We start from the raw sequence: 72,089 nt of genomic DNA on the forward strand, positions 1-72,089 counted from the left end.
ATTCTTTCACATTTTCAGAAAATTCTAACATACTCAATTCTCAAACCAAATGTTTCCAAACCCACTTTTCCCCATACTTAATTCATGAGCACTCTCACTAGTCTAAGCTAACCAAGGATTCAAATTTAAGGACATTATTTTTTTCTGCTTAGAGTTAATGATGTGCTAAAGTAAAGAACAAAGGGGTATAATAGGCTCAAATTGGTTTGCAAGGGATAATGAAGGGTTAAGGCCATATGGGTATGTAAGCTCAGTGAAACAAAGGCCTCAATCATATAAGTGCATGCATACATCAAACCATGGAAATATAGAATTAAGCAAGACAAAGATCACAATTTTAGAGAGAAAAACACACACACACACAAAAATAAAATATTGGTTGATAAAATGCAACCAATTCAAATAGGCTCAAAATCTCACAGGTTTTATGTGTTCGAGCTCTAAACCATGTTCCAGTATAATATTTCTTCAAACAAGTGTAACATTAAATTTTATTCAAATTAGTGAAATGCTCTAAAAGGTTTCTTGAAAAAAGAAAATATTACTTCAACCAAGTGGTAAAATATGCACAAAATTAAACAAATATGCAATCAAACATGCAAATGCAACAATGAACAAACAAATAAAATAAAAATTTTGGTGTTGAGTCAGGAAGTAACTAACCCATGGAGATCGGTATCGACCTTCCCACACTTAAAGATTGCACCGTCCTCGGTGCATGCTGAGATTTGCAGGTGGATGGGTTGTTTCAACTGTTGCTTTTCTCTAAGGATTGTACAGATAGACTTGTCTGTCTCCCCATGTAAAATGTCTTCCGCTTCCCTTCCGGGTGGCCATCCTGAAAAGGGAAAAAGAAAGTGACTTATAAAGCTAGGGGTTAGAGCAAGGAAGAGAGCGGGAAATGTGGTAATCAATGCACAATAAAGAAGAATGACGTTAACACACGCTCATGAGTACATGTGAAAAGTCATCAATGGAAAATAGCTAGTGCATATGATAACAATTGAATGCAAGGTATTTATTGGCATGTAGGCAAAGGCATGAGTAGCATAGATCAAGCATTTAATGTCCAAGTTAGATTACCAAGTCTTTCAAACTAGCAACATGTTTGTAATGACAATTATATTGAATGAATATGATATGAAAAAGGGTTTTGTGAAAAGCAGGCATTCAGAGTAGTAGGATAAAAGATACTGAAAAGTAGTGCGCAATGCCATACGGGCGTTTTCACAAACACATAGAATGCATGGCAAATAATCTAATGAAAATAATAAATTGAACATGCAAGCAACCCTTTAAAAATAAAAATATATATAATTCTCAAATAATTCCTCTAATAATCCACAAGTAAAATATAGAAATAATGACCCAAAGAAATTTCTAACACCAATGAAAATAATGCAATGAATGAAAGTATGCAAATAAATTAAAATAAAATAAAAAATAAGAAGAATGAGAAGGGAAAGAAGATAAGAAAGGAAGAAGAAAGAAATAAGAAAAGATAAGAAAAATAAGGATTAGAGAAGAAAAGATAAGAAAGTTGGCTGATCTGGATATGTTGTGCGATGATGGCGACGCGGTCGCGTGGGTGACGCGGTCGCGTGGTGCGCGATAAGGTTGGGTGACGCGGACGCGTGGGGCACGCGATCGCGTGACTCGATTTGTGCTAGTGGCGCGAGTGCAGCCTCGCGGTCGCACAACTCTCTGTCCAAAACTCAGTATTGCCAAAATCCAGGGTGACGCGGTCGCGTGGTCGACGCGATCGCGCGGGTGGCCTTATTTCCAATATGATGCGGACGCATGGGTGACGCTTTTGCGTGGCAGGGCTTGTGCTACTAGCACGGGTCCAGCCCAATTCCAGCATAACTCTCTGCCATACACCCTTTTTACGCCGATTTCAGGTCACGCGGCCGCGTGGGTGACGCGGTCGTGTGGGAGGCCATTATTACCATATGACGCGGTCGCGTCAGTGACGCGGTCGTGTGGGGTGATTTGTGCCATTGGCACGCCTCCAGCGTTGCTCCTGCGAAACTCTCTGTTCATATTAATATTGTCTCCCATCTCCTTGCGACGCGGATGCGTCGCTGATGCGGTCGCGTCGCGTGCTCGGTTTTTTTTTTGTTTTTTTTTTGTAATATGAAAAATACAGAATGCAGTGTTAATATGAATGTGATGCAAAACTCCAGGTTCAATATAACAAAATAGAATAAAATTCAAAAACAAATAAAACTAAATAAAAACTAAAAAGAAACGATCATACCATGGTGGGTTGTCTCCCACCTAGCACTTTTAGTTAAAGTCCTTAAGTTGGACATTTGGCGAGCTTCCTGTTATGGTGGCTTGTGCTTGAACTCATCCAAGAATCTCCACCAATGTTTGTGATTCCAGTGTCCTCCGGGGTCTCAAACTAAGCATGTAAAGCCCTTAAGAAGCTTCAAACAGATTCTTAGGCTCCCGGGGTGACAAATGCCAGAACAGATTCCAGGATCCCAAACTTTACTTTTACACCCGTTTTTGTCTTGATCTGCATTTTTCCAGCCGGGTGAAAGGTGATATGAATTCTCACTACAGCGACCAAATAGCTTCCTAGACCCATTCAGTTGAGCTTTATACCAACCCTTGCGTTTGAACTTAAAGCTTCCAACCATGATGAACCTTGCAGGACAATTCTCACCACTGGCCATCTTCCTCTTACTCTTAATATTACAAAGAGCTCTAAGTTGACCATCCGTCTCTAGTAGCCCATATTCAAGTGGGATTAGAAAGCTATGGGATATGAATTTTACCCACTTGAATGTTGTGAAGGATGATGGCAACTTAGGGGGAGGTATTTTTAATGAAATTGCAAGTTCCACTCCCTTGTGCTCTTCTCTGATAATTACCACCTCTTTGCAAGCTTCTTCAATTTCAACCTCTTCCTCTTGGCAGCTCTCTTCCAATTTAATCTCCTCTTCATTGCTTTCCAAGGGCATGGGAGGTTGTGCTTCTTCTTCTTGAATCTCCATTTCTTGATCAACCTCTTCCAAGTCTTCAACTGTGATATGCCTTGGAGGTTGTACACCCTCCTTAGCATCAAATTCAACCGTCTTGGAATGAGGCTCTATGTCTTGACTTTCCCATGGAGGTTCTGCATCTCCTAGATCTTCAACCAACTCTTCTTCTTGAACAATGACAGCTTCTTCTACTTGTTCTAGTACGAATTCATTCTCTGTCTTGTCCACTGGGGTTTCTGGTATCTCCTTCATGCTACGCTCTTCACTAGACTGTCCACATGGAGCTGTGGCTAATCCTTGTATATTTGAGTGCCTAGAAGCCCATTGAATTACTGCTTGCTCCAGTTGTTGAACGGTTGCCTGAAATTTAATTACTGTTTCCCTTAGGCGAACCTCTGCTTCTCGGGTTGTCGGACTTGGACATGATACAAAAGAAAGTGGTGGTGGTTGGGAGTGATTGGATTGGAATTGGGGTGGTTCTATATATGGTTCATATGGCTCATAAGGTGGTTGGTATGGTGGTTGAGGGTTAGGGTCATATGGAGGTGAATGGCGGAAAGGGGCTTGTGAGTTTGGTGGTCCAAAGTTATGTTGAGGAAAGGGTTCATAGGCATATGGTGGTGGTTGTTGATAGTCCATTGGAGGTGGTTGTTGCCATGAGGATTGATCAAATCCTTGTGGCTCCTCCCATCTTTGATTGTTCCAACCTTGATGCCTGTTCTCATTGTAATTTCTTCTTCCTGAAACATTATTGTAACCAGACTCAAAGCTAAATGGGTAAGAGTTCATAGTAGAAAATAAAAATTAAAAAAATAAAAACAAATTGAAATTAAAAGGTTATTTAAATTTTGAATTTGAAAATTAAATTTTGAAATTTGAATTTTAAATTTTTGAAATTTGAAATTTGACTTTTGAAATAAGATAAGATAAGATAAAAATTTTAAAATAAAAATCAATAACCTCTTAATTTAATAAAAATAAAAACAAAAACAAATAAAAAAGTAAATATTTACAATAACCAATAATAAGGCACACGTTTGCAATTCCCCGGCAACGGCGCCATTTTGACGTCGGGATTTTTGCCAGTAAAGAATGTCATAGAAAGAGTCGCGTTGTAGATATAGTCTCTAAACCAACAAAAATCCCTTCGTACAAATGTTTTTGGTTGTCACAAGTAACAAACCCTTTTAAAATTGATAACCGAGTATTTAAACCTCGGGTCGTCTTCTCAAGGAATTGCAGGGAGGTATGTTCTTATTATTGGTTATGAAGATTGTAAATTGGGGGTTTTGGAAGTAAGGAAGCAGTGTATTGCACAAAAAGAATAAAATAAAATAGTAATAATAAAATAAACTCTTGGCAAGATATGAAGACTGGAGGTCCTATCCCAATTATCCTTATCAATTGTAATGAGAATTGGATTTTTCTCCCACTTTATTAACCTCTAACTATGAAGGTAAGTTAAGTGGATGAATTAATTCTTGAAGAATTCTAATTCTCAATCAACAATGAGTTTGATAACTCAAGAGTCACCAATTATTTAACCAAAGCCAAAAGGGAAATATCTAAATTAAATTAAAAGCAAAACAATCTTAAATCTGAAATACCTCAAATAATATTAATTAAGAAAATCATAACATGAATGTAGCATAAGCCAAATAGGCAACATAACTAATATAAGCATTAAAGTATCTGGAAGTAAGAGATAAATATAAAGTAAAAGAACATTGAACCTGGGATTGAGAGTCACTCCTAAAACTAAGAGAAATCCTAAATCCTAATCCTAAGAGAGAGGAGAGAACCTCTCTCTCTAAAAACTACATCTACTCCTAAAATTGTGAATGTGTGAGCCTCCTATGAATGGATGTATTTCCCCACTTTATAGCCTCTAATCTGTGTTTTTTGGGCCGCAAACTGGGTCAAAAACAGTCCAGAATTCGCTGGTTTCGAATTTTGCCACGTTGGATTTTCGTCACTACGACGCGGCCGCATGGATCACGCGGTTGTGTCGCCTAGCGTCAGGAGAACTATAGCATATTATATATCAAATCGAAGCCCGGATGTTAGCTTTCCAACGCAACTGAAACCGCGTCGTTTGGACCTCTGTAGCTAAAGTTATAGCCGTTTGAGTGCAGAGAGGTCAGGCTGGACAGCTTAGCAATTTCTCCAACTTCTTGCATTCCTTCCACTTTTGCATGCTTTCTTCCCATCCTCCAAGCCATTCCTGCCTTATAATATCTGAAAACACTTAACACACATATCAAGGCATCTAATAGTAATAAGAGAGGATTAATAATAAGCAAATATAAGATCAAAGAAGCATGTTTTCAATTAAAGCACATAATTAGGAAGGCAAATGTAAAACCATGCAAATAGTATGAATAAGTGGGTAAAGAGTTGATAAAATCCACTCAATTGAGCACAAGATAAACCATGAAATAGTGGTTTATCACATCTCCCTAGAGATGGCAGACAAATTAATGAAGAAAGCATATGGCTTAGTAGAGGATGTACTGGTAAACGTTGAAGACCTGTACATCCCTGCAAACTTCATAATCTTAGATACTGGGGAAGATGAGGATGACTCCGTCATCCTTGGAAGACCTTTCCTAGCCACTGCCAATGCTATCATTGATGTAGCTAAGGGAGAACTAATTCTATAACTAGGGGAAGATCACATCTTATTCAAGAGGCCTCACCCCAACTCTCCCTCTGAAAATAGAGAGATAACTATGCAACACTTAGTGTTCCAACCATCTCTTTCAGTACAGAGCTTTACTGAGCCCCCAAACATTTATACTAAGTTTGGTGTTGGGCAGCCATCAACAAGCACTAAGAACAAAGGTACTCAGAAGAAAGTACCTAAAGGCTAGAGGGACAAGAAAGTCCCTACTGAAGGCCTCTCACTTGGCATGAGAGTTGTCTTCACCAAGAAACCAGTCATACCACATACAGTGAGTCGTGTCTTATCTCTAGAGCATGTAGAGCTTATTCATGAGAAGACAAGAAGAAAATTCACTGTAAGGGGCAAAATTTTGAGCCCATATCAACCTCCGTAAGGAGCTAACCGTCAAGCTAGTGACATTAAAGGAGCGCTTGTTGGGAGGCAACCCAACCTTATTTAGTTATTTCTATTTCCTCTAATTTCTTAAAGTTTATTTTTCTTTAGTCATTTCTTTAGGTTCATGATCATGTGAAGCAGTCAGAATAGAGACAGAAAGGTTTAGCAATGAAAACAAAACACTCTGGATAGAGTGTCTTGCTGGCGTTAAATGCTATTCAACGCCCAAAATGGCAGCCTTGCTGGCATTAAACGCCAGCCAGAGGCAGACCCTGGGCGTTCAAACGCCCATGCAGAGGGCAGGGATTCTAAATGCCCTAGCCTCTCAGGACCAGTGGGTCCCACATCATCTTTACCTACCCTACTTCTTCCCTCTTACTTTCACTCTTCCCCACACACTATTCCCTATAAACCCTAGCTCAATCACATCTATATCACTTCCCCAAAACCATCATAACTCCCACCAACCCCTACCCACTTACAAATCAAATTTTCCTCCCATTTACCCCACCCATGACCGAACCCTAACCAAGCCCACTTCTATAAATTCCCCCTCGTACTAACCCTTCATACAAACACTTTATACACTCTAAAAACCCCTTGGCCGAATCACTTCTCTCCCTCCATCTCCATCTATTTTCTTCTTCTTCTACTCCATTCTTCTCTTTTATTTATTTTTGCTCGAGGACGAACAAATCTTTTAAGTTTGGTGCTTATGGCACCCAAGGTTGGAGAACATTATAGAAAGATGAAAGGAAAGGCCGTAGCCGCCTGATGGGCGTAGTTATTTCCGGTTTAGAATTAATCAAAGTTTGAATTCAAGTTCGTCAATAGCATAGCCCAAACCAACAATGAACTCTCACAATCAAAGTTTGAATTCTAAAGAGATGTCACTATTAAAAACCAATTCAATTTCGGGAGTGTTTAGTTCCCGGGTCGTCTCCCAAGGACACTTGAGACCAATGAGTGTACAATTCTGGTTGTGATGCTTATGAGGTTTTCAATGAAGAGATAAACATATAAAGCAATAAAAGAACATGCAAAATTGTGATAAATGAACTAATAAAGGAATTAGCGAATTAACTATGCAATATAGACATGTAAGGTATAAAAGAAATTGATGAAAATATGTATGAACAATTTAAAGCATAAAAGGTATCTTGGCTTGGAATGAGCTAATGGTCCTTTCCTTGTTGAAACCACAACTATGACAATTAGAATGGATTAATCTCGCTTGATTAACCCCCACATCGGAGAGTAAGTTAAATGAGCATAAGTGTTCTTAACCCACAAATCCTAAATTATTTGCTAATTGCCTTAGCAACAAATTAGCGTTAGTGGGAACAAGAACAATTAATAATCCAAGTATTGACACTAAATGTTGGACATTCCAACTCTAGGAACCCAATTACTCACTTTTTCCAAGCCAAGAGATTGAAAACTAGCCCAAAATCATAATTGACATTTTGTCAAACACTTGGTGGACAAAAACACTAAACATGGAAAAAATGAGAAAATGTTTGAAACTAAAAGCAAAAAGTGATCTCAATCAACAATAACAACTCAAGAAAGCATATAACAATCATCGATTATCAAATTCATCAACAAGAAATTGAAGGTTCAAAAGAGAAGTAAAATTGGAGTATAACTTGAAGTATAAGAAAGAGTAAGAACAATGTAGCTATAAAGAGTAGTAACAAAGAAATACTTACAGTGGAAGCTAGCAAAATCCAAGATAAAAAATGAAAATGGCACTTGAATGTAAAACCCTAGTATAAACCTTAATAGAGATGATGAAAAACTTAAAGAAAAACTATACTAAAGCTTCCTACTACTACTCCTAAGCTACCCTAATGATATGCTATGGTCTTCCCTTTATTTCTCCATCATTATGAGCTAAATGGCTTCAGAAATGGGCCTCCAATCCACCAAAATCGTGAGTCACGTGCAATTTTAATGAAGGCATGTGCGGACACCTGTGCATACGCACATACATGTATGTGCGCATGCACACTCTGCCAAAATCTCTTCCTGTGCATACGCATAGGGTGTTGTGCGCACGCACACTAGGCAATGCTCGAATGGACGCGCGACGCGCGCGATACGGTTCACACGCATGCGTGGCTTTGCTCTGATGGTTGTGTGTATGCACGCAAGTCTGTAAGTACTTACACATCGCTGTGCTCTTCTCCTTTGATTCTTCATGCTTCCTCCACTTTGTATGCTCTTCTTCCATTTTCTCCAAGCCATTCCTACCTTAAACCTCTTAAATCACTCACAAATAATATCAAGGCATCGAATGGAAGGCAAATGGGATAAAATTAATCAAATTAGGCACAAAAGAGCATGTTTTTATAATCAAGCACAAATTAGGAGGAAAGTTCAAAAGCATGCTATTTAAGGGGATAAGTGCAAGTTTAAATGATGAAATCCATTTAATTTCAACCAAAAATCATCATCAAATATGGATTCATCAATTCTCCCACACTTAAACACTAGCATGTCCTCATGCTAAACATAATCAAAGGAGATAGATGAAAGGAAAAATGATTTATTCTATGTACTACCTAAATGCATGCAACTATCCTAAAGGTTACTACCAATATGTACTATGCAAGGAGTTGGTAAAACAAACCATGAAATTCCAATCCATCACAAGAAAGCTTTAGGGCCAATACAAAGAGTTTATGCACTAAAATCAATGTCTAAAGAGTTGAATTGAAATTTTCAAAACTAACCCACAAACAACTTGCAAGAGGATACAACATGAGATGCAAGAACATAGAATTGAGCGATCGAACTCCTCACCGGATGTGTATTCACTCAAATCACTTAGTGTTTAGGGCTTAATCACTCAATTCCCCTTTTATCATGCTTTTCAAAGATTTGCAAGTCATCTAACAATCAACTAGTATTTGATGCATGAAAAACAAATATCATGAGGTCTTTGGAGGGTTGTAATGGGGCTAGGGCTTAGGTAGGATAAATATGGTTAAGTGGACTTAAAGAATTAGTTCCTTGATTAGCTTAAGTGTCCAACTAATCCTATATTGCCTATATACTCGTAACAATACAACCTATTTACCCATTTTTCTCCTATCTAACCCTCCTCATGCACTTTCTTTTCGAAACATGAACATATGCATCCTTTCTTTCAATTTTTTATTTCACATTCTATTATGCACAAGTTTATTTTTTATTTAACTTTGTTAGCACAAGATATGCATATGACTTAAAGCAATGACTGCATGAGTATTACCCAATTGCTAATTTTTCACAATGAGTTCCATGCCTCTATCACCAATGCTTCCCAACAATTCCTCCCATACTTAGAATATACACACTAATCCACCCAAGCTAATCAAAGAGTAATTCAGGGACATTAATGGTTTTTCTCTTAAGGGAGAATAACGTGCTAAAATCAGAACAAAAGGGGATTTACAAGCTCAACAGAGGTTCACAAAGGTGATTGCAATGGTTGGCCATATACGTTGATGAGTTCAACATCAAAGATGGCCTCAATCATGCTAAATGCATCCAAACAACAAATACAGGACATAAAGAATCATGCAAATCAATGATCATAATAAAAAAGGAGTATAATCACACAATAACAAACATTATGGTTGAAAAATGAAACCATCTATTAGAGCTCAAATCTCACAAGGTATGTTGTTCTAGCTCTTTTCTATGTTCTACAAACAGAATACTTCACGCAAGTTGAAAAACACAAGATTTTTCTTCAATTCAATTAATGGTACGCCCTAAGAAAGATTTCATGGAAATTCCTTGGTGTTTCACCAAACTTATTCACTCTGTCATGCAACATGCAAACATTAACTACCGTATAACTATAAACAATAAAGAAATATATACAAACAAACTAACCAAGATGCAAATAGAGATAAAGCTACTAAAAATGAAGAAAAAGAACTAAAAGAGTATTTCAAAGTATTTTGAGAAAAGAATTTTACCCCCCACGAAGTTGTCAATCCTCCCCCACACTTAGTTCCTGCACGGTCCTCCGTGCATTCTTACGATCCGTAAGAAAAAGAAACTTCAGGGAGTTGGTTGGTCACCTTCATCCTCCTCCTCCCCAACTAGCTTGGATGAAGCCTCAGAAGTTGGGACAGGGTCACCTTCTAGCTTTGCCGCTATCCACTCGAAATGTTTGTTCTCAAGATTCTCCATGTGGTGGATATCGTGCAAGATATCTTGGAATAAATCTGGAAGCAACTGGAGAAACGGTAAAGGAATTGATGAAGTTGGTAGACTTGATGGTGGTGCTGTGGGTGCCTTCCTCCTGGAGGGTGTCTTCTTTGATGATGCATCCAATTCTCGCCTCGGAATGAACTTGTTGCCTCTTGGACTCTTGAACATGACGTCTGTCGGTTGCCTCTCTACCCCTGCTGCTATTGCTAAACGCATCACCATCGATGGAAATAAAATGTTGATTTTTTTCTTCTCAATGAGTTTCCAAATCGATTTGTGTATCAAAGGCACAATGGCTATATTCTTTCCTTCCATAATAGCCCAAAGTAGCAAAGCAGTTCTAAATCTAACATGGGTAGCATGGGTGCTCGGGATGATGTAGTCCGCCACAATCTGATGCCATATACGCACCTCGGCATTCAAATCGGAGTAAGCGACACTAGTGAGAACAGATTTTCTCCTTTTTCTAAACTCCCAAGATGCATCAGAATGGCCAATTCTCTTAAGAATAGGAGCCAAAGTCATCCTCCCCTTGAACACATCCGCTTTGATCTTTGAATAATCGTCCTTCTCAGGTGAAATGTGGGGAATCTTCAGAATAGCTTCTAGAGCTTTGTTGGAAGTGTCCAACATCTTTCCCCGGAGGAATACCGACTCTTCTTCCCAAGCTTGGTAGTTTGCATAGAATTCCCGCACCATGGATTCATTAACTTCAACGGGTTCTTGCTCAAGAAATCCCCAATGAAGTGACGCAATCCTTTCATGAATAATCGCCTCGTACTCGCTTGGAACCTTCAGTGTCCGCTCCCAATGGATTGTTCTTTTCTCAATTACCTCATATTGATGTCGGTTCTTCGGTTAACCAAGGTACTTGGCTTGTCGCCTCGGTGATCCAACCAAATATTAGGAGGGTGAATTGTTGGCTGCACAACTGGTGGTGTAACCGGTGCTTTACCTTTCTTCCATATCCTAAAAAGTGGAATCGAAAACAAAAGGTTTCAAGATTATCCGGCAACAAATAAAACAAGATTATTGAGGAAGCACCAATAAACTGAAGAAGAGTTTAAATTCTCGATTGGAAGCTTTCAAAATAGTGTGATTTAAGAGACAATAGTGTGTATATTTTAAAAATGCGCGCGGTAAGAACACACACACCGGCTTAATAAAACGACAGTCACACTATAAAACAATCAAAGTTCGATGCTTCACAATCAAGTGCTTAAGTTGCAAGACTAAAGCATGGACATATAAGCAACTTCAAGCAAGCAACAAATGATTTATTTAAATTTTTTGAGTGGAATGATCATCGAGGTTGTCGGCATGAAAGTTCATTAACAAAAGAGGTTGTTCAACAACAAAAACCATTCACTCAAAGTGACTTGTCAATTGTTCATTCTCAATAAGTGGTAATCACATGTACAATGTTCTTGTTTTAAAGCCAAAATATGTTTGATCAAGAAATCATCAAAAGTTGATCATTTGTAAAGTGATCACTTAATAAAAATTCTACAATGAACAATGAAATTTTAATTCTACAAAGCACAATGCATTTGCACCAAAATCACCCATCAACCAAGTACACAAGTCATGAAAGGGTTGGGTGTTTGGAACGTCAAGCATACAAACAAGGAAATGCATTGGTAAATTCAACTTGATTGTCATTAAGAGTCATAATTGAAGTTGCACGATTCATACAATATGCCTAACAAGAGATAGATTGAATGCATATGATGGCCATGTCATATGAATCAAACGAAATGTTCATTGAGGCATTTTATCAAGCATGTGGTATACAATGTGCAAACTTATCACGAATAATGCTTGGTGCACTGAATTGTGATTCACACTTTTCACAACTCCGCACAACTAACCAGCAAGTGCACTGGGTCGTCCAAGTAATACCTTACATGAGTAAAGGTCGATCCCACAGAGATTGTCGGCTTGAAGCAAGCTATGGTTATCTTGTAAATCTTAGTCAGGCGGATTCAAATGGTTATGAGGTTTTGATAATTAAAAGATAAATAAAACATAAAATAAAATAAAGATACTTATGTAATTCATTGGTGGGAATTTCAGATAAGCGTTTGGAGATGCTTTGTTGCTTCTGAACCTTTGATTTCCTATTGCCTTCTTCCAATCATGCGTGCTCCCTTCCATGGCAAGCTGTATGATCCTCTTGGATAAAAAATACCAGGTACGGTTTCTGCACGGCTAATCAACTGTCAAATTTCTTGTCTCGGATGAAAAATACCAGGTACAGCTACCGCATGGTGATGAGCGGATAATTTATACGCTTTTTGGCATTATTTTTAGTATGTTTTTAGTATATTTTAGTTAGTTTTTTTTATGTTTTTATTAGTTTTTATTTAAAAATAATATTTTTGGACTTTACTATGAGTTTGTGTGTTTTTCTATGATTTCAGGTATTTTCTGGCTGAAATTGAGGGACCTGAGCAAAAATCTGATTCAGAGACTGAAAAAGGACTGCAGATGCTGTTGGATTCTGACCTCCCTGCATTCAAAGTGGATTTTCTGGAGCTACAGAAGCCCAATTGGTGCGATCTTAATTGCGTTGGAAATTAGATATCCTGGGCTTTCCAGCAATATATAATAGTCCATACTTTGCCTGAGATTTGATGGCCCAAACAGGTGTTTCAAGTCAGCTCAAGAATTCTGGCGTTTAACTCCAAAACTGGCACAAAAGCTGGAGTTAAACGCTCAAACTGGCACAAAAGCTGGTGATTAACTCCAAGAAAAGTCTCTACACGAAAATGCTTCAATGCTCAGCCCAAGCACACACCAGGTGGGCCCGAAAGAAGATTTCTGTATTAATTACTGATTTCTGTAACCTTAGGCTACTAGTTTTCTATAAATAGGACCTTTTGCCATTGTATTTTCAGACTTTTAATCTTTAATAAGTCTTATGCTATCTTAGACACGTTTGGGGGCTGGCCTCACGGCCATGCCTGAACCTTGTTCTTATGTATTTTCAACGGTGGAGTTTCTACACACCATAGATTAAGGTGTGGAGCTTTGCTGTTCTTCATGAATTAATACAAGTACTATTGTTTTTCTATTCAACTCAAGTCTATTTCTTCTCCAAGATATTCATTCGTTCTTCAACTTGATGAATGTGATGATCCGTGACACTCATCATCATTCTCACCTATGAGCATGTGCCTGACAACCATCTCTGTTCTACTAGCAATGGCTTGAATGCGTATCTCTTGGGTTTTTAATCTAAGATTGGAACCTTCGTGGTATAGGCTAGAATTATTGGCGGCCATTCCTGAGATCCGGAAAGTCTAAACCTTGTCTGTGGTATTCCGAGTAGGATCTGGGAAGGGATGACTGTGACGAGCTTCAAACTCGCGATTGTGGGGCGTGTGACAGACGCAAAAGGATCAATGGATCCTATTCCGACATGATCGAGAACCGAAAGCTGATTAGCCGATGTTGTGACAGAGCATCAGGACCATTTTCACTGAGAGGATGGGAAGTAGCCATTGACAATGGTGATGCCCAACATAAAGCTTGCCATGGAAGGGAGTATGAATGATTGGAAGAAGGCAATAGGAAAGCAGAGGTTCAAGGGAAACAAAGCATCTTCATACGCTATCTGAAATCCACCAATGAATTACATAAGTATCTCTATCTTTATTTTATGTTTATTTTCATCACCTTAAACTCCATAACCATTTGAATCCACCTGACTGAGATTTATAAGATGACCATAGCTTGCTTCAAGCCGACAATCTCCGTGGGATCGACCCTTACTCACGTAAGGTTTATTACTTGGACGACCCAGTGCACTTGCTGGTTAGTTGTGTGGAATTGTGACAAAGTGTGATTCATGTTTGAGAGCTCCAAGTCCTTTGGCGCCATTGTTGATGATCAGAATTTCGTGCACCAAGTTTTTGGCGCCGTTGCCGGGGATTGTTCGAGTTTGGACAACTGGCGGTTCATCTTGTTGCTTAGATTAGGTATTTTTTTCTTCAGAATTTTTAAGAATGAATTCTAGAGTTTCAAGGTGATGTTCCCACCATCACAAAAGCTGATTAATTCTCATCAATTTAGCTATTGAATGTAATGTCCAGCTGAAGCTTGGCCAAACATGTCTAATCTTTTTAGACTGAAACTTTAGAATAACATTGTATGATTCCTGGAATTCTTATTAAAAGTTTTGACTCTCTTTATTTTCTTTTTCTATATAAGTTTCGAAAATCACAAAAAAATATATAAAACCATAAAAATAAAAAATATTTTATGTTTCTTGTTTGAGTCTAGTATCAATTTTTAAGTTTGGTGTCAATTGCATTCTTCTTGCATTTTTCGAAAACATGCAATATGTTCTTCATTGATCTTCAAGTTGTTCTTGATGATTTCATTGCTTTGATCTTTAAATTCTCTTGTTTTGTGTGTTTTGTTGTTTTTCATATGCATTTTTACGTTGTTATAGTCCTTAGTATACAAATTTTTAAGTTTGGTGTCTTGCATGCATTGTTTATTTGATCTTAGTTGCATTTTTATTGTTTCCCATCATCAAAAATTCAAAAATATTTTTTAAAAACTATGTCTTTTGAAGTCAATAATATAGAGAATTGAAGATTCAGAACATTCAGCAGAGGAATCAAACAGAAAAAGTTGGGCGTTCAAAACGCCCAGTGAAGAAGCAAAACTGGCGTTTAAATGCCAGCCAGGGTACCTGGCTGGGCGTTTAACGCCCAAAAAGGTAGAGATTTGGGCGTTAAACGCCAGAATGGGCACCATTCTGGGCGTTTAATGCCAGGATGACAGTAGAGGGAAGATTTTGTTTTTAATTCACATTTTTTTCAAGTTTTCATAATTTTTCAAAATCAAACCTTTTTCAAATCATATCTTTTCAATCATATCTCTTTCAAAATCAATTTCTTTCCATTTTTACTATTTTCAAAAATCCTTGCTTCAATTAAAGATTTACTTCAAAATTTTCAAGTTGCTACTTGCCTATTAAGAAAGGATCAAACTTTAAATTTTAAAATCATATCTTTTAATTTCTTGATAGTCAAGTAATCAACTTTAATTTTAAAATCATATATTTTCAAACATATCTTTTCAATCACATCTTTTTCAAAATTAATTTTTTTCAATCATATCTTTTTCTAATTTCAAAATCTTTTTCAAAAATCACTTTATTTCTTTCCCAATCTTAGTTTTCGAAAATCTCAATCAAATTTTCAAATTTCTTTTTAAAATCTTTTAATTAATTTTTGAAAATTCTTCCTCTCTTCTCACATCCTTCTATTTAAGGGACTAACACTGCTCCTCAAGGTACAATTCGAACTCTATTCCTCTTAATAAGTTCGAATTCTCTTCTATCTACCTCCTCCTTCTATTCCTCTTTTCCTCTGACACCTCAAGGAATCTCTATACTGTGACATAGAGGATTCCCTACTTTCTTGTTCTCTTCTCTTTCATATGAGCAGGAGCAAAGATAAAGGCATACTTGTTCAAGCTGATTTTGAACCTGAAAGGACCTTGAAGATAAAGCTAAGAGAAGCTAAAGCACAATTCTCTTTAGAAGGCCTAACAGAGCTTTTCAAAGAAGAAGAAGCCATGGCAGCCGAAAACAACAATGCCAACAATGCAAGGAAGGTGCTTGGTGACTTTACTGCACCCACTCCTGACTTCTATGGGAGAAGCATCTCAATCCCTGCCATTGGAGCAAACAACTTTGAGCTTAAGCCTCAATTAGTTTCTCTAATGCAACAGAATTGCAAGTTTCATGGACTTCCATTGGAAGATCCTCATCAGTTCTTAGCTGAGTTCTTGCAAATCTGTGACACTGTCAAGACCAATGGGGTTGACCCTGAAGTCTACAGACTTATGCTTTTTCCTTTTGCTGTAAGAGACAGAGCTAGGACATGGTTGGATTCACAACCTAAAGAAAGCCTGAACTCTTGGGGAAAGCTAGTCAATGCCTTCTTGGAAAAGTTCTTTCCACCTCAAAAATTGAGTAAGCTTAGAGTGGAAGTCCAAACCTTTAGACAGAAGGATGGTGAGTCCCTCTATGAAGCTTGGGAGAGATACAAGCAATTGATCAGAAGGTGCCCTTCTGACATGCTTTCAGAATGGAGCATCATAGGAATCTTCTATGATGGTCTGTCTGAACTATCCAAGATGTCATTGGACAGCTCTGCTGGAGGACCTCTTCATCTGAAGAAGACGCCTGCAGAAGCTCAAGAACTCATTGAAATGGTTGCAAATAACCAATTCATGTACACTTCTGAAAGGAATCCTGTGAATAATGGGACAACTCAGAAGAAGGGAGTTCTTGATATTGATACTCTGAATGCCATATTGGCTCATAATAAAATATTGACCCAACAAGTCAATATGATTTCTCAGAGTCTATCTGAAATGCAAGCAGCAACAGGCAGTACTAAGGAAGCTTCCTCTGAAGAAAAAGCTTATGATCCTGAGAACCCAGCAATGGAAGAGGTGAATTACATGGGAGAATCCTATGGAAACACCTATAATCCTTCATGGAGAAATCATCCAAATCTCTCATGGAAGGATCAACAGAGACCTCAACAAGGTTTCAACAACAACAATGGTGGAAGAAACAGGTTTAGCAATAGCAAGCCTTTTCCATCATATTCTCAGCAACAGATAGAGAATTCTAAGCAAAACCCCTCTGACTTAACAACCATTGTCTCTGATCTAATCAAAACCACTCAAAGTTTTATGACTGAAACAAGGTCCTCCATTAGAAATTTGGAGGCACAATTGGGTCAGCTGAGTAAAAAAATTACTGAACTCCCTCCTAACACTCTCCCAAGCAATACAGAAGAGAATCCAAAAAGAGAGTGCAAGGCCATAACCACATCTCACATGGCCAAACATGGAGAGGAGGAAGAGGCAGTGATTTTCGCTGAGGAAGACCTCAATGGACACCCATTGACCTCCATGGAGTTCCCTAATGAGGAACCATGGGAATCTGAGGCTCACACAGAGACCATAGAGATTCCATTGAATTTACTTTTGCCATTCATAAGCTCTGATGAGTATTCTTTCTCTAAAGAGGATGAAGATGTTACTGAAAAGTAAGTTGCTAAGTACCTTGGAGCAATCATGAAGCTAAATGCCAAGTTATTTGGTAATGAGACTTGGGAGAATGAACCTCCATTGCTCATCAAAGAACTGGATGACTTGACTAGGAAGAGATTACCTCAAAAGAGATAGGACCCTGGGAAATTCTCAATCCCTTGTACCATAGGCACCATGACCTTTGAGAAGGCTCTGTGTGACCTAGGGTCAAGCATAAACCTTATGCCTCTCTCTGTAATGGAGAAGCTAGGCATCATTGAGGTACAAGCTGCAAGAATCTCACTGGAGATGGCAGACAATTCAAAGAAACAGGCTTATGGACTTGTAGAGGATGTCTTGGTAAAAGTTAAAGGCCGTTACATCCCTGCTGATTTCATAATCTTAGAGACTGGGAAGTGTATGGATGAATCCATCATTCTTGGCAGACCCTTCCTAACCACAGCAAAAGCTGTGATTGATGTTGACAGAGGAGAATTGATCATTCAAGTGAATGAAGACTCCCTTGTGTTTAAGGCTCAAGGATATCCCTCTGTCACCATGGAGAGGAAGCACGAAGAGCTTCTCTCAATACAGAGTCAAATAGAGCCCCCACAGTCAAACTCTAAGTTTGGTGTTGGGAGGCCACAACCAAACTTTAAGTTTGGTGTTGAACCCCCACATTCAAACTCTAAGTTTGGTGTTGGGAGGTTCCAACATTGCTCTGAACATCTGTGAGGCTCCATGAGAGCCATTGTCAAGCTATTGACATTAAAGAAGCGCTTGTTGGGAGGCAACCCAATTTTTACTTATCTATGTTAAATTTCTATTGTTATTTTATGTTTTCTATAGGTTGATGATCATGTGAAGTCATAAAAATAATTGAAAAAAGCAAAAACAGAAGGCAAAACAGAATGAAAAATAGAACACCCTAGAGGAGAAACTTACTGGCATTTAAACGCGAGTAAGGGTAGCAGAATGGGCGTTAAACGCCCAGTCTGGCACCATTCTGAGCGTTTAACGCCAGAAAAGGGCATCAGACTGGCGTTTAACGCCAGGAATGGGCAAGAAGCTGGCGTTAAACGCCAGAAATGGGCAGCAGCCTGGCGTTTAACGCCAGGATTGGTAGAAAGGGGCGTTTTACACGCCACTTGGTGCAGGGATGAGATATCCTTGACACCTCAGGATCTGTGGACCCCACAGGATCCCCACCTACCCCACTACTCTCTTTCTTCTTCACCCATTCACCAATCACCTATCAAATCCCACCATTTTCTTCACCACTCACATCCATCCTTCATAAAACCCCACCAACCTCACTATTCAAATTCAAACCACTTTCCCTCCCAAACCCACCCTCTATAGCCGAACCATACACACCCCTCTCACCCTTATATAAACCCATCTTCACTCCTTCATTTTCACACAACCTAAACACCACTTCTCCCCCTTGGCCAAAACACAAAGCCCACTCCATCTCCTCTATTTCTTCTTCTTCTACTCTATTATTTCTTCTTTTGCTCGAGGACGAGCAACCTTCTAAGTTTGGTGTGGTAAAAGCTAAAGCTTTTTGTTTTTCCATAACCATTTATGGCACCAAAGGCTGGAGAAACCTCTAGAAAGAGGAAAAGGAAGGCAAAAGCTTCCACCTCCGAATTATGGGAGATGGAGAGATTCCTCTCAAGGGTGCATCAAGACCACTTCTATGAAGTTGTGGCCAAGAAGAAGGTGATCCCCGAGGTCCCTTTCAAACTCAAAAAAAATGAGTATCCGGAGATCCGACATGAGATCCAAAGAAGAGGTTGGGAAGTTCTCACCAACCCCATTCAACAAGTCAAAATCTTAATGGTTCAAGAGTTCTATGCCAATGCATGGATCACCAAGAACCATGATCAAAGTGCGAACCCGGACCCTAAGAATTGGCTTACAATGGTCCGAGGAAAATACTTAGACTTTAGTCCGAAAAATGTAAGGGTGGCATTCAATTTGCCTATGATGCAAGGAGATGCACACCCATACACCAGAAGGGTCAACTTTGATCAAAGGTTGGACCAAGTCCCCATGGACATATGTGAAGAGGGCGCTCAATGGAAGAGTGATTCAAGTGGAAAGCCGGTTCAACTAAGAAGGCATGACCTCAAGCCCGTGGCTAGGGGATGGTTGGAGTTCATCCAACGCTCAATCATTCCTACTAGCAACCGATCTGAAGTTACTATAGACCGGGCTATCATGATTCATAGCATCATGATTAGAGAGGAAGTAGAAGTTCATGAGGTTATATCCCAAGAACTCTACAAGGTAGCGGACAAGTCCTCTACTGTGGCAAGGTTAGCCTTCCCTCATCTCATTTGTCACCGCTGCAATTCAGCTGGAATTGACATAGAGGAAGACATCCTCATTGATGAGGACAAGCCCATCACTAAGAAAAGGATGGAGCAAGTGAGAGAACCTCACCAAGAGCATGAGGAAACTCCTCATCATGAAATCCCTGAGATGCCTCAAGGGATGCATCTTCCTCCACAAAACTATTGGGAGCAAATCAACACCTCCCTAGGAGAATTAAGTTCCAACATGGGACAACTAAGAGTGGAGCACCAAGAGCATTCCATCCTCCTCCATGAAATTAGAGAAGACCAAAGAACCATGAGAGAGGAGCAACAAAGGCAAGGAAGAGACATTGAAGAGCTCAAGCACTCCATAAGATCTTCAAGAGGAAGAACAAGCCGCCATCACTAAGGTGGACCCGTTCTTTAATTTCCTTGTTCTTTATTTTCCTGTTTTTCGAATTTTTATGCTTATGTTATTTATGTTTGTGTCTTTATTACATGATCATTAGTGTCTAAGTGTCTATGCCTTAAAGCTATGAAAATGAATCCATCACCTTTCTTAAATGAAAAATGTTTTTAATTGAAAAAGAAAAAGAAGTGCATGAATTTTGAATTTTAAAACAGTTTAATTATTTTGATGTGGTGGCAATACTATTGTCTTTCTGAATGAATGCTTGAACAGTGCATATTTTTGAATTTGATTGTTTATGAATGTTAAAATTGTTGGCTCTTGAAAGAATGAAAGGAAAAGGAGAAATGTTATCTGATGATCTGAAAAATCATAAAATTGATTCTTGAAGCAAGAAAAAGCAGTGAAAAGCTTGCAGAAAAAAAGATATATGCGAAAAAAAAGAAGAAAAAGAAAGAAAAAGAAAAGCAAGCAGAAAAAGCCAATACCCCTTTCAACCAAAAGGCAAGGGTGATAAAAAAGGATCCAAGGCTTTGAGCATCAGTGGATAGGAGGGCCCACAGGAATAAAATCCTGGCCTAAGCGGCTAAACCAAGCTGTCCCTAACCATGTGCTTGTGGCGTGAAGGTGTCAAGTGAAAACTTGAGACTGAGCGGTTAAAGTCGAGGTCCAAAGCAAAAAGAAGAGTGTGCTTAAGAACCCTGGACACCTCTAATTGGGGACTCTAGCAAAGCTGAGTCACAATCTGAAAAGGTTCACCCAGTTATGTGTCTGTGGCATTTATGTATCCGGTGGTAATACTGGAAAACAAAGTGCTTAGGGCCACGGCCAAGACTCATAAAGTAGCTGTGTTCAAGAATCAACATACTTAACTAGGAGAATCAATAACACTATCTGGATTCTGAGTTCCTATAGATGCCAATCATTCTGAATTTCAAGGGATAAAGTGAGATGCCAAAACTGTTCAGAAGCAAAAAGCTAAAAGCCCCGCTCATCTAATTAATACTGATCTTCATAGATGTTTTTGGAATTCATTGTACATTTTTTTCTTTTTATCCTATTTGATTTTCAGTTGCTTGGGGACAAGCAACAATTTAAGTTTGGTGTTGTGATGAGCGGATAATTTATACGCTTTTTGGCATTGTTTTTAGTATGTTTTTAGTATATTTTAGTTAGTTTTTATTATGTTTTTATTAGTTTTTATTTAAAAATCATATTTCTGGACTTTACTATGAGTTTGTGTGTTTTTCTGTGATTTCAGGTATTTTCTGGCTGAAATTGAGGGACCTGAGCAAAAATCTGATTCAGAGGCTGAAAAAGGACTGCAGATGCTGTTGGATTCTGACCTCCCTGCACTCAAAGTGGATTTTTTGGAGCTACAGAAGCCCAATTGGCAAGATCTCAATTGCGTTGGAAATTAGACATCCTGGGCTTTCTAGCAATATATAATAGTTCATACTTTTCTCGAGATTTGATGGCCCAAACAGGCGTTCTAAGTCAGCTCAAGAATTCTGGCGTTTAACTCCAAAACTGGCACAAAAGCTGGAGTTAAACGCCCAAACTGGCAGAAAAGCTGGCGTTTAACTCCAAGAAAAGTCTCTACACGAAAATGCTTCAATGCTCAGCCCAAGCACACACCAAGTGGGCCCGGAAGAAGATTTCTGCATTAATTACTGATTTCTGTAACCCTAGGCTACTAGTTTTCTATAAATAGGACCTTTTGCCATTGTATTTTCAGACTTTTGATCTTTGATAAGTCTTATGCTATCTTAGACACGTTTGGGGGCTGGCCTCACGGCCATGCCTGAACCTTGTTCTTATGTATTTTCAACGGTGGAGTTTCTACACACCATAGATTAAGGTGTGGAGCTCTGCTGTTCTTCATGAATTAATACAAGTACTATTGTTTTTCTATTCAACTCAAGTCTATTTCTTCTCCAAGATATTCATTCGTTCTTCAACTTGATGAATGTGATGATCCGTGACACTCATCATCATTCTCACCTATGAACATGTGCCTGACAACCACCTCTATTCTACTAGCAATGGCTTGAATGCGTATCTCTTGGGTTTCTAATCTAAGATTGGAACCTTCGTGGTATAGGCTAGAATTATTGGCGGCCATTCCTGAGATCTGAAAAGTCTAAACCTTGTCTGTGGTATTCCGAGTAGGATCTGGGAAGGGATGACTGTGACGAGCTTCAAACTCGCGATTGTGGGGCGTGTGACAGACGCAAAAGGATCAATGGATCCTATTCTGACATGATCGAGAACCGACAGCTGATTAGCCAATGTTGTGACAGAGCATCAGGATCATTTTCACTGAGAGAATGGGAAGTAGCCATTGACAAGGGTGATGCCCAACATAAAGCTTGCCATGGAAGGGAGTATGAATGATTGGAAGAAGGCAATAGGAAAGCAGAGGTTCAAGGGGAACAAAGCATCTTCATACGCTTATCTGAAATCCACCAATGAATTACATAAGTATCTCTATCTTTATTTTATGTTTATTTTCATCACCTTAAACTCCATAACCATTTGAATCCACCTGACTGAGATTTACAAGATGACCATAGCTTGCTTCAAGCCGACAATCTCCGTGGGATCGACCCTTACTCACGTAAGGTTTATTACTTGGACGACCCAGTGCACTTGCTGGTTAGTTGTGTGGAATTATGACAAAGTGTGATTCACGTTTGAAAGCTCCAAGTCCTTTGGCACCATTGTTGATGATCACAATTTCGTGCTCCACACGGCTAATCATCTGTCGATTCTCACTAGTGTCGGAATAGGATCTCTCTATCCTTTTGCACACTGTCACTATGCCAGACATTCGCAAGTTTGAAGCACGTCACAGTAATCCCTTCCCAGATCCTACTCGGAATACCACAGACAAGGTTTAGACTTTTCGGATCTCAAGAATGCTGCCAATTGGTTCTAGCCTATACCACGAAGGTTCTAATCACGGATTTGCATGCTCTATTGTCAGGAGAGATGATGCGAATCGTGGCTTAGAGACCCAAGAGAATATACTCCGGCTGTCGTCCAATGACTACGTTGAACATCATGTAGACCGCTTGTGGTTGTCAGGCACGCGGATCTTGGCTAAGCGAGTAACGAAGATAGTGGGTGATTGTCAGTGGTCACCCCTTCATTCTGACTTAACTGAATTAAGAACGAGAGTATATCTTGGAGAAGAGACATGCGTGAATTGAAAGAGAAACAATAGTACTTTCATTAATTCATGAAGAACAGCAGAGCTCCGCACCTTAATTTATGAGGTGTAGAAACTCTACCGTAGAAAATACATAAGAGAAAAATGTCTTGGCATGGCCGTGTGACCAGCCTCCAAATGTGAAAAATGGCATAAGATGATAAAAGGTCTGAATACAATAGGAAAGACTAGTATTTATACTAAACTAGTTACTAAGGATTACAGAAATTGAGTAACTAAGTGCAGATAGTGCAGAAATCCACTTCTGGGGCACACTTGGTGTGTGCTTGGGTTGAGCATTGAGCTTTACACGTGCATAGGCCTTTTCTGGAGTTAAACGCCAGCTTGAATGCCAGTTTGGGCATTTAACTCCCATTCTGGTGCCAGTTCCGGTGTTTAACACCAGAAAAAGGGTCTCTGGCTGGCGTTGAACGCCAGTTTGGGCTATAAAATCTCAGGCAAAGTATGAACTATTATATATTGCTGGAAAGCCCAAGATGTTAGCTTTGCAGCCCAATTTAGAATGCGCTAATTGGACTTATGTAGATCCAGAAAAACGCATTTGAGTGTAGGGAGGTCAGAATCCAACAGCATCTGCAGTCCTTTCTCAGCCTTTGAATCAGATTTTTGCTCAGGTCCCTCAATTTCAGCTAGAAAATTCCTAAAATTATAGAAAAACACAAAAAATCATAGTAAAATCCATAAATGTGATTTTTGTATAAAAACTAATAAAAATATAATAAAAAGTAACTAAAACATACTAAAAACTATGTAGAAACAATGCCAAAAAGCGTATAAATTATCCGCTCATCACAACACCAAACTTAAATTGTTGCTTGTCCCCAAGCAACTAAAAACAAAATAGGATAAAAAGAAGAGAAAATACAATAAATTTCAAAATATCAATGAAGCTTAGTTCCAATTAGATGAGCGGGACTAGTAGCTTTTTGCTTCTGAACAGTTTTGGCATCTCACTTTATCCTTTGAAGTTCAGAATGATTGGCATCCATAGGAACTCAGAATTCAGATAGTGTTATTGATTCTCCTAGTTTAGTATGTTGATTCTTGAACACAGCTACTTTATGAGTCTTGGCCGTGACCCTTAGCATTTTGTTTTCCAGTATTACCACCGGATACATAAATGCCACAGACACATAACTGGGTGAACTTTTTCTGATTGTGACTCAGCTTTGCTAGAGTACCCAGTTAAAGGTGCCTAGAGTTCTTAAGCACAATCTTTTTGCTTTGGATCACGACTTTTACCACTCAGTCTCAAGCTTTTCACTTGGACCTTTATGACACAAGTATATGGTTAGGGACAACTTGATTTAGCCGCTTTGGCCAGTATTTTATTCCTTTGGGCCCTCATATCCATTAATGCTTAAAACCTTGGATCCTTTTTACCCTTGCCTTTTAGTTTAAAGGGTTATTGGCTTTTTGCTCTTGCCTTTTGGTTTAAAGAGCTATTGGCTTTTTCTGCTTGCTTTTTCTTTTTCTTTATTTTTTGCCATTTTTTTCGCAAGCTTTGTGTTTTTCACTGCTTTTTGTTGCTTCAAGAATCAATTTTATGATTTTTTAGATTATCAATAACATTTCTCTTTTTTCATTATTCTTTCAAGAGCCAACAATTTTAACATTCATAAACTTCACTATAAACAATATGCACTGTTCAAGCATTCATTCAGAAAACAAAAAGTATTGCCACTACATCAAAATAATTAAACTATTTTCAAGATAGAATTCGAAATTCATGTACTTATTTAACACCCAGAATGCTGCCAGACTGGGCGTTAAACGCCTATTCTGCTATCTTTACTGGAGTTTAAACGCCAGTAAGCCTGTCCTCCAGGGTGTGCTATTTTTTATGCTATTTTTGATTTCGCTTTAATTCTACAGCTGTTTTTGTGACTCCACATGATCATCAACCTAAAGAAAACATAAAATAACAATGGAAAATAAAATGAAAAAGTATTTAACATAGATAAATAAGATTGGGTTACCTCCCAATAAGCGCTTCTTTAATGTCAATAGCTTGACAGTGAGCTCTTACAGAGCTTCACAGATACTCAGAGCATGATTGTGGCCTCCCAACACCAAACTTACAGTTTGAATGTGGGGGCTCTGCTTGACTTTGTATTGAGAGAAGCTTTTCATGCTTCCTCTCCATGGTTACAGAGGAAGATCCTTGAGCCTTAAACACAAGGTAGTCCTCATTCAGTTGCAGGACTAACTCTCCTCTATCCAAATCAATCACAGCTCTTGCTGTGGCTAGGAAGGGCCTTCCAAAGATGATGCATTCATCCTCATCCTTCCCAGTGTCTAGGATTAAGAAGTCAGTAGGGATGTAAAGGCCTTCAAACTTCACTAAGACATCCTCTACAAGTCCATAAGCCTGTTTCATTGATTTGTCTGCCATCTCTAGTGAGATTCTTATAGCTTGTACCTCAAAGATCTCCAGTTTCTCCATTACAGAGAGTGATATGAGGTTAATACTTGAACCAAGGTCACACAGGGCCTTCTCAAAGGTCATGGTGCCTATGGTGCAAGGAATTAAGAACCTTCCAGGATCCGATTTCTTTTGAGGTAATTTCTGCTGAACCAAGGTATTCAGTTCCTTAATGAGCAACGGAGGTCCATCCTCCCAACTCTTGTTACCAAATAGCTTGGCATTCAGCTTCATGATTGCTCTAAGATACCGAGAAACTTACTCTTCAACAAGATCTTCATCCTCATCAGAGGAAGAATCTTCATCAGAGCTCATGAACTACAACATTAAGTTCCATGGAATCTCTATGGTCTCTATAGGAGCCTCAGATTCCTTTGGTTCCTCAATCGGGAACTCCTTATTGGTCAGTGGACATCCAGCAAGGTCTTCCTCACTGGAAATCACTGCCTTTTTACTCTCTCTAGGTTCGTCCACTTTGGATATAGTTATGGCCTTGCACTCTCTTTTGGGATTCTTTTCTGTATTACTTGGGAGAGTACTATGAGGGATTTCAGTAACTCTTTTACTCAGCTGACCCACTTGTGCCTCTAAATTTCTAATGGAGGACCTTGTTTCAGTCATGAAACATATAGTGGTCTTAGATAGATCAGAGACTATGGTTGCTAAGTCAGAAAGGCTCTGCTTAGAATTCTCTATCTGTTGCTGAGAAGATGATGGAAAAGGCTTGCTATTGGCAAACCCATTTCTCCCACCATTATTATTATTGAAGCCTTATTGAGGCTTCTGTTGATCCTTCCATGAGAAATTTGGATGATTTCTGCATGAAGGATTATAGGTGTTTCCATGGGATTCTCCCATGTAATTCACCTCTTCCATTGCAGGATTCTCAGGGTCATAAGCTTCTCCTTCAGAGGAAGCTTCTTTAGTACTGCTAGATGCAGCTTGCATTCCAGTCAGATTCTGAGAAATCATATTGACTTACTGAGTCAATATTTTATTCTGAGCCATATGGCATTTAGAGTATTAATCTCAAGAACTCCTTTCTTCTGAGTCATCTCATTATTTACAGAATTTCTTTCAGAAGTATACATGAACTGGTTATTTGCAACCATTTTAATGAGTTCCTGGGCTTCTGTAGGTGTTTTCTTCAGATGAAGAGATCCACCAGCAGAGTAGTCCAATGACATCTTGGACAATTCAGACAGACCATCATAGAATATACCTAAGATGCTCCATTTTGAAAGCATGTCAGAAGGACACCTTCTGATCAATTGCTTGTATCTTTCCCAAGCTTCATAGAGGGACTCACCTTCCTTCTGTCTGAAGGTTTGGACTTCTACTCTAAGCTTGCTCATCTTTTAAGGTGGAAAGAATTTAGCCAAGAAAGCATTGACCAACTTTTCCTAAGAGTTCAGGCTTTCTCTAGGTTGTGAGTCCAACCATATCCTAGCTCTGTTTCTTACAGCAAAGGGAAAAAGCATAAGTCTGTAGACCTCAAGATCAAACCCATTCGTCTTAACAGTGTCACAGATTTGCAAGAATTCAGCTAAGAACTGATGAGGATCTTCCAATGGAAGTCCATGAAACTTGCAATTCTGCTGCATTAGAGAAACTAATTGAGGCTTAAGCTCAAAGTTATTTGCTCCAATTGCAGGAATTGAGATGCTTCTTCCATAGAAGTTGGAAATTGGTGCAGTAAAGTCACCAAGCATCTTCCTTGCATCTCCACCATTGTTCTCAGGTTCGGCTGCCATGTTTGCCTCTTTTTTGAAATTTGCTGTAAGGTCCTCTCCGAAGTGTTGTGCTTTAGCTTCTCTTAGCTTCCTCTTCAGAGTCCTTTCAGGTTCAGGATCAGCTTCAACAAGAATATCTTTATCCCTGTTCCTGCTCATATGAAAAAGAAGAGAACAAAGAGAAAAGAGGAACCCTCTATGTCACAGTATAGATATTCCTTTATGTGTCAGAGGAAAATAAGAACAGAAGAATGAGGTAGAGAGAATAAGAAGAATTCGAACACAGAGAGAGGGAGAGGGTTCGAATTAATAGATGAGTAGAAGAGAAATGTTAGTAAATAAATAAAATAAATAGAAAGAGATGAGAGAAAGACTATTCAAATTTTAAGAAGAGGGAATAGAAAAATATTTTTATTTTTATTTAATTAATTAAGTTAGTTTCGAAAATTTGAAAAAGAAATACAAGAAAATTAAAAACTAAAACAATTAGTTAATTAAAAAGATTTTTGAAAAAGTGGTTAGTGATTTTCGAAAATTAGAAGTGAAAAAGTAGTTAGGTGGTTTTGAAAAAGATAAGAAATAGTAAACTTTTTAAAATTAAAACAAACAAGTCAAGTATTTAGTTGAAAAAGATTTGAAAATAAATTTTGAAAAGATAAGTGATAAACTCCGTTTTTAGGGTTTATCTTGTGTTGGATTTAGAGTATTTTGCTAACCTTTTCTCACATTTAGCCAATGATTTAGCATGATTGTGTGATATCTCTCTTATTTGTGCCTAAGTGTAAAAAGCATGCTTTTTGGTCTTTGGTTAGATAACTTTAACTTCTCCTTGATTCCATAAGATGCCTTGATGTGTTTGTTAGCAATCTCAGGTTGAAAAAGTCTAGGAATGAATCAAAGGAGAAAGGAAGGAAGCATGCAAGTGGAGAAGATCATGAAAAGCCAAAGAGTTGAACTCGGCCATGGACGCGCGCGCGCACCAGGCGCTTACGCGCACATTGCGAACTTACCCATGGACGCATACGCGTACTGTGCGCGTACGCGTCGGTGCTGATTTATGATTTTTTAATGAAAACGTGGCCAGCGAATTCTCAAAGCCTGTGGGGCCCAATCCAAGCCAACTTTGGCGCCAAAACATTCAAAAGGACCAAGGATTGAAGGGGGATGATTGATGAGCGGATAATTTATACGCTTTTTGACATTGTTTTTACATAGTTTTTAGTATGATTTAGTTAGTTTTTAGTATATTTTTATTAGTTTTTAAATAAAATTCACATTTCTGGAGTTTACTATGAGTTTGTGTGTTTTTCTGTGATTTCAGGTATTTTCTAGCTGAAATTGAGGGACTTGAGCAAAAATCAGATTCAGAGATTGAAGAAGGACTGCAGATGCTGTTGGATTCTGACCTCCCTGCACTCAAAGTGGATTTTCTGGAGCTACCAAACTCCAAATGGCGCGTTCTCAATAGCGTTAGAAAGTAGACATCCCGGGCTTTCCAGCAATATATAATAGTCCATTCTTTGCTCAAGTTTAGATGACACAAACTGGCGTTCAACGCCAGCTCCCTGCTCTATTCTGGAGTCAAACGCCAGAAACAGGTTGCAAAGTGGAGTTAAACGCCAGAAACAGGTTACAAACTGGCGTTTAACTCCAAGAAAGACCTCTCCACGTGAAAGCTTCAATGCTCAGCCCAAGCACACACCAAGTGCGCCCCGGAAGTGGATTTCTGCATCATTTACTTATCTCTGTAACCCTAGTAACTAGTTTAGCATAAATAGGACTTTTTACTATTGTATTTATAGATCTTTGGACGTTTAGTTCTGGGATCATGGAGGCTGGCCTCTCGGCCATGCCTAGACCTTGTTCATATGTATTTTCAACGGTAGAGTTTCTACACACTATAGATTAAGGTGTGGAGCTCTGCTGTTCCTCAAGTATTAATGCAAAGTACTATTGTTTTTCTATTCAATTCAAGCTTATTCCTATTCTTAGATATTCATTTGCATCCAAGAACATGATGAATGTGATGATTATGTGACGCTCATCACCATTCTAACTTATGAACACGTGCCTGACAACCACTTCCGTTCTACATGAAGATGAGATAGAATGAGTATCTCTTAGATATCTAATACAGGGGACCGAGTCCGGGATATTAGAGTCTTCGTGGTATAAGTTAGAACCCATGGATGGCCATTCCTGAGATCCGGAAAGTCTAAACCTTGTCTGTGGTATTCCGAGTAGGATCCGGGAAGGGATGGCTGTGACGAGCTTCAAACTCGCGAGTGCTGGGTGTAGTAACAGACGCAAAAGGATAGTAAATCCTATTCCAGTATGATCGAGAACCAAGAGATGATTAGCCATGCAGTGACAGCGCATTGGACCATTTTCACAGAGAGGACGGGATGTAGCCATTGACAACGGTGATGCCCAACATACAACTTGCTATGGAAAGGAGTAGGAATGATTGGATGAAGACAACAGGAAAGCAGAGGTTCAGGAGGAACGAAAGCATCTCTATACGCTTATCTGAAATTCTCACCAATGAATTACATAAGTATCTCTATCCTAGTTTATATTTTAATTATGTTTTAATTATCAATTCTCTATAACCATTTGAATTTGCCTGACTGAGATTTACAAGGTGACCATAGCTTGCTTCAAGCCGACAATCTCCGTGGGATTGACCCTTACTGACGTAAGGTTTATTACTTGGACGACCCAGTGCACTTGCTGGTTAGTTGTACGAAGTTGTGACAAAGTGTGATTCACGTTTGAGAGCACCAAGTCTTTGGCGCCATTGTTTATGATCACAATTTCGTGCACCAAGTTTTTGGCGCCGTTGCCGGGGATTGTTCGAGTTTGGACAACTGACGGTTCATCTTGTTGCTCAGATTAGGTAATTTTATTTTAATTTTAAATTTTTTTATTTATTTTCAAAAAAAATTTTTCAAAAAAAAAAAAATAAATATTTTCAAAAATATATTTTTTCTTCAGAATTTTTAAGAATGAATTCTAGTGTTTCATGATGATTTGTTGAATCCTGGCTAGCTGTAAGCCATGTCTAATCTTTTGGATCGGGGTTTCAACTTATCATCACAAGAGCTTGTTGATCTTTACCCATTTGGCAGTTACACATATAGTTGTTGTATGCATGGGAGGTAGGCAATATCTACTGAAGCTTGGCTGGCCATTGGCCATGTCTAGTGTTTTGGACCGGAGCTTTCACTGAAAGCTTGGCTAGCTAGTAAGCCATGTCTAATTCCTGGATTGGAGCTTTAGACTAACATTGCAAGATTCCTGGAATTCCTATTAAAAATTTTGAAATCCTTATTTTTCTTTTTCCAATTAATTTTCAAAAAAAAAAATTAAATTAATAAAATCATAAAATCAAAAATAATTTTGTGTTTCTTGTTTGAGTCTTGAGTCAAATCTTAAGTTTGGTGTCAATTGTATTTTTTTTAAAAATTTGTGCATTTTTCGAAAACTCATGCATGTGTTCTTCATGATCTTCAAGTTGTTCTTGACAAGTCTTCTTGTTTGATCTTCATATTTTCTTGTTTTGTGTCTTTTCTTGTTTTTCATATGCATTCTTGAATTATTAGTGTCTAGAGAATAAAAATTTCTAAGTTTGGTGTCCTGCATGTTTTTCTTTTCTTAAAAATTTTCAAAAATATGTTCTTGATGTTCATCTTGACATTCAAAGTGTTCTTGATGTTCATCTTGACATTCAAAGTGTTCTTGCATGCATTAGTTGTTTTGATTCACAATTTTTATGTTTTATTTCAATTTAGTGTTTTTCTCTCTCATCATTAAAAATTCAAAAATAAAAAAAATATCTTTCCCTTATTCACTCATAAATTTTTGAAAATTTGAGTTGATTTTTTCAAAACTTTTTAAAATTTAGTTGTTTCTTATGAGTCAAATCAAATTTTCAATTTAAAAATTCTATCTTTTTCAAAAATCAAATCTTTTTTTTTTCTTTCATAATTTTCGAAAATTTCAAATTGATTTTCAAAAATTTTTTTCTTATTTTATTTCATAATTTTCGAAATTACTACTAGCATTTAACGTGATTGATTCAAAAATTTTAAGTTTGTTACTTGCCTAATAAGAAAGGTTCAATCTTTAAATTTTAAAATCCTATCTTTTTGTTTCTTGTTAGTCAAGTAATCAACTTTAATTTTCAAAATCAAATCTTTCTAAATTTCTTTTTCAAAATAAATTTCAATTACATCTTTTTCAAAATTAATTTCAAAATCTTTTCTAACTTCTTATCTTTTCAAAAATTGATTTTCAAATCTTTTACAATTAACCACTTAACTTTTTGTTTGATTCTTATCTTTTTCAAAACTACCTAACTAACTCTCTCTTTCTAATTTTCGAAAATTCCTTCCCTCTTTTTCAAAATTCCTTTTTTAATTAACTAATTGTTTTAATTTTTACTTTAATTTAATTTCATTTTTCTTTTTTTTGTATTTTCGAATTCTAACTTTAAATTTAATTTAAAAACAAAAATATTTTTCTTTTCTTTTCAATGATTTTTGAAAATTCTTCTCCCTCATCTCCTTTTAATTATTTATTTATTTACTGACACTCCTCTTCATCTAAGAATTTGAACCCACTCCTCTCCCCTGTGTTTGGATTCTTATCTTTTCCTTCTTCTATTCTTATCTTCTTCTACTCACATAAAGGAATCTCTATACTGTGACATAGAGGATTCCATATTTTCTTTTCTGTTTTCTTCTTTTTCATATGAGCAGGAACAAGGATAAGAACATTCTTGTTGAAGCTGATCCTGAACCTGAAAGGACTCTGAAGAGGAAGCTAAGGGAAGCCAAAGCACAACTCTCTGGAGAAAATCTAACAAAAATTTTCGAAAAAGAAGGAGACATGGCCGAAAATAATAACAATGCAAGGAAGATGCTTGGTGACTTTACTGCACCAAATTCCAATTTACATGGAAGAAGCATCTCAATCCCTGCCATTGGAGAAAACAATTTTGAGCTAAAGCCTCAATTAGTTTCTTTGATGCAACAGAACTGCAAGTTTCATGGACTTCCATCTGAAGATCCTTTTCAGTTCTTAATTGAATTCTTGCAAATCTGTGATACTGTTAAGACCAATAGGGTTGATCCCGAGGTCTACAGACTTATGTTTTTCCCATTTGCTGTAAGAGACAGAGCTAGAGTATGGTTGGACTCTCAACCTAAAGATAGCCTGAACTCTTGGGATAAGCTGGTCACGGCTTTCTTAGCCAAGTTCTTTCCTCCTCAAAAGCTTAGCAAGCTTAGAGTGGATGTTCAAACCTTCAAACAGAAAGAAGGTGAATCCCTCTATGAAGCTTGGGAGAGATATAAAGAACTGACCAAAAAGTGTCTCTCTGACATGCTTTCAGAATGGACCATCCTGGATATATTCTATGATGGTCTGTCTGAGCTATCAAAGATGTCACTGGACCATTCTGCAGGTGGATCCATTCACCTAAAGAAAACACCTGTAGAAGCTCAGGAACTCATTGACATGGTTGCAAATAACCAGTTCATGTACACTTCTAAAAGGAATCCTGTGAGTAATGGGACGCCTCAGAGGAAAGGAGTTCTTAAAATTGATACTCTGAATGCCATATTGGCTTAGAACAAAATATTGACTCAGCAAGTCAATATGATCTCTCAGAGTCTGAATGGGTTGAAGGAATCATCCAACAGTACTATAGAGGCATCTTCTGAAGAAGAAGCTTATGATCCTGAGAACCCTGCAATAGCAGAGGTGAATTACATGGGTGAACCCTATGGAAACACCTATAATCCCTCATGGAGAAATCATCCAAATTTCTCATGGAAGGATCAACAAAAGCCTCAACAAGGCTTTAATAATGGTGGAAGAAACAGGTTTAGCAATAGCAAGCCTTTTCCATCATCCACTCAGCAACAGACAGAGAATTCTGAGCAGAATCCATCTAGCTTAGCAAATATAGTCTCTGATCTATCTAAGGCCACTTTAAGTTTCATGAATAAAACAAGGTCCTCCATTAGAAATTTGGAGGCACAAGTGGGCCAGCTGAGTAAAAGGGTCACTGAAACTCCTCCTAGTACTCTCCCAAGCAATACAGAAGAAAATCCAAAGAGAGAGTGCAAGGCCATTGATTTGACCATCATGGCCGAACCTACAAGGGAGAAGGAGGACATGAATCCTAGTGAGGAAGACCTCCTGGGACGTTCAGTGACCAATAAGGAGTTTCTCTTTGAGGAACCACCAAAGAAATCTGAGGCTCATCTAGAGACCATAGAGATTCCATTGAACCTCCTTCTGCCCTTCATGAGCTCTGATGAGTATTCTTCTTCTGAAGAGAATGAAGACGTCACTGATGAGCAAGTTGCTAAGTATCTTGGTGCAATCATGAAGCTGAATACCAAATTATTTGGTAATGAGACTTGGGAAGATGAACCTCCCTTGCTCACCAATGAACTGAATACATTGGATAGGCAGAAATTACCTCAAAAGAAACAAGATCCTAGTAAATTCCTAATTCCCTGTAACATAGGCACCATGACCTTTGAGAAGGCTCTGTGTGACCTGGGATCAGGAATAAACTTAATGCCACTCTCTGTAATGGAGAAACTTGGGATCTTTGAGGTGCAAGCTGCCAGAATCTCATTAGAGATGGCAGACAACTCAAGAAAACAAGCTTATGGACAAGTTGAGGATGTGCTAGTAAAGGTTGAAGGCCTTTACATCCCTACTGATTTCATAATCCTAGACACTGGGAAGGATGAGGATGAATCCATCATCCTTGGAAGACCCTTCCTAGCCACAGCAAGAGCTGTGATTGATTTGGACAGAGGAGAATTCGTCCTTCAACTGCATGAGGACTACCTTGTGTTTAAGACTCAAGGTTCTCCTTCTGTAACCATGGAGAAGAAGCATGAAAAGCTTCTCTCATTGTAGAGTCAACCAAAGCCCCCACAGTCAAACTCTAAGTTTGGTGTTGGGAGGTTCCAACCTTGCTCTGATTATCTGTGAGGCTCCATGAGAGCTCATTGTCAAGCTATTGACATTAAAGAAGCGCTTGTTGTGAGGCAACCCAATGTTATTTAATTATATTTAATTTTATTTTTATTTTTATTTTGTGTTTTATTAGGTTGATGATCATGCTGAGTCACAAAAACTACTGAAAAATCAAAAATAGAATGAAAAATAGCACACCCTGGAGGAGGAGCATTCTGGCGTTTAAATGCCAGAAACAAGCATCTGTCTGGCGTTTAACGCCAAAAACAAGCACCAAGCTGGCGTTTAACGCCAGAAACAGGATACATTTGGGCGTTTAACGCCAGAAACAAGCAACAGTCTGGCGTTAAACGCCAGGATTGTACAGCAAGGGCATTTTACACGCCTAATTGGAGCAGGGATGTTAAGTCCTTGGCCCCACTGGATCTGTGGACCCCACAGGATCCCCACCTACCTTCTTCTCTCCTCTTCACACCTTTTCATAACTCTCTTCCCCAAATACCCTTCACCAATCACCTCACTCACTCTTCCCCATCATCTCTTCACCACTCACATTCATCCCCTCTTCCCCATAAACCCCACCTACCTCAAAAATTCAAACTCTTTTCCCTCCCAAACCCAACCCTAATGGCCAAACCCTAAACCCTACCCCACCCCTATATAAACCCCTCATTCCTTCTTCATTTACACACAACACCACCCTTTCTTCTTCCCTTGGCCGAATACACACCCCTCTCCCTCCCCTCCATTATTTTTCTTCTTCTCCTTCTTTCTTTCTTCTTTTGCTCGGGGACGAGCAAACATTTTAAGTTTGGTATGGTAAAAAGCATTGCTTTTTATTTTTCCATAACCATCAATGGCACCTAAGGCCAGAGAATCCTCAAGAAAGAGGAAAGGAAAGGCAATTTCATCCACCTCTAAGTCATGGGAGATGGAGAGATTCATCTCAAAGGTCCATCAAGACCACTTCTATGAAGTTGTAGCCAAGAAGAAAGTGATCCCTGAGATTTCTTTCAAGCTCAAAAAGAATGAGTATCCGGAGATCCGACTTGAGATCCAAAGAAGAGGTTGGGAAGTTCTCACCAACTCCATTCAACAAATCGGGATCTTAATGGTTCAAGAGTTCTATGCAAACGCATGGATCACTAGGAACCATGATCAAAGTGTGAACCCGAATCTAAAGCATTGGCTCACCATGGTTCGGGGAAAATACTTAGATTTCAGTCCGGAGAATGTAAGGCTAGCGTTCAACTTGCCAATGATGGAAGAAAACGTACGCCCCTACACTAGAAGGGTCAACTTTGATCAAAGGTTGGACCAAGTTCTCATGGACATATGTGTAGAAGGAGCTCAATGGAAGGTTGACTCAAGAGGCAAGCCAGTTCAATTAAGAAGATTGGACCTTAAGCCTGTAGCTAGAGGATGGTTGGAGTTCATTCAGCGCTCAATCATTCCTACTAGCAACCGATCTGAAGTTACTATAGACCGGGCCATCATGATCCACAATATCATGATTGGGGAGGAAGTGGAAGTTCATGAGATTATACCTCAAGAACTCTACAAGGTGGCTAACAAGTCCTCCACTTTGGCAAGGTTAGCCTTTCCTCACCTCATCTGCCATCTATGCAATTCGGCTGAGATTGACATAGAGGGAGACATCCTCATTGAAGAGGACAAGCCCATCACTAAGAAAAGGATGGAGCAAACAAGAGATCATGGACCTCAACAAGAGCATGAGGAAATTCCCCACCATGAAATCCCTGAGATACCTCAAGGGATGTACTTCCCTCCACAAAACTATTGGGAGCAAATCAACACCTCCCTAGGAGAATTAAGTTCCAACATGGGACAATTAAGGGTGGAACACCAAGAGCACTCCATCATTCTCCATGAGATTAGAGAAGATCAAAGAGCTATGAGGGAGGAGCAATAAAGGCAAAGAAGAGACATAGAGGAGCTCAAAAGCACCATTGGTTCTTCAAGAAGAGGAAGACGCCATCCTCACTAAGGTGGACTCATTCCTTAATCTCCTTGTCTATTTATTTTACTGTTTTTCAATTTTTGAGCTTTATGTTTTATTTATGTTTGTGTCTTCACTATATGATCACTAGTGTCTAAGTGTCTATGCCTTAAAGTTATGAATGTCCTATGAATCCATCACCTTTCTTAAATGAAAAATGTTCTAAAAACAAAATAACAAGAAGTACATGGTTTCGAATTCATCTTTGAAACTAGTTTAATTATTTTGATGTGGTGACAATACTTTTTGTTTTCTGAATGAATGCTTGAACAGTGCCTATGTCTTTTGAAATTGTTGTTTATGAATGTTAAATATGTTGGCTCATGAAAGAATGATGAAAAAGGAGAAATGTTATTGATAATTTGAAAAATCATAAAAATGATTCTTGAAGCAAGAAAAAGCAGTGAATACAAAAGCTTGCGAAAAAAAAAAGAAAAATAGCGAAAAAAAAGAAAAAGAAAAAGAAAAAGCAAGCAGAAAAAGCCAAAAGCTCTTTAAACTAAAAGGCAAGAGCAAAAAGCCAATAGCCCTTAAAACCAAAAGGCAAGGGTAAATAAAAAGGATCCAAGGCTTTGAGCATCAGTGGATAGGAGGGCCTACAGGAATAAAATCCTGGCCTAAGCGGCTAAACCAAGCTGTCCCTAACCATGTGCTTGTGGCGTGAAGGTGTCAAGGGAAAACTTGAGACTGAGCGGTTAAAGTCAAGGTCCAAAGCAAAAAAAAGAGTGTGCTTAAGAACCCTGGACACCTCTAATTGGGGACTTTAGCAAAGCTGAGTCACAATCTGAAAAGGGTTCACCCAGTTATGTGTTTGTGGCATTTATGAATCCGGTGGTAATACTGGAAAACAAAGTGCTTAGGGCCACGGCCAAGACTCATAAAGTAGCTGTGTTCAAGAATCAACATACTGAACTAGGAGAATCAATAACACTATCTGAATTCAAAGTTCCTATAGATGCCAATCATTCTGAACTTCAATGGATAAAGTGAGATGCCAAAACTATTCAAGAGGCAAAAAGCTACTAGTCCTGCTCATCTGATTGGAGCTAAGTTTCATTGATATTTGGGATTTATAGTATGTTATCTTCTTTTTATCCTATTTGATTTTCAGTTGCTTGGGGACAAGCAACAATTTAAGTTTGGTGTTGTGATGAGCGGATAATTTATACGCTTTTTGGCATTATTTTTACATAGTTTTTAGTATGATTTAGTTAGGTTTTAGTATATTTTTATTAGTTTTTAAATAAAATTCACATTTCTGGACTTTACTATGAGTTTGTGTGTTTTTCTGTGATTTCAGGTATTTTTTGGTTGAAATTGAGGGACTTGAGCAAAAAACAGATTCAGAGGTTGAAGAAGGACTGCAGATGCTGTTGGATTCTGACCTCCCTGCACTCAAAGTAGATTTTCTAGAGCTACCAAACTCCAAATGGCGCGTTCTCAATAGCGTTGGAAAGTAGACATCCAGGGCTTTCCAGCAATATATAATAGTTCATTCTTTGTCCGAGTTTAGATGACGCAAACTGGCGTTCAATGCCAGCTCTCTGCCCTATTCTGGAGTCAAACGCCAGAAACCTGTTGCAAAGTGGAGTTAAACACCAGAAACAGGTTACAAACTGGCGTTTAACTCCAAGAAAGACCTCTCCATGTGAAAGCTTCAATGCTCAGCTCAAGCACACACCAAGTGGGCTCCGGAAGTGGATTTCTGCATTATTTACTTATCTCTGTAACCCTAGTAACTAGTTTAGCATAAATAGGACTTTTCACTATTGTATTTATAGATCTTTGGACGTTTAGTTCTGGGATCATGGAGGCTGGCCTCTCGGCCATGCCTAGTGATGAGATATTTTGGAGGAAAAATAAATCTCTCCAAAAACACCCAAAACTAACCGGCAAGTGTACCGGGTCGCATCAAGTAATAAAAACTCACGGGAGTGAGGTCGATCCCACAGGGATTGAAGGATTGAGCAATTTTAGTTTAGTGGTTGGTTTAGTCAAGCGAATCGAGTGTTGGTTGGGTGATTTGTGACTTGCAGAATTAAATTGCATTGAAGTAAAGAGAACAAGAAATAAATTGCAGAAACGTAAAGGACAAGAAATTAAATGGCAGAAACTTAAAGTGCAAGAAATGTAAATTGCGGAATCTTAAAATGCAAGAAATGTAAACAGCTGGAATTGTAAAGGGAATTGGGGAATGGATTTGCAGAATTTAAACAAGGAAAAACTGAATTGCATTAAACAGAAGAGGGAAAGGGAATTGGGATTGAAACGGATCTTGAAGCAGTAAAGTAAATGAACATTAAAAGCAAGAAACAGAGAATGTAAAATTGAGATCTCAGGGCCCAGAGACTAGAAAACCAAGTCTAGATCTCAATGCCTTCCTAGATCCAACAAGAACAATTGCAAGGAAAATGTAAATTGCAAAGAAAAGAGATGAAGAGCAATTAACCGGAAATGAAATTCAATTAACAGTAAAGAAACAGAGAGATCCAAGATTGAGATTGAAACAGAATTTCTTCAATTCTCCAATCCAAGATCCAAGACAAGTGTAAATGAAATTGAAAGCAATGAAAACAAAGAAATTCAAGTTCACTCAATAACAAAAGCTCTCTGAAAACTATTATGAAAATTCCAAAAAGAAAGCTCCCTGAAGAACTTGAATTCTATCCTATTTATACACTTTCAAAAATGATCTTCAAGCCTGGAGTTGGGCCTTTGCTCTTGGTGGAATTGGGTTGAAAGAGGCCTTGGTTGATTGCTCTTGAAGTTTGGAGAAGAACCGAAGTGAACCAATTGAACCGGTTTTGAGTTTAGCAAAAGTTGGACCAAAAGTTTGAGCCAAAGTTAGGGGTCTAACTTTGGCTCCAACTTTTCATATCAGTTAGCACATTTTTCTGGTATGGACGTTGGTGCCAACGTTAGGGGTCTAACTTTGACCCTAACGTTGGCAATGCCTTGTGTGCTAGTGGTGCCAACGTTAGCCTCCAAGTTAGGGGGCTAACGTTGGCGCAAACTTTTGCTCCTTCCCCATTGATTTTCATGTGCCAACGTTAGCCTCCAAGTTAGGGGTCTAACGTTGGCGCAAACGTTGGTGCCCAGGGGAGAAATTCTCAAGTTCCAACGTTAGCCTCCAAGTTAGGGGGCTAACGTTGGGGCTAACTTTTGCTCCTCTTCCTTGAATATTCATGTGCCAACGTTAGCCTCCAAGTTAGGGGTCTAACGTTGGCGCAAACTTTTGGTGCCCAGGGGAGAAATTCATGTGCCAATGTTAGCCTCAAAGTTAGGGGGCTAACGTTGGCGCAAACTTTTGGAGCCCAGGGGAGAATTTTCAAGTTCCAACGTTAGCCTCCAAGTTAGGGGGCTAACGTTGGGGCTAACTTTTCAACCAAAAGTTTGTGCAAAAGTTTGATGCTAACTTTAGGTCCAGCTTCTTGCTTCCTGGTTCAATTTCACTTATTCCATTGTCTTCTCTTTACTCCTATCTATTCCTTCTTGCTTCAACCTTTCTCCAAGCTTTCTTCACCTATCATTAATCAACCAAACTCATCAAAGCTATGCTCAAAATCATGAGATATTCAATCTTTCATAATATGCAACAAATATAGCATAAATCCTCATGAAATGGCATGAATTCATATATGGTTGGTTCAATCAAGGGAAACATGAAAATCTACTCAATTAGCTTGCTTGTAGCTCAAGAAAGTGCATAATTCTAATGAAAACAAAAAGAAAAAGACTAGCTAAAATAGGCTAGGATGACTTGTCATCACAACACCAAACTTAAAGCTTGCTTGTCCCCAAGCAAGAAAAGATTTATGCTCCAAGGTTCTTTCAATTAAGATGAATTGAGGAACAATTGTAAAGTGCAGTGAGTGAAGTGATCAAGTATCAGTGGGGTGAACTCTAAATCATATGCTCATGCAAGGGCTTCAGTGCTCACTAGTCCTTACATATTGGGAGTCATAGGTCTTAGGATTTTCATCCAAATGGTATCATGGAGGTCTCTTTATATGTAATCACCTTGAAGCAGCTTATAGTTTCTGTGCTTTGGCCTCGACTCTAAGTATCATGTCTCAAAGCGGCTCTTTAGATAAGCTTTCAATCAATACTCCTAAACCAGTTGGTTTTAAGGTATTAGGTGTTAAAGCACCCCTAAGGATTTACTTGCTCAAGCCTCTTTCTTTGACACAACTCAACCACAAGCATTTTACTAGGCTACCAACTCTTTGAGTCATTGATTCTTCTTTCTTTTCTGCCTAGTAATTGATGCTCAGAGCCTTGGGCCATGTTCTTTTTGTTTTTGCATTTTCTTTTCTTTCTTTTTGTTTTGTTTGCTACTTCTTGGATCAATAGATTTTTGAGAATCTCCACAATACTTCTTTGAACTTCATGTCCCGCCTATGAGCTCCCATGCAAGTTTTCACAAGCATGTAACCTCAAGACATGATCATACAACTAGAACCACCACTTCTCCTAATCTTTTGCTTGCCTCAAAATTGTTTAATTCCTCAATCCTTCTTTTCAAAGAACTTTCATGTGATGCATTTCTTGAAAATTGAGTGCAAACAAGTTTTGAAGATGAGAATGTTGTGAATGATCAAGCCTCTTGCTTATTGAATTATAAAGAAAGACTATGCTATGCAGACAAGCAGGGCAGATAAGGATACAATCCAACTTTCAATTACAGCAATATTTGATGCAAAACAATGACTTAACAATACAACCTGTTGAAGTTTACTTGCTTTCCTTCTTCTCATCATCATTGTTGCTGACCTTCATGTTCATCTTTCTCCTTTTTGATGATGTTCAAATCTCCAACAGCTCGTATGACATTCTGCAATGATATTGAAAGTTGCTTGTTCCCCAAGCACTTGGAAACAATGGTTAATTTTTCATGATTTATTAGCGGGCTTTTTGAACTTACTTTGGTGTGGGAACACCAAACTTAGTACCTTGCCAATGGTTAACCATTTGTGATAATTTCTTTTTTCTTTTTCAAAAGTAAAAGAACTGGAAACTAAGAAAAACAGTAAAATGGCTAACTAGTTCATCCAGTATGCTTGAAGTCTACATTATGCAGAAAGTGAGAATGTGTTTTATAATGAGATTTTGGTGAAACACCACACTTAGACTGCATTCTCCTTTAGATTGTTTTGGTGTGCAACACCAAACTTAGCTTCTTGCATTATAGATAAAACTAATTAACCTTTTTATTAAAATAGTTATGAACAGAAAACTACCTCGGGTTGGGTTGCCTCCCAAAAAGCACTCTTTTATTTTCACTAGCTTGACATCCTTCACTCTGTGCTCATGGAAGTTGAGGCTTCTGTTGCCTTAGGTTTTCTCCTCTTGCTATGGGCTTCCTTCCCCCTGTTTCTCTTTCCATAGCCTTCTTGTTTTCCTCCATGACTCCCTTCTCTTTCAACACAGCATCCTTTTCATGGTTCTTTGGGTTCAAAGTCCCCTTTTTCTCACCCAATTCAGCAAGGTTTTGCACCAATTGTTCCACCTGCCTTTCAAGTCTTCTGAGTGAAGCCTCCTGGTTCTTGCTTATCATCTCTTGATGCTTCTTTATTTCTTCCCGCTCTATTGCCATCATTTCTTGAATTTTGATGGACCTCTCCATCAGCATTTCTAGAATATAGATCCTTTGAAAGGTTGGAAGTGGTTGTGGCAATTGTGGTGGTTGATGAAGGTCATTTTGAGCGAATGGTGAAGTAGGACGGGGTTAGAAGTGTGTGTGATTGTTGTTGTGGGGTGTGTTTTAAGTTGATTTTTGAAGTTGGGATTGTTGCAGTTGAAGTCCCTTGGTCTTTGGTTTTGGTTCTCAACCCCCCTCCCATTAGAATGAGTTCTCCAAGGTGGATTGTACACATCATTCTGAGGTCTGTTCTGGAGCATGCTAGAGTGATTGCTTGGAGCTTGCAGTTGCTCATAGCTTTGTTGCTCATGGTTAATGGCCCCAAAGCTTTGTTCAGCTTGATTAAACCCATATGAGCTTTGAGTCAGGTTGTATGTATGTACTACAGCATGTCTCAACTCAGTGATTTTTTTAGCCATCATATCTAATTGTTGTAGAGTCTGCTGATGCATCTGCTTGTTTTGGCTTATTACTGCACGAGCACCTTCAATTTCTTTCTCTAATGGATGCACTTCTGCCTCTTGCTTAACAATTCTTTGTGATGGGTTAAATTTGACTAGGAGTCCATTCATCAGTTCTTCCCATCCGATAATGCTTCCTTGTGGAAAAGCTTCAAACCATTGGGCAACATCATTTATGGCTGTGGATAGTTGCTTCGAACCATGGGTTACATTATCGTCCATGGTGGGGGTATTACTCTCATGATTGCTCGAATTTGTTGAGTTCCCTTCCATGATCTGCACAGTCACAACCAATTCAAGTGAAGATAGAGCATATTCAGGACAGGATATGATTGAAGGATCAGTTGACACAAAGTATCAAACAGTTGGCAAACTTGAGAGAGAAATAAACGAAAACCACTCCTCTCGTTTGTTTTTCAAACTATGAAAATCATATTCAGCAGGATGAGCCAAGGAAATTTCACTCTATTGCTAGAATGAGGTTTCTATTAGCTCAGGCAAAACTTCAAACAGTTAGTGGGTTAGTCAAAAATTAAAGAGAAAATGCTTGATCTAGATCACCACCTCACTTAATCATTGTCAATCTAATCAATCCCCGGCAACGGCGCCAAAAACTTGATGAGATATTTTGGAGGAAAAATAAATCTCTCCAAAAACACCCAAAACTAACCGGCAAGTGTACCGGGTCGCATCAAGTAATAAAAACTCACGGGAGTGAGGTCGATCCCACAGGGATTGAAGGATTGAGCAATTTTAGTTTAGTGGTTGGTTTAGTCAAGCGAATCGAGTGTTGGTTGGGTGATTTGTGACTTGCAGAATTAAATTGCATTGAAGTAAAGAGAACAAGAAATAAATTGCAGAAACGTAAAGGACAAGAAATTAAATGGCAGAAACTTAAAGTGCAAGAAATGTAAATTGCGGAATCTTAAAATGCAAGAAATGTAAACAGCTGGAATTGTAAAGGGAATTGGGGAATGGATTTGCAGAATTTAAACAAGGAAAAACTGAATTGCATTAAACAGAAGAGGGAAAGGGAATTGGGATTGAAACGGATCGTGAAGCAGTAAAGTAAATGAACATTAAAAGCAAGAAACAGAGAATGTAAAATTGAGATCTCAGGGCCCAGAGACTAGAAAACCAAGTCTAGATCTCAATGCCTTCCTAGATCCAACAAGAACAATTGCAAGGAAAATGTAAATTGCAAAGAAAAGAGATGAAGAGCAATTAACCGGAAATGAAATTCAATTAACAATAAAGAAACAGAGAGATCCAAGATTGAGATTGAAACAAAATTTCTTCAATTCTCCAATCCAAGATCCAAGACAAGTGTAAATGAAATTGAAAGCAATGAAAACAAAGAAATTCAAGTTCACTCAATAACAAAAGCTCTCTGAAAACTATTATGAAAATTCCAAAAAGGAAGCTCCCCGAAGAACTTGAATTCTATCCTATTTATACACTTTCAAAAATGATCTTCAAGCCTTGAGTTGGGCCTTTGCTCTTGGTGGAATTGGGTTGAAAGAGGCCTTGGTTGATTGCTCTTGAAGTTTGGAGAAGAACCGAAGTGAACCAATTGAACCGGTTTTGAGTTTAGCAAAAGTTGGACCAACTTTTCATATCAGTTAGCACATTTTTCTGGTATGGACGTTGGTGCCAACGTTAGGGGTCTAACTTTGACCCTAACGTTGGCAATGCCTTGTGTGCTAGTGGTGCCAACGTTAGCCTCCAAGTTAGGGGGCTAACGTTGGCGCAAACTTTTGCTCCTTCCCCATTGATTTTCATGTGCCAACGTTAGCCTCCAAGTTAGGGGTCTAACGTTGGCGCAAACGTTGGTGCCCAGGGGAGAAATTCTCAAGTTCCAACGTTAGCCTCCAAGTTAGGGGGCTAACGTTGGGGCTAACTTTTGCTCCTCTTCCTTGAATATTCATGTGCCAACGTTAGCCTCCAAGTTAGGGGTCTAACGTTGGCGCAAACTTTTGGTGCCCAGGGGAGAAATTCATGTGCCAACGTTAGCCTCAAAGTTAGGGGGCTAACGTTGGCGCAAACTTTTGGAGCCCAGGGGAGAATTTTCAAGTTCCAACGTTAGCCTCCAAGTTAGGGGGCTAATGTTGGGGCTAACTTTTCAACCAAAAGTTTGTGCAAAAGTTTGATGCTAACTTTAGGTCCAGCTTCTTGCTTCCTGGTTCAATTTCACTTATTCCATTGTCTTCTCTTTACTCCTAGCTATTCCTTCTTGCTTCAACCTTTCTCCAAGCTTTCTTCACCTATCATTAATCAACCAAACTCAGCAAAGCTATGCTCAAAATCATGAGATATTCAATCTTTCATAATATGCAACAAATATAGCATAAATCCTCATGAAATGGCATGAATTCATATATGGTTGGTTCAATCAAGGGAAACATGAAAATTTACTCAATTAGCTTGATTGTAGCTCAAGAAAGTGCATAATTCTAATGAAAACAAAAAGAAAAAGACTAGCTAAAATAGGCTAGGATGACTTGTCATCACCTAGACCTTGTTCTTATGTATTTTCAACGGTAGAGTTTCTACACACTATAGATTAAGGTGTGGAGCTCTGCTGTTCCTAGAGTATTAATGCAAAGTACTATTGTTTTTCTATTTAATTCAAGCTTATTCCTATTCTAAGATATTCATTCGCACCCAAGAACATGATGAATGTGATGATTATGTGACGCTCATCACCATTCTAACTTATGAACACGTGCCTGACAACCACTTCCGTTCTACATGAAGATGAGATAGAATGAGTATCTCTTAGATATCTAATACAGGAGACCGAGTTCGGGATATTAGAGTCTTCGTGGTATAAGTTAGAACCCATGGATGGCCATTCCTGAGATCCAGAAAGTCTAAACCTTGTCTGTGGTATTCCGAGTAGGATCCGGGAAGGGATGGCTGTGACGAGCTTCAAACTCGCGAGTGCTAGGCGTAGTGACAGACGCAAAAGGATAGTAAATCCTATTCCAGTATGATCGAGAACCGAGAGATGATTAGCCATGCAGTGACAGCGCATTGGACCATTTTCACAGAGAGGACGGGATGTAGCCATTGACAACGGTGATGCCCAACATACAGCTTGCCATGGAAAGGAGTAAGAATGATTGGATGAAGACAGCAGGAAAGCAGAGGTTCAGGAGGAACGAAAGCATCTCTATACGCTTATCTGAAATTCTCACCAATGAATTACATAAGTATCTCTATCCTAGTTTATATTTTAATTATGTTTTAATTATTGATGAGACGCAGAAGCTGGTGAATTAAAAATTATTAAAATGGTTACGTTGCAAGTATAGTTCTTAACTCACCAAAAATCTGCCTATCAATTTAGAAGTATGTCACAGAGAGTTTGAATTAAAAATTACTGGAAGTTTTAAGTCCCAGGTCGTCTCCCAACGAGTTGCAGAAAATTGTGCTATCTTATTAATCAGATGTTCAAAGAAGTTGCATTAAGTAAATTGGAATTTAAATTGAGGAAATTTAATTAATATGAGTAAAAGCCTTGATTGGGAGTTGATTGGTTGGAATTTCTACTATTGATGGAGTGATTGTAAGATTAATTTATAATTAATGGTTGTTCTGTTTGGTTATCCTTTACTAGGTAAGGGAAAGTCAAATAAGTTGGAATGCCAGATCTGTTCACAAGTTGCAACTCACTTAGTTCAAAAGGATTGGCGTTGGTGACAGGATATCAATCCAACATTTAACCCAATTACAAATTTTTCCTTCAATCCTTCCAACTCAAGAGTTCCTTTTAATCAACTCCCCATCAAGTAAAGAAACTACTCACACATTGTAAATAATAAATCCATAGCACATGAAAAGGAATTAAAAGAAAACATGATTATTGGAATTGAAATTGAATTAAAAAGAAATAATCCTTGCATTAATTAATCATAAAAGTATTCAAATAACAAAATTGAACAAAACAAAGAACATGGAAGAATGAAACCAAGTTAAGAAAACGAACTAGAATTACGAAGTCTTGATGATGAAATAACTCTTTTCAATGTTCCAATGCTAAGATCAATTGAAAATTAAAAATTCTAAAACCTAGAGAGAAAAACCTAAGAGAGTAAAACTAGATCTAAAAACTATCTCTGAATGAATGTGTTGTTTGTTTCTGCATATTTTCTGACTCTAGTCTGCTGTTCCGGGCCGAGAACTGGGTCGAAATATGGTCTAAAATCGCCCCCAGCGAATTCTGCAGATTATGCAGATCGCACATGTCACGCGATCACATCATCCATGCGGACGCGTCACTTGCGCTTTTCCTCGCCACGCGTTCGCGTCGTCCACGCTACCGCATCGCTTGGGCTTTCCAATCCGCGCGGCTGCATGAGCCATGCAGCCGCATCGCTGCGATTTGCTCTCCTTCGCGCGGTCGCGTGAGCCATGCGACCGCGTCACTTCTCGCTGGTTATCTCCTCAAATTCTTGTGTTTCTTCCATTTTTGCTACCTTCCTTCCCAATCTCCAACTCATTCATGCCCTATAAAATCTGAAACACTTAACACACAGATCACGGCATCGAATGGAATAAAGGAGAATTAAAATTAAATAATTAAAGTCTCTAGGAAGCAGTTTTCAAACATGTAATAAATTCCGGAAAGAAATCTAATATGCATGCTAAATTAATGAATAAGTGGGTAAGGATCATGATAAAACCACATAATTAAACACAATATAAACCATAAAATAGTGGTTTATCAACCTCCCCATACTTAAACATTAGCATGTCCTCATGCTTAATTGAAGGAGATAAGGAAATAAGTATGAACATGTAGAAACTCATGAAATGCAATTGCAAACCTATATATATATAAATAAATGCAACTATATGGTTCTTGCCCACTTGATCAAAAGTAAATAAGCTCTTCAAAACAATTACAAATCAAATTCCATTAATTCTATCATTATACGATAAAATGGATAAAAGTGCAAGAAGGTAGCTCATGAAAGCAGGGAACATGAAAATTCAAGTATTGAACCCTCACTGATAATGTATATACACTCTAATCTCTAGTGTATAGGGTGATTACTCTATCCTTCTCTAATCATGCTTTCTAACTTTTGTTCTTCTCCTAACTAATAAACAACAGTTAATATACCAATGCAAACATCATGAGGTCTTTTCAAGGTTGTAATGGGGCTGAGGTAAAGGTAAGGATGTATATATATATATAAGGCTAAGTGAGCTAACAAAGTGAATCTTTGATTAGTCTAAGATCTCACCTAACATATACATACTTTATACAAGTTTAAAATCATACCTAGCTACCCATAATTCCCACTTTTGTATGATTCCCATACTCATGTACCAAATTTTTCTTTTTAATTTATCACATGTGCATTGATTAACATTAACATTGGGGTAATTTTTGTCCCCTTATTTATTATATATATATATAATATCTTTTTTTAATTCATAAAAGCAAACATAACGTATCAATACACATAGATTCTTCATTATTTTCTAATTTGGTTTTTCTTTTCATGAGTAGGTTCCCAAATTCCCAATATTCAAATAAATTAAATACATTCCCTTATTACCCAATGTTCCCACACTTTAGTTGATACACAATTTCTATCTTAAGATAACCAAAGATTCACTTGGGATTTTTAATTTGTTTTTCTGCTTAAGGTTAGTAATGTGGTTATAGAACAAGAGGGGATTAAAAGCTCAAGGGGCTAACAAAGGTGATGTAAAAGGTAGGCTTATTTGGGATAAGTGAGTTAATAACAAATAATGGCCTCAATCATGTTCAAGCATGTGAATATAATAAATATTGGACATATAAGATCAAACAAAATATAGATTACAATCATAGAGAAGTAAACACACAAGAATGAAATAATTATGGTTAAATAATGTAACCATACATAAAGGCTCAAATCTTTCACAGGTTGTGTGTCCTTTAATTCGAATATCATGTTCCAAATACAACTCAAGCAAATTTATCATAAAAAATTTTTGAAAAATTAGTAAAATTTTGTTCCAAAGATAGATTTTTAAAAGAAACTTATTGTCTTTTCAATCAAGTAGAACATGCATGCAACTATCCTAACCTATGCAATTTATTCTATTCTATAAAGGAAAGAAAATCTAACTAAAATATCCTAATTATTGGTGCTAGCAAAGAGAAATTACCTCCGGAAGTCAGGTACTGACCGACCTCCCCACACTTAAGGCTTTGCACCGTCCTCGGTACCATCTGTCAGGAACAGGGGTGGGCTGGTAGCAGTATCTCCATCATCGGGACCGTCATGACTCCCTGTGCTAGTAAAGGAAGTGGAATCCGGGGTATCTGAGTCTCTGAAGTGTCCCTTGAGTAGCTCCTTGAGGTGTTTGAATCGGTGCTCGTTACGGCGCTCTCTCATCTTTGCTTTCTGTTCTTGCCGATCTAACCGTTCGATTATCTGCTGGAGCAAACTCTCAGTTGTAGATGCTTGTGGTGTTGAAGAAGGATTATCTTCAACTGGAGCAGTAGGAAGGCTTGTAGTGGCTGCTGAGAGTCTGAGGTATTTCCCGTTAGGGACATACTGATCATCTCATGGAAGCACGGCTTTGGTGTCCCCAGCTCTGTAGGAGACTCCGGCTGCTGAGACAAGATCTGAGACCAAGGCGGGGAAAGGTAAGTTGCCTGCAATTTGTACGTGTTCCATAGCATTCCGGATATGTCTTGAGAGATTCAGAGGTTGGTCTGTAAGGATGCACCATAGTAGAACAGCCATGTCCGCAGTGAAGGAGGACTCATGAGTGCTCGGAAAGACGTAATGGGACATGATCTGTGCCTATACGCGACCCTCCAAGGTAAGTGCTGAAGCCAAGATTCCCTTAGGGCGGGTACGGTGGTATCCGTAGATCCAACGGCTGCCAGGTGCTGCGATGATTCCGAGAACGGAGTCCAAGTCAAATTGGTATGTCTGGCGCTGAAGGGCGGCTTCTTGAAAAGCATCCATTCCTGCTGGAATAGGGGGAAGACTCAGAGCTTACTAAATGGCCTCTTCTGTGATGGGGACTTGCTTCTGCCGGACATAAACAGACTGCAGGGTCGGCATGTAGAAGTTGGAGTAGAACTCAACTACCCAAGAAAGATTGACCTGCCTTGGCTGTCTCTATAGGAAACCCCATTGTCTTCGCTCAATTTGCGGCTCAACAAAGGTGGCAATATTGGACGGGAGGATAAGAAGGTATTCATTGTTATAGTTCCTTTCTGCCAGGATAGGGAACATCTGCTCACAGTAGCGATTGGAAAATCACGCAGCGTCCTTTGCTGGAAAGGCTTTCTCCTTTTCATCAACCTTTATTATCCTCTTAACTCGTTTTGTTGAGGGCTTGACTGTAGTTGAAGAAGGCTCTGCCACTAATGCTCTTTTAGTTCCTCTTCTTGCTGGTGGTTTGGAAGTTGCTTTCTCCTTTCCTTTCTTGGTGGCCATCCTGAAAGAAGGGAAGAGAAAGAAAATTAAATTTAAAGAGATATACAGCAAGGAAGGAAATGGAAAAGGGGGTGAATGATGCACAGCAAAATGTAGATGACATTAACACATGCTCTCGAGTGCATATGAAAAGCCAACAGTGGAAAATAACTGGTGCATACAAAGACAAGTGGATGCAAGGCGTTTATTGGCATGCCGGAAAAGGGCATGAGTAACATAGACCAAGCAATACTTTGTAACAAGCCAAAATGTTTGTATTGACAATAAAATTCAATTAATATAATAGTAAGGGAAAGTTGTGAAAAGTAAGCATTGAATAGTATAGCATAGAGAAGTGCATAATGCCATATGAGCTTTTTCACAAACACATAGCATGCATGGTGAATAGGGTATAGAAAATATGAAGATGAATATGCAAGCAATCCCTTAAATAGGAGAATAAAAAATAAATGTCAAAAAATTTGCAATAATCCATAAGCATATAATGAGGGATGATGACTCCAAAAAGTTTCTAGCACCATGTAAAAAGGAAAAGAAGGAGAAGAAAAATAAAATAAAAAAATTGAAAAGAAAAAGAAAAGAAAAGGAAATAATAATATATATATACATAAAATAATAAGAATGATAGAAAAGAGAAGAAGGAAGAAGAAGGTAAAACCTTGTTAATGGTGGTGAGAGAGATAGAGAGTGAAAGGTGAGATAGAAAGGGGAAGGGGGAAGGAAGAAATAAGGAGGGAAAAGAAAAATTAGGATTGAGAGGAGGGGAAGATAAGGTATGTGGCAATTTTAGGTTGAGCTGTGCGGCGCATGCGACGCGGCCGCGTGGGGAACGCGTTCGCGTGGGTGCGCTTCCAGGTAAGGGGGGTGCGATCGCGTCGGTCACGTGGTCGCGTGACCCATGTTACGCTGCTGGCGCGAGTGCAGCCTCGCTCCAGCACAACTCTCTGTTCAATTTATTTTAATTGCCAAAATTGGGTGACGCGATCGCGTGGTTCACGCGATTGCGTGAGTGTGCGTTATAAATGGGTGACGCGGCCGCGTCGGTGATGCAGTCGCGTGACAAGGATTGTGCTTCCAGCACCAATCCAGCATCACTCTCGCACAGAATGTTATTGTGCACCCTTTTACGTCGAAAACTCAGGGCACGCGGCCGCGTGGGGCACACGGTCGCGTGGGAGGCCATGATTCCCATGCGACGCGAACGCGTCAGGGACGTGGTCGCGTGGGTCGATTTGTGCCATTGGCACGCCTCCAGCCACGCTCCAGCGTAACTCTCTGTTCATTTATTTTTTTTCTCCACCGCCCTTGCGACGCGGACGCGTCGCTGATGCGATCGCGTCGCGTGGCAAAAAACCCTTTTTTTTAAGGAAATATAAAGACAAGTAAATGAAAGAGCACGAAAGCACTAATAAAGAGAAGAGTTATTAAAGAAAAAAACTAAAAGTGAAGAAAAGAACGATCATACCGCGGTGGGTTGTCTCCTACCAAGCACTTTGCTTTAACGTCCGTAAGTTGGACGCTCCACTAGCTCAATCTGCTGCAATGTGGGGATCTTCCAAGCGGAAGATCTCAAGCTCCTTATTTTTCTGCACCTTCTCACTATGGTATAGCTTCAGGCGTTGTCCATTAACCTTAATAAGTTCAGAGCTTGAAGGATGGCTTAGGTGATAAACTCCGTACGGTTCAGCCTTCTCTACTCTGTATGGACCTTCCCATTTTGATCTCAACTTACCGGGCATGAGCCTTAGTCGAGATTTGTAAAAGAGGACAAAATCTCCAGGTTGGAACTCTTTCTTCTTGATGTTTTGATCATGCACAGCTTTCATCTTTTCCTTGTAAATTCTGGAGTTCTCATAATCTTCTAGGCGAAGGTTCTCCAGTTCCTGTAGTTGCAACTTTCTTTCAACTCCAGCATTCTCAATTCCCATGTTGCACTCCTTAACTGCCCAGAAGGCCCTGTGTTCTATTTCAACTGGGAGATGACAAGCTTTTCCGTAAACCAAGCGGAAGGGGCTCATCCCAATGGGTGTCTTGTATGCTGTTCTGTATGCCCACAGTGCATCTTGTATCCTGGTGCTCCAGTCTTTTCTATGAGGCTTGACTATCTTTTGTAAGATACGCTTAATTTCTCTGTTTGACACCTCGGCTTGCCCATTAGTTTGGGGATGGTAAGCTGTTGCAACTTTATGGATTATCCCATGCTTCTTCATCAATCCTGTTAGTCTCCTGTTACAAAAATGGGTGCCTTGATCGCTCACGATCGCTCGTGGTGATCCAAAGCGACATATAATATGGTTTCTCACAAAGGAAACAACAGTGTTAGCATCATCAGTGTGGGTAGGAATTGCTTCCACCCATTTGGAAACATAATCCACAGCTAACAATATATAAAAATATCCATTAGAATTTGGAAATAGACCCATGAAGTCAATGCCCCAAACATCAAAAATTTCACAGAAGAGCATATATTGTTGAGGCATCTCATCCCTCCTGGATATATTACCAAATTTCTGGCATGGGGGGCAAGATTTACAAAACTCAGCAGCGTCTCTAAAAAGAGTAGACCACCAGAATCCGCAGTCTAAGATCTTTCTAGCTGTTCTTTGAGGGCCAAAATGTCCTCCACTCTCAGATGAGTGACAGGCCTCTAAAATGGATTGGAATTCTGATTGAGACATACAACGTCTAATTATCTGGTCAGCGCCACATCTCCATAAATATGGGTCATCCCATATATAATATTTAGACTCGCTTTTCAGCTTGTCTCTTTGATGTTTAGAAAAATGTGGAGGAAATGTGCGGCTAACTAAATAATTAGCGACAGGTGCATACTAAGGGACTACCTCAGACACTGCTTGCAGGTTGTCAAAAGGAAAATTATCATCTATATGAGTAGAATCATCCTTAATATGTTCAAGGCGACTCAAGTGGTCTGCTACTAAATTCTGATTACCACTCCTATCCTTTATTTCTAAATCAAATTCTTGTAACAGCAGTATCCAACGTATAAGTCTTGGTTTGGATTCCTTTTTAGCTAATAGATACTTTAGAGCTGCATGGTCCAAATACACTACTACTCTAGTACCAAGTAAATAAGCTCGGAATTTATCCAGAGCAAAAACAATAGCAAGAAGCTCTTTCTCAGTAGTAGTATAATTGGACTGGGCAGTGTCTAAAGTCTTAGACGCATAGGCAATAACAAAAGGATCCTTACCTTCACGCTGAGCCAGCGCTGCTCCTACTGCATGGTTGGAAGCATCGCACATGATTTCAAACGGCTGGCTCCAGTCTGGTCCTCTCACAATTGGGGCTTGAGTTAGAGCAGTCTTCAGCTTATCAAACGCTTGTTTGCAATCCTCACTGAACTTGAACTCAATATCCTTCTGCAGTAATCTGGATAAGGGAAGTGCCATCTTACTAAAGTCCTTAATAAATCTCTTGTAGAAACCTGCATGGCCAAGGAACGAACGGACTTCCCTCACAGAAGAGGGGTAAGGTAAACTAGAAATAACATTCACCTTTGCTGGGTTTACAGAAATGCCATTATTAGATACCACATGTCCTAATACAATCCCTTGTTTTACCATAAAGTGGCATTTTTCGAAATTCAATACAAGGTTTGTATTAACACATCTATCTAATACTCTAGATAATCTCTCTAAGCAAAGGTTAAAAGAATCACCATAAACGTTAAAATCGTCCATAAAAACCTCCATACAGTCCTCAATAAGATCAGAGATAAGACTCATCATGCACCTTTGGAAGGTAGCTGGTGCATTGCACAAGCCAAAGGGCATTCTCTTATAAGCATAAGTCCCAAAAGGACATGTAAAAGTAGTCTTTTCCTGATCTTCAGGAGCTATATGAATCTGGAAATAACCTGTGTAACCATCTAAAAAGCAATAATGTGATTTACCTGACAGGCGATCCAACATTTGATCAATGAATGGAAGTGGGTAGTGATCCTTACGGGTAGCTTGGTTGAGACGCCTGTAATCAATGCAAACTCTCCAAGCATTCTGAACTCTAGTTGCTATGAGCTCTCCATGCTCACTCTTCACTGTAGTGACTCCAGATTTCTTGGGCACCACTTGTACTGGGCTTACCCATTCACTGTCTGAAATGGGATATATGATACCTGCTTCCAATAGTCTGGTCACTTCCTTTTTGACAACTTCCAAGATAGTGGGATTCAATCTTCTTTGTGGTTGACGGACAGGTCTTGCTCCCTCTTCTAAAAATATTCTGTGCTCGCATACTTGAGGGTTGATTCCCACTATGTCTGCCAAACTCTACCCAATTGCCTTCTTATGCTTCCTCAGTACATCAAGTAACTGCTCTTCTTGTTGAGAAGTCAGTTCGCTTGCAATAATAACCGGAAGCTTCTGCTCATCCTCAAGATAAGCATATTTGAGATGTGGAGGGAGAGGTTTCAATTCTAACTTTTGATCATGGGCGGGCTCTGGATTATCTGGGGCTTGTGAAAATGGCGAAGTACCCCCATTGTCAGTTAAGAGGGTCCCCACACTTGGACCTTGTCCAGTGTGCCTCTCTTCAAACTCTTCCTTTTGAACTTCAGCCATACTTACGTCTATGACATCACACTGGAAGATAGAACGATCTTCTGGGGGGTTGTCAATGACTCCATTCAGATTGAAGATTACTATGCGGCCATCTATTTCAAAGGAGTATGTTCCTGAAAAAGCATCCAATTTGAATTTTGATGTCTTCAGGAATGGTCTTCCAAGTAGGATTGATGATGGCTTATTTGAATCATTATGGGGCATCTCCAAGATATAAAAATTAGTGGGAAATGTGAGCCCTTTAATGTTCACCAAAACATCTTCAGCAACTTCAGCCACTATAATAATGCTTTTATCTGCTAACACAAAACGAGCTGCCGACCTTTTTAAGGGAGGGAGCCTCAAAACATCATATATAGACAAAGGCATTATACTGACACATGCTCCTAAATCACACATGCAATCATAAATTACTACACCACCAATAGTACAACTAACTATGCAAGGACCTGGATCACTACATTTTTCAGGTAATCCTCCCATTAAAGCAGATATAGAACTACCGAAAGGAATAGTTTTTAATTCATTAATTTTGTCTTTATGGATACATAAGTCTTTTAGAAACTTTGCATATTTAGGTACCTGCTGAATAACATCAAAAAGGGGAACAGTTACCTCAACCTTTTTGAATATCTCTACCATTTTAGGATCGGGTTCCAGCTGCTTCCTGGGCTTTCTTGCAAATTGTGGAAATGGAATAGGAGTAGTGTTTTCTGTGGTGCCTGCGCCTTTTGGTGCTTCCTCCTGTGGTTGAGCTGTTTCTTCTTCAGCTGTGTTCTGTATATCCTCTTCCTCTTCAACATCTTCGATTTCTACCACCTCTTCAGCTGAGGTGTATTCTGGTGAGCTTGGTTCCTCCTGATTCCTCTCCTGCAGTGTGGTTCCGAACCTCAGGGTGATGGCATTAATGCCTCCCTTTGGATTGGGTGATGGTTGAGAGGGGATTCCAGTGGTGCTTGAAGGTTGGTTACTGGAATTTTGTGCTGATCCAAACTGTGTCATAAAAGCTTGCAGAGTAGAGGTGAGACCATTCAGACTGGCATTAATACTATTCATGATGTTGTTTTCCATGGTCTGTTGTCTTTTCTCAAAAGATTGTAGTAGATCTTCATTAGAAGATAACAAAGAATGAGTAAATTGAGAGGTCTGCTGCTGATTGTTCTGTGGTCCTTGGTTCTGCCTCAGGTGAGGTGCTCTGTAAGGTTGATTTTGCTGCCTGTTGTTGTTATTGTTCCACTTCTGATTTCCCTGATTATCTCTGCCTCCTCTGTTATTGTTGTCCCTCCAATTCTGGTTTGAATTGTCCTGCCATCCATGGTTATTATTTCCACTTTGATTGTACCCTTGGTTAGGGCGGTCATAGAAGTTGTGAGTGGATGCCACCATGTTGTCTTCTTGTTGGAGCTGCGGGCATTCATTAGTGTAATGGCTATATTCAGCACAGATTCCGCAAATTCTTTGTGGGACTAGTTGTTGGTTTTGCTGTGGTGGAGGAGGTTGAGCTTGCTGAGCTTGTTGATTCAACTGCATTTGCTTCAGCAAGTTGGTCATTTCACAGATGCTTTAAGTCAAAGCAGTAGTCTCTCTACTAGAAGATACTTCTGCAACAGCTTTTGAACGGCCTTGCTTCTGTCTGTGGTTCCTAGTGGATTCAGCTAAATCACTGATCAATTGCCAAGCTTCATCAGTGGTCTTGTACTTCTTCATAGACCCATTGCTGGCACTTTCAAGTGTGGTCTTATCTTGGGGCCTCATACCCTGTGTAATATAGCTGAGTAGCACGATCTTGTCAATCATGTGATGGGGGCATGCTTCCAGAAGATTATTGAAGCGCTCCCAGTATTCAAAGAGAGTCTCATTGTCATCCTGAACAATTGTGGAGATATCCTTCCTCAGTTTATCAGTAACTTCAGATGGAAAGAATTTCTCCAGAAACTCCTTTCTGAGTGTATCCCAGTTGGATACATTTGCTAGAGGTTGAGTGTAGTACCACTCTCTTGCTTTTCCCTCAAGAGAAAATGGAAAAGCTTTCAGCAAAATTGAAGTTTCATTAGTGCCATCACGCCTGACAGTAGAACAGGCTGCCTGGAAATCTCTCAAGTGCTTGATAGGCTCTTGAGCAGGTAGGCAATGAAACTTGGGCATCAAATTTAGCAGTGCGGTCTTTATTTCAAAATCTGTAGCTACCGCTGGATGATGCGCTTGAAACGGTTGCATTGTAAAATTAGGTGCTCCTTCCTCCTAGATGGTAACTCTCCTAGCTGCCATGTTTTCTGCACGTAAAACAACCGAATCAGTAGAACGGGGGCTGGTTTCTTCCTCAGATTCACTTTCAGATCCGCCCTCAGAGTGGGCTAACTGACGCTGTTTTCACCTTATTCGTGAAATTGTCCTTTCAATTTCAGGATCGAATATTAGCAAGCGTGGATCAGGAAGTGAACGCGTTATTTGACGGAAGAAACATGCAGCTCATAGTAGCAAAATAAAATAAAATGCAAATAAATAAATTCTAATCAATAAAATTAGTACTCTATTGCAACTCCCCGGCAACGGCGCCAAAAATTGATGAGACGCAGAAGCTGGTGAATTAAAAATTATTAAAATGGTTACGTTGCAAGTATAGTTCTTAACTCACCGAAAATCTGCCTATCAATTTAGAAGTATGTCACAGAGAGTTTGAATTAAAAATTACTGGGAGTTTTAAGTCCCAGGTCGTCTCCCAACGAGTTGCAGAAAAGTGTGCTATCTTATTAATCAGATGTTCAAAGAAGTTGCGTTAAGTAAATTGGAATTTAAATTGAGGAAATTTAATTAATATGAGTAAAAGCCTTGACTGGGAGTTGATTGGTTGGAATTTCTACTATTGATGGAGTGATTGTAAGATTAATTTATAATTAATGGTTGTTCTGTTTGGTTATCCTTTACTAGGTAAGGGAAAGTCAAACAAGTTGGAATGCCAGATCTGTTCACAAGTTGCAACCCACTTAGTTCAAAGGGATTGGCGTTGGTGACAGGATAGCAATCCAACATTTAACCCAATTACAAATTTTTCCTTCAATCCTTCCAACTCAAGAGTTCCTTTTAATCAACTCCCCATCAAGTAAAGAAACTACTCACGCATTGTAAATAATAAATCCATAGCACATGAAAGGGAATTAAAAGAAGACATGATTATTGGAATTGAAATTGAATTAAAAAGAAATAATCCTTGCATTAATTAATCATAAAAGTATTTAAATAACAAAATTGAACAAAACAAAGAACATGGAAGAATGAAACCAAGTTAAGAAAACGAACTAGAATGACGAAGTCTTGATGATGAAATAACTTTTCTCAATGTTCCAATGCTAAGATCAATTGAAAAATAAAAATTCTAAAACCTAGAGAGAAAATCCTAAGAGAGTAAAACTAGATCTAAAAACTGTCTCTGAATGAATGTGCTGTTTGTTTCTGCATATTTTCTGACTCTAGTCTGCTGTTTCGGACCGAGAACTGGGTCGAAATAGGGTCCAAAATCGCCCCCAGCGAATTCTGCAGATTATGTAGATTGCACATGTCACGCGATCGCGTTATCCATGCGGAAGCGTCACTTGCGCTTTTCCTCGCCACGCGTTCGCGTCGTCCACGCTACCGCGTCGCTTGGGCTTTCCAATCCGCGCGGCCGCGTGAGCCATGCGGCAGCGTCGCTGCGATTTGCTCTCCTTCGCGCGGTCGTGTGAGCCATGCGACCACGTCACTTCTCGCTGGTTATCTCCTCAAATTCTTGTGTTTCTTCCATTTTTGCTAGCTTCCTTCCCAATCTCCAACTCATTCATGCCCTATAAAATTTGAAACACTTAACACACAGATCACGGCATCGAATGGAATAAAGGAGAATTAAAATTAAATAATTAAAGTCTCTAGGAAGCAGTTTTCAAACATGTAATAAATTCCGGAAAGAAATCTAATATGCATGCTAATTTAATGAATAAGTGGGTAAGGATCATGATAAAATCACATAATTAAACACAATATAAACCATAAAATAGTGGTTTATCAATTATCAATTCTCTATAACCATTTGAATCCGCCTGACTGAGATTTACAAGGTAACTATAGGTTGCTTCAAACCGACAATCTCCGTGGGATCGACCCTTACTCACGTAAGGTTTATTACTTGGACGACCCAGTGCACTTGCTGGTTAGTTGTGCGAAGTTGTGACAAAGTGTGATTCACGTTTGAGAGCACCAAGTCTTTGGCGCCATTGTTGATGATCACAATTTCGTGCACCAATGATCATCTTGAATCATAACACACATTAGGATTAGTTTTAGTCTTAGTTTTAGAGAGAGAATGTCTCACTTCTCTCTAGGATTAGAATTAGGATTAGGTTTAGCTCAATAATTTAGATCTAGATTTCAATTCAAACTTTCTTTTCTTCTACCTCTCAATTCTATGTTGTTACATTCATTACTTTTCTATTGTTGTTATTACTTCCTTCTATTTTGTTTATAGATCTACTCTTGTTCATTCTATTTTCTTTTAATGCAATTTGAGGTAATTCATAATAAATATGTTTCTTTTGATTGTTGTTATTAATTCCTTGCAATAAGTAGTTGTTAGATTTCATTGTTGTTACCAATTTACTTTGCTTCCCTTCTATGCCTTCCAAGTGTTTGATGAAATGCTTGGTTGGACTTTAGTGTAGATTTTGTTCCTCTTGGCCTAGGTGGAGTAATTAGTGATGCTTGAGTTATCTAATTCCTTTGTTGATTGATAATTAGAAGTTGCTAATTGATTTGGATACCACTAAAGCTATTCTTTCCCTTAGGACTTGGCTAGGACTTGTGGAATCAAGTTGATTCATCCACTTGACTTTCCTCTATGGTTAGAGGTTAACTAAGTGGTAGCAATGTATAATTTATGGTCACAATTGAGGAGGATAACTAGGATAGGACTTCTAGTTCTCATATCTAGCCAAGAGCTTTGTTAGTTGTTAGTTCATTTTCTTCGCCATTTATATTTCTTGTCTAAAATCTCAAAAACCCCAAATATAACTCATAACCAATAACAAGACACTTTATTGCGATTCCAAGGGAGAATGACCCGAGGTTCAATACTTCGGTTTATAAATTTAGGGGTTTGTACTAGTGACAAACAATCTTTTGTATGAAAGGACTATTGCTTGGTTTAGGAACTATATTACAACGAGCTTTCAATTGTGAATTCTAGACCACACAAAATTCCGTTCATCAAAATGGCGCCGTTGCCGGGAAATTGCAATGGTGTTATGTTATTGGTTATTGTATATATGTGAATAGTGTGAATATGTTTGCATTTTGCTTGTTTCTAGTTTTTATTAGATTTATTTTGTTTTTCCACCATGAACTCTCACTTTGGCTATGAGTTTGGTCCTAATTTTGTTGTAGGAAATGTGGACTTTAATGACAACATGTACCAAGGATGGAACACTTCAAGATGGGAGGAGCCTCCGGGAATTGATCACTCCTATTGGCAACAACCTCCAGATGCTTATAGGTATAATCACCATCCTAATGCATGTCAATTCAATGGCTATGGTGACTCTTTTTGTGACAATCAACTACCACCATCATATGCCTATAACTCTTATCCTCAACATGAACCTGAACCATTCTCACAAGCCTCTCATTACCAAACACCTTCTTATGACCACATCCATTGTATGACCAATCACCCATACCATACTCTTATGACCATTATGAGCGAGAACCTTTGGAACCACCACAACCTTATCAAGACTACTATGAAGTACCACCTCAATGCACACCATCTCCATACCCTTACCAAGGAGAACCACCTTCCTACTATGAACCCTCTCTCCAAAATGATGAACCCTCTTATCCACCCCAAGGCCCAATAGATGACTCTCTCACATTGCTACTTCAAGGCCAAGCGGACATGCAAAGGAATACTCTAGAGTTCGTGACCAATTTGACCAAGGTAGTGAACACTTTAGCCTACCAATATTTGAATACTCAAGGTGTCTCCATGACCACATGTGGAAAACCAAAAGAAGACCAAAGCATGAGATAGAGATTGGAAAATCCAGTGGAGAAGAAGGGAGAGTGGAATTTTGTGTTAGAATAATTGGAGAAGCCTATGGTTATTGAAGAAAGAGGAGAAGTGGTTGAAGATCTAGGAGATGCGGAACCACCATGGATGACTCAACAACCTTTGGAGCATATCAAGATTGAAGAATATAAAAAGGGTGATCAAGAGATGGATTCAATCATCAATGATTTCCTATCAAACATTGAGTCCTCTTCCATTGGACATGGAGTTGAAACTATAGAAAAATGTGCACAACCTCCCATACCCTTGGTGAGCAATGGGAAAGAGAGCGAATCGAAAAAAAACTACCAAGGGGACAAAGTTGAATTGGTGTATATCGAAATTGAAGAATATGAAGAGGTTGATCAAGAAACGAATTCATTCATCAATGAATTCCTATCCAAAATTGAATCACCTCCCATTGGGCAAGAAATCGAAGTTCTTGAAGACAACACCAATCTAAGTGATAAAGGGAAAAAGGTTGAAATTGAAGAAGCTTGTGAAGAGGTGAAAATATCCAAAGAGGAGCATGAGGAAGTCGACCTTGCATTGTCTAAGTGTGGGGAGGCTTACCTCCCTAAATCACCCTCCAACATTCCATTCAAGTGGGTAACACCCTTACCCTTGGGCCTCACTTTCTCACTTGACTATGGCTTGCTTGAAAATGATGGACAACTTAGAACTCTTTGTGAAATTAAGAGTAGAAAGGAGTTGTGTAGTGGTTGGAAGTTTGGAATCAAGCTCATTGAGGTCAAAACTTCAAAATGTGGGAGTTATGATTGGGAGCATGCTACTTTGTGTTGGTCTAGGAAGAAGTCTTGCTATGCTACAGAGAATTCTTCATGTTCTACTCGTCAACCACCCGGATGGAAAAAACATGACAATCAACTAGAAGATGGGTGCGAAAATAAGATATGGGATCCCGGATCGAAACATGAAGACCAATTAAAGAAGCTCATATCTTGGGTGGAACTTCATCCAAACTTGGTGAAGAAGGTTGGAATTTCTGTCAACCATTTGAGGCCCATAAATCCTTGGAAAATCAAGGATGAGTACAAGCATAAACCACCATGACAAGAGCTTCCCAAAAGTCCAACTTAAGGACTTAAACCAAAATTGCTAGGTGGGAGACACCCCACCATGGTAAACTCTTTCCACCCTCTTGTAGATTTGATTAATAAGTGATTTGAGTTGCCATTGTAGGTAGTTTCTCCTCTTTATGTAGTTTTATCTTAATTTCTTGGTTGTTAGTTGCTTAAAGTGCAAGATATGTTTGTTTGCACTTGAAATTTTTGTTCAATTTGCATTTCAGTTGATTTTGAGCTATGGGTAGTGTTAGGAAGATTTTTGGCGGTTTGTAATAGTCTTTTAAAAAAAAAAGACGGTGAAGGACGCGCGCGCACGCGTCCATGAGCGGATGCAGCCCATAGATTTTCCAGAGAGTTGGGCCTCTCTTGTGCGAATGTTAGGCTTTTAGCCCAACTCATTCCACGCGGACACGTGATGTTAGGATTTTTGCCAGTAAAGAATTTCATAAAAACAGTGGCGTTGTAGATATAGTCTCTAAACCGACAGAAATCCCTTCGTACAAACGTTTTGGTTGTTACAAGTAACAAACCCCTTTAAAATTGATAACCGAGTATTTAAACCTCTGGTCGTCTTCTCAAGGATTTGCAGGGAGGTGTTCTTATTATTGATTATGAAAAAGTGTGTTTTTGGGGAATGTTGAGTTTGAGCAATGGGCACAGATATATTTAAATGACAAGTAAAATAAATAAATAACTGTAAACTAAACTCTTGGCAAGGTAAGAGAAATTGGAAGTCCAGACCAAGTTATCCTTATCAATGATAATAAAAATTGAATCTTAATTCCACTTAGTCAACCTTTACTAAAGTAAAGGAAAGTCAAGGGACTAATTAGTTTGACCTTCGAATCCTATTTATTTCCAAAGAAAAGATTGGGATTATTGAAGTTCAATTCAATTGGCAAGATAACAATTAACAATTATGCTGTTGAGTTGGATAACTCCTGAGTTACTGATTTCTTAACCAAAACCAAAAGGGAAAAAGTAAATCTACTGGAATAAAAATGCCTTCAGATGTAAAGCAACAATAACAGCAATCATAAATTGAAATACCTCAAATAACATTAATTAAGAAAATTATATGTAACATGGAAGAGTTCATAAATTAAATAAAAATAAAGAACCTCGGATTGAGAGTCACTCCTAAAACTAAGAGAAATCCTAAATCCTAATCCTAAGAGAGAGGAGAGAACCTCTCTCTCTAAAAACTACATCTACTCCTAAACTTGTGAATATGAAGGCCTCCCTATGAATGGATTCAATCTCCCACTTTATAGCCTCTAACCTGTGTTTTCTGGGCCGCAAATTGGGTCGAAAACAGCCCGAAAATCGCTGGAGAAGAATTCAAACACGCTGATTTTCGTCACTGCGATGCGGCCGCATGAATCACGCGGTCGCGTCACCTAGCATCAGGGGAACTATAGCATATTATATATCAAATCGAAGCCTCGGACATTAGCTTTCCAACACAACTAGAACCGCATCGTTTGGACCTCTGTAGCTAAAGTTATAGCCGTTTGAGTGCGAAGAGGTCAGGCTAGAAAGATTAGCAATTTCTCCAACTTCTTGTATTCCTTCCACTTTTGCATGCTTCTTTTCCATCCTCCAAGTCATTTCTGCCCTATAATATCTGAAAGCACTTAACACACATATCAAGGCATCTAATGGTAATAAGAGAGGATTAATAATAAGCAATTATAAGATCAAAGAAGCATGTTTTCAATCATAGCACAAAATCAGGAAGGAAATATAAAACCATGCAAATAGTATGAATAAGTGGGTAAAGAGTTGATAAAAACTACTCAAATGAGCACAAGATAAACCATGAAATAGAGGTTTATCAACCTCCCCACACTTAAATACTAGCATGTCCTCATGCTAAACTCAAGAGAAGCTATAAAGATGAAGAGGAATGGTAGAATGTATGAAATGCAATCCTATCTATATGGATGCAACTAAATGTGAAATGCTTCTACCTACTTGGTTAAAAGTAAATCAAATTCTCCAAGATAAATACAAACCAATTTCCACTAATTCAAATCGTACAATAAAAAGCAAGTAAACTTGTAGGAAGATAGCTCATGAAAGCAGGAAACATAGAATTAAGCACTGAACCCTTACTGGTAGTGTATATCACTCTAACTCTCAAGTGTCTAGGGTCAATCACTCTACTCTTCCCTAATCATGCTTTCTAAACTTTTTTCATCACCTAACCAATCAACATTATTTAATGTACCAATGCAAACATCATGAGGTATTTTCAAGGTTGTAATGGGGCTAAGGTAAAGGTGAGGATATATATATGGTTAAGTGAGGTATGAATTGAATCTTTAATTAACCTAAACTTTCACCTAACATACATATACTCTATATAATTCTAATTCATGCCTAGCTACCCAAAATTCCCACTTTTACATCACATACTCATGTATCAACTTTTTCTTTTTAATTTATCACATGTGCATTGACTTTTCATTAACTTAACATTGGGGTAATTTTGTCCCCTTATTTATTTATTTATATTATATATATATATATATATATTTTTTTTTTCTCTTTTTCTCTTTTTTTTTTTTTTATAAACTGAATCATAAAAGCAAACATAACTTATCAATGCACATGGATTCTCCATTATTTTTCTATTTTGGTTTTTCATGAGTAGGTTCCCAAATTCCCAATATTCAAATAAGTTATAAACATGACACATTCCCTTATTAACCCAAGTTCCCACAGTTTCCCCACACTTAGTTGATACACAATCTCTATCTTAAGCTAACCAAAGATTCAATTGGGATAATTAATTTGTTTTCCGCTTAAGGCTAGTGATGTGGTAAAATATAGAACAAATGGGGATTAAAAAGCTCAAAGTGGCTGACAAGGGTGATTTAAAGGGTAGGCTTATTTGGGATAAGTGAGCTAAAATTAAACAATGGCTCAATCATATGCAAGCATGTAAATACACTAAATAATGGACATATAGACTGAAACAAAGTAAAGATCACAATTATAGAGAAGTAAACACACAAGAATAAAATATTTATGGTTAAATAATGTAACCATATAAATAAGTTTAAATTTCACAGGTTGTGTGTTCTTTAGCTATAATTCATGTTCCAAATACAACTTCCAAACAAGTTTTAACATAAAAAAAAAAAATTTTCAATTTAAATTAGTGAAATTTTTCAAAAATAGAGTCCTAAAAAGAGATTTATTATTTTAACCAAGTAGTAACTAAATGCACAAAATCAAATAAATATGCAGATGCAACAATGAACAAAAAATAAGATTATTAGTGTTGAGAAGAAAGTACTAACCCACGGGGATCGGTATCGACCTCCCCACACTTAAAGATTGCACCGTCCTCGGTGTATGCTGAGATGTGCAGGTGGACGGGTTGTTCCAACTGATGCTTTTCTTCAAGGATTGTGCAGATGGATTTGTTTTTCTCCCCTTAAGAAGTTTTTTTTTTTGCTCCCTTCGTGGTGGCCATCCTGAAAGAAGAGGAAAAAAAAAGTAACCCAAAAATAAAGATAGAAAATAAATAAAATATGGGTGTTAATGCCAGATAATAAGGGTCTCAATTACATGGTAGCTACAACATGCAAATGAGAAAACAGTAGAAGCCATGGCATGCCAGTGGTATAAAATTTGTATAGGGGATGAGTGTGGGTAATGGAAGTATCAATACAAGCTCATGTCAATGCAAATGGAGTGCAAGTATCATAAAAGATTGGCATTGGCAGATAATTAATATCATCCCACAGTGTAAAACAAGTTACCTAAAATAAATTCAAGAAAAGATGTAACAGTTGAATAAAAAGTTTTTAATACCAATCGAAAAATAAAAAAAATACAGAAAAGAAAATAAAAATATGCACAAATTTAAAATGCAATGAATGAATATATGTAAGTAAAATAAAATGGAAGTGAAAGAAAATAAGAAAGGAAGAAGAGAGAAATAAGAAAAGATAAGAAAAAAAGGATTAGAGAAGAAAAGATAAGAAATTTGGCTGATTTGGATATTCTGTGCGCCGCTTGTGACGCGGACGCGTGAGTGACGCGGTCGCGTGGTGCGCGATAAGGTCAGGTGACGCGGACGCGTGGGTCACATGATCGCGTGGCCGGTTTTGTGCGATTGGCGCGAGTGCAACCTCGCAGTCGCGCAACTCTCTGTTCGAAACTCTTTTTGCCAAAAATTTGGGTGACGCGGTCGTGTGGTTGACGCGATCGCGTGGATGGCCTATTTCCAATATGACGCAGATGCATGGGTGACGCGTTCGCGTGGGAGGGCTTGGGCTTCCAGCACGAGTCCAGCCCGATTCCAGCTTAACCTTCGGCCATGCACCCTTGTGACGTCGATTTACATGGCACGCGGCCGCGTGGGTGACGCGGTCGCGTGGGAGGCCAAAGTTCCCATGTCACGCGGACGCGTCGGCGACGCGGTCGCGTGGGTCGATTCGTGCCACTGGCACGCCTCCAGCCACGCTCCAGCGTGACTCTCTGTTCGTTTTTTATTTTCTCCCCTCTCCTTGCAACGCGGACGCATCGCTGATGCGGTCGCGTCACGTAGCATTTTTTTTTAATCTGAAAAGAAAATGCAGAATGCAGTGTGATGAGCGGATAATTTATACGCTTTTTGGCATTGTTTTTAGTATGTTTTTTAGTAGGATCTAGTTACTTTTAGGGATCTTTTCATTAGTTTTTATGTTAAATTCACATTTATGGACTTTACTATGAGTTTGTGTGTTTTTTTGTGATTTCAGGTATTTTCAGGCTGAAATTGAGGGACTTGAGCAAAAATCAGATTCAGAGGTTGAAGAAGGACTGCTGATGTTGTTGGATTCTGACCTCCCTGCACTCAAAATGGATTTTCTGGAACTACAGAACTCAAAATGGCGCGCTTCCAATTGCGTTGGAAAGTAGACATCCAGGGCTTTCCAGAAATATATAATAGTCTATACTTTGCCAAAGTTTAGAGGACGCAAACTGGCGTTCAACGCCAGCTCTCTGCCCAATTCTGGCGCCCAGCGCCAGAAACAAGCTGCAAAGTGGAGTTCAACGCCCAAACTGGCACAAAAGCTGGCGTTCAACTCCAAGAAGGACCTCTACACGTGCAACACTCAAGCTCAGCCCAAGCACACACCAAGTGGGCCCCGGAAGTGGATTTATGCATCAATTACTTACTTCTGTAAACCCTAGTAGCTAGTTTATTATAAATAGGACCTTTTACTATTGTATTAGACATCTTTGGAATCATCTTCAGATCATCCTGGATTGTATTCTGATCCTATGATCACGTTTTAGGGGGCTGGCCATTCGGCCATGCCTGGACCTTTCACTTATGTATTTTTAACGGTAGAGTTTCTACACTCCATAGATTAAGGTGTGGAGCTCTGCTGTTCCTCAAAGATTAATGCAAAGTACTACTGTTTTCTATTCAATTCATCTTATTTTGCTTCTAAGATATTCATTCGCACTTCAACCTGAATGTGATGAACGTGACAATCATCATCATTCCTTATGAACGCGTGCCTGACAACCACTTCCGTTCTACCTTAGATTGAATGAGTATCTCTTATATCTCTTAATCGGAATCTTCGTGGTGTAAGCTAGAATGATGGCGACATTCAAGAGAATCCGGAAAGTCTAAACCTTGTCTGTGGTATTCCGAGTAGGATTCAATGATTGAATGACTGTGACGAGCTTCAAACTCGCGAGTGCTGGGCGTAGTGACAGACGCAAAAGGAGGGTGAATCCTATTCCAGCATGATCGGGAACCTCAGATGATTAGCCGTGCCGTGACAGGGTATCTTGGACCATTTTCACAAGAGGAGGGGATGTAGCCACTGACAACGGTGATGCCCTTGCATAAAGCCAGCCATGGAAAGGAGTAAGACTGATTGGATGAAGACAGCAGGAAAGCAGAGATTCAGAGGAACGAAAGCATCTCTACACGCTTATCTGAAATTCTCACCAATGATTTACATAAGTATTTCTATCCTTCTTTTATTACTGCATTTCGAAAACTACATAACTATTTTATATCCGCCTGAATGAGATTTACAAGGTGACCATAGCTTGCTTCATACCAACAATCTCCGTGGGATTCGACCCTTACTCACGTAAGGTATTACTTGGACGACCCAGTGCACTTGCTGGTCAGTTATGCGAAGTTGTGAAGATATGTTTAGACCATGGTTCTGTGCATCCGTTTTTGGTGCCATTGCCAGGGAATCAATTTCGAACAACAATTCACAACCTGAGTAACAATTTTGCATACCAAGTTTTTGGCGCCGTTGCCGGGGATTGTTCGAGTTTGGACAACTGACGGTTCATCTTGGTGCTCAGATTAGGTAACTTTCTTTTTGTTTTATTTTTAAAAATTTTTCAAAAAAATCTTTCAAAAATTCCTCCTTTGTTTTCGAAAAATTTTTTAAAATAAAAATGTTTTCAAAATATATTTTTCTTCAGAATTTTTAAGAATGAATTCTAGTATTTCATAAAGCATGTTGAAGCCTGGTTGGCTGTAAAGCCACGACTGTAGGGCATGTCAGGCGTGTCATGTCTGAGTTACGTACTAAAGCTTGGCTGGCTATTAAGCCATGCCTAACCCTTTGATTGGAGCTTTAGGCTAAAGAGCATAAGATTCCTGGAATTCATATTAAAAATTTTGGAATCCTTATTTTCCTTTTTCAAATAATTTTCGAAAAAAATACAAAAAAATTAGAAAATCATAAAAATCAAAAATATTTTTTGTGTTTCTTGTTTGAGTCTTGAGTCATGTTATAAGTTTGGTGTCAATTGCATGTCCATCTTGTATTTTTCGAAAAAATTCATGCATTCATAGTGTTCTTCATGATCTTCAAGTTGTTCTTGGTAAGTCTTCTTGTTTGATCTTTGCATTTGCATGTTTTGTGTCTTTTCTTGTTTTTCATATGCATTCCTAAATTCTTTATGTCTAAGCATTAAAGAATTCTAAGTTTGGTGTCTTGCATGTTTTCTTTGCATTAAAAATTTTTCAAAAATGTATTCTTGATGTTCATCATGATCTTCATAGTGTTCTTGGTGTTCATCTTGACATCCATAACTTTCATGCATTGCATCATTTTCACGTTTTTCTCTCTCATCATAAAAATTCAAAAATAAAAAAAAATATCTTCCCCTTTTTCTCTGATAAATTTCGAAAATTTGAGTTGACTTTTTCAAAAATTTTTAAAATCTATTTATTTTTATGAGTCAAATCAAATTTTCAATTTAAAAATCTTATCTTTTTCAAAATCTTTTTCAAAAATCAAAACTTTTTCATTTTTCTTAGTTATTTTCCAAAATTTTAAAAATATTTTTCAAAAATCTTTTTCTTATTTTTATATCATATTTTCGAAAATAACATCATCAATTAATGTTTTGATTCAAAAATTTCAAGTTTGTTACTTACTTGTTAAGAAAGATTCAAACTTTAAGTTCTAGAATCATATCTTGTGATTTCTTGTGAATCAAGTCATTGATTGAGATTTTAAAAATCAAATCTTTTTTAAAAACTAATTTCTATCATATCTTTTCAAAAATATCTTCTTATCTTACCTTTTTCAAAAAAGTGGTTGCAAAATATCTTTTCTAACCTCCTAACTTCTTATCTTTTCAAAATTTGTTTCAACTAACTAACTAACTTTTTGTTTGTTTCTTACCTTTTTCAAAACTACCTAACTAACTCTCTCTCTCTAATTTTCGAAAAAATCTTCCCTCTTTTTCAAAATTTCTTTTTAATTAGACTAATTATTTTATTTTTTATTTGAATTTTCGAAAAACTACTAACCTTTTTCAAAAAACTATTTTCGAAAATCACTAACTCTTTTTCAAAAATTATTTTCGAAAATTCTCTCCTCCTCTCATCTCCTTCTAATTATTTATTCACCTACTAACACTTCTCTTCATCTCACATCACTACTCTTATCCTTAACCCTGTGTTTGGATTCTTCATTCTTCTTCACCCCTATTCCTTTTCTTCTTCTACTAACAATAAGGAACCTCTTTACTGTGACATAGAGGATTCCTCTTCTTTTCTTGTCCTCTTCTCTTTCTTATGAGCAGGAACAAGAAAAAAGGCATTCTTGTTGAAGCTGATCCAGAACCTGAAAGGACTCTGAAGAGAAAACTAAGAAAAGCTAAATTACAACAATCCAGAGACAACCTTATTGAAAATTTCGAACAAGTAAAGGAGATGGCAGCCGAACCCAACAACAATAATGCAAGGAGAATGCTTGGTGACTTTACTGCACCTAATTCCAATTTACAGGGAAGAAGCATCTCCATTCCTGCCATTGGAGCAAACAACTTTGAGCTGAAACCTCAGCTAGTTTCTCTGATGCAGCAGAACTGCAAGTTTCATGGACTTCCATCTGAAGATCCTTTTCAGTTCTTAACTGAATTCTTGCAGATATGTGATACTGTTAAGACTAATGGAGTAGATCCTGAAGTCTACAGGCTCATGCTTTTCCCTTTTGCCGTAAGAGACAGAGCTAGAGTGTGGTTGGATTCTCAACCTAGAGATAGCCTAAACTCTTGGGATAAGCTGGTCAAGGCTTTCTTAGCCAAGTTCTTTCCTCCTCAAAAGTTGAGTAAGCTTAGAGTGGATGTTCAGACCTTCAGACAGAAAGAAGGTGAATCCCTCTATGAAGCTTGGGAGAGATACAAAGGACTGACCAAAAAGTGTCCTTCTGACATGCTTTCAGAATGGACCATCCTGGATATATTCTATGATGGTCTATCTGAATTGGCTAAAATGTCATTGGATACTTCTGCAGGTGGATCCATTCACCTAAAGAAAACGCCTGCAGAAGCTCAAGAACTCATTGACATGGTTGCTAATAACCAGTTCATGTACACTTCTGAGAGGAATCTTGTGAGTAATGGGACGCCTATGAAGAAGGTAGTTCTTGAAATTGATACTCTGAATGCCATATTGGCTCAGAACAAAATATTGACTCAGCAAGTCAATATGATTTCTCAGAGTCTGAATGGAATGCAAGCTGCATCCAACAGTACTCAAGAGGCATCTTCTGAAGAAGAAGCTTATGATCCTGAAAACCCTGCAATAGCAGAGGTGAATTACATGGGTGAACCTTATGGAAACACCTATAATCCATCATGGAGAAATCATCCAAATCTCTCATGGAAGGATCAACAAAAGCCTCAACAAGGCTTTAATAATGGTGGAAGATACAAGTTTAGCAATAGCAAGCCTTTTTCATCATCCACTCAGCAACAGACAGAGAACTCTGAACAAAATACCTCTAATTTAGCAAACTTAGTCTCTGATCTATCTAAGGCCACTGTGAGTTTCATGAATGAAACAAGGTCTTCCATTAGAAATTTGGAAGCATAAGTGAGCGGATAATTTATATGCTTTTTGGCATTGTTTTTAGTATGTTTTTAGTAGGATCTAGTTACTTTTAGGGATGTTTTCATTAGTTTTTATGTTAAATTCACATTTCTGGACTTTACTATGAGTTTGTGTATTTTTCTATGATTTCAGGTATTTTCTGGCTGAAATTGAGGGACTTGAGCAAAAATCAGATTCAGAGGTTGAAGAAGGACTGCTGATGCTGTTGGATTCTGACCTCCCTGCACTCAAAATAGATTTTCTGGAGCTACAGAACTCAAAATGGCGCGCTTCCAATTGCGTTGGAAAGTAGACATCCAGGGCTTTCCAGAAATATATAATAGTTCATACTTTGCCCAAGTTTAGAGGACGCAAACTGGCGTTCAACGCCAGCTCTCTGCCTAATTCTGGCGCCCAGCGCCAGAAACAAGCTGCAAAGTGGAGTTCAACGCCCAAACTGGCACAAAAGCTGGCGTTCAACTCCAAGAAGGACCTCTACACGTGCAACACTCAAGCTCAGCCCAAGCATACACCAAGTGGTCCCCGGAAGTGGATTTATGCATCAATTACTTACTTCTGTAAACCCTAGTAGCTAGTTTATTATAAATAGGACCTTTTACTATTGTATTAGACATCTTTGGAATCATCTTCAGATCATCCTGGATTGTATTCTGATCCTGTGATCACGTTTTAGGGGGCTGGCCATTCGGCCATGCATGGACCTTTCACTTATGTATTTTTAACGGTAGAGTTTTTACACTCCATAGATTAAGGTGTGGAGCTCTGCTGTTCCTCAAAGATTAATGCAAAGTACTACTGTTTTCTATTCAATTCATCTTATTTTGCTTCTAAGATATTCATTCGCACTTCAACCTGAATGTGATGAACGTGACAATCATCATCATTCCTTATGAACGCG

At 38.6% G+C, this 72,089-nt stretch overlaps 5 non-coding genes across 5 annotated transcripts; 2 read left to right on the forward strand and 3 right to left on the reverse strand.

Annotated features, from left to right (window-relative positions):
- Positions 1 to 16,263: 16,263 nt before the first annotated feature.
- Positions 16,264 to 16,371, reverse strand: LOC112753785 (small nucleolar RNA R71). Its single transcript, XR_003178152.1, has one exon. It is a non-coding gene; the product is annotated as a small nucleolar RNA R71 (small nucleolar RNA).
- Positions 16,372 to 26,968: 10,597 nt separating this feature from the next.
- On the forward strand, positions 26,969 to 27,076 carry LOC112753292 (small nucleolar RNA R71). The gene has a single exon (XR_003177685.1). It is a non-coding gene; the product is annotated as a small nucleolar RNA R71 (small nucleolar RNA).
- Positions 27,077 to 32,746: 5,670 nt separating this feature from the next.
- LOC112752901 (small nucleolar RNA R71) lies at positions 32,747 to 32,850 on the reverse strand. The gene has a single exon (XR_003177309.1). It is a non-coding gene; the product is annotated as a small nucleolar RNA R71 (small nucleolar RNA).
- A 23,574-nt stretch (positions 32,851 to 56,424) lies between these two features.
- On the forward strand, positions 56,425 to 56,532 carry LOC112753106 (small nucleolar RNA R71). Its single transcript, XR_003177504.1, has one exon. It is a non-coding gene; the product is annotated as a small nucleolar RNA R71 (small nucleolar RNA).
- A 13,876-nt stretch (positions 56,533 to 70,408) lies between these two features.
- Positions 70,409 to 70,516, reverse strand: LOC112753795 (small nucleolar RNA R71). The gene has a single exon (XR_003178161.1). It is a non-coding gene; the product is annotated as a small nucleolar RNA R71 (small nucleolar RNA).
- Between the last annotated feature and the right edge of the window lie 1,573 nt (positions 70,517 to 72,089).

Source organism: Arachis hypogaea, chromosome 15 (genome assembly GCF_003086295.3).
Source record: "Arachis hypogaea cultivar Tifrunner chromosome 15, arahy.Tifrunner.gnm2.J5K5, whole genome shotgun sequence".
In the NCBI taxonomy this organism is placed as follows: domain Eukaryota; kingdom Viridiplantae; phylum Streptophyta; class Magnoliopsida; order Fabales; family Fabaceae; genus Arachis; species Arachis hypogaea.